Source organism: Benincasa hispida, chromosome 11 (genome assembly GCF_027475165.1).
Source record: "Benincasa hispida cultivar pf3 chromosome 11, pf3_genome.v1.1, whole genome shotgun sequence".
Taxonomy (NCBI): Eukaryota; Viridiplantae; Streptophyta; class Magnoliopsida; order Cucurbitales; family Cucurbitaceae; genus Benincasa; species Benincasa hispida.
The window spans coordinates 53,658,610-53,730,698 of record NC_143488.1 but is presented as its reverse complement, the minus strand read 5'-3'; the positions used below and the strand labels follow the sequence as shown (position 1 = coordinate 53,730,698).

Sequence of the window (72,089 nt, the reverse complement as noted above, 5' to 3'; positions counted from 1 at the left end):
AACCTCAGAAGTCATGGCATCAGATGGTTCGACATCAATGGCAACTGTTTGTGGAGGTACTATTTGCTCTTGCATCAATCAAATGTTTTGTATTAAAATTGTTGTGCAGAGTTTTAACACTTTCTTTTCTGGAAAAGGAAATGGTGCTTTTCATTTCTTTGGTTGAAATAAAAAAGTTGTTTGTATTGCTGTATGATTTGTTGTAGTCGCAACTTGTAATGGATTTGATCCTACCCTCAATTTCTGATTCAAAAATCAGATCCTTTCATTTAAAAGCCTACTGAATTTAATGAAATTCTTCATTTTGCCATAATAGATCTTCAACAGTTATGTTAATTTGAGTTAATGCATTGTTGTGATTTCATGTGGTTAATATAACCTTATTTCTGCAGGTAGTATGGCATTGATGGATGCTGGCATTCCGTTAAATGAACACGTGGCTGGTGTTTCAGTGGGCCTTGTTAGTGAAACCGATCCATCAACTGGTGCAATTAAAGATTACCGTATCTTGACTGATATACTGGTAAGATTTTCTCTTGCCTTCCCTGGTTTAGCTCTCTGGGTCAAGGGCAACTTTTAGTTTCACTCCTTTTCTTTTTGTCAGTTGATGTGTCCTCTTAATCTCTGATACGCAATACATACATCAGTAGGGGCAAGAGGTCGTCTGGCTCTAGAATTATCTAGTGCTAGCTGCTATAATATCAGTATTTAGACACAGCTAACTAGTGGTAGGTAAGTGGTTATTAGCCAGAGAGTTGCTAGATAATGGATTGAGAGGATATCGGAAGGAAGAATAAATTGTTAAAGCTATGGTAGTTGGTTGATTTCTTTGAATCCATGGTGGTAATGTCTTTGCATTTGGAGCCTGTTAGGGTTTCGATCATCTTTTTTTTCCCGTATGTCTGGGCTTTCAACATGCATTGGAAGATGTTATGCCTCGTGGTCATTGTTTCCAGAGGATAGCAGGGGACAGCATTGCTACTGGGAATTCAATTATTTGGTGTATTTGGTGGGAAAGGAGCAACCAAATTTTTAATGGGCAAGAAAGCTTGATTTGTAGGGAAGTATTTGAGTTAGCTAAATTTTATGCCCTCATGAGTATCTTTAGAAAGAAAGTTTAAGTAGTATGCAACTTTTTGTAAATAACTCTAATTGGTTTGTTGGATTTGATTCGTGGATATTAGGCTGTAATACTACTTTTTCTCTAATGAATGAAAGGGGTATGTTTCTTCTTGTTATGAATACCATTGAGGTTGGTATTGGTTGTTCTCGACCAATTCTTTCTTTCCTTGAACATAAAAAATCATTTGTACCCAAGTCCACAACCTTTTCTTCCTTCAAGCTTCTATTAGGAAAGCTAATCAGTTCATTAATGAAGGAAAGAATTTTTGAAACCTGGCAGAATTTCAGACGCAGTCCTACTTTTTGGCTTCTATTAATTTGATTTGTGAGTTTGTTGCATATGGATTTGTAGGGGCTTGAAGATCATCTGGGTGACATGGACTTCAAAGTAGCTGGCACACGAAAAGGAATTACAGCAATTCAGTTGGATATAAAACCTGCTGGAATTCCATTGGACATAATATGCGAGTCCCTAGAGCATGCACGTAAAGGTCGTTGGCAAATACTTGAGCACATGGAGCGTGAGATTAATGCACCACATATTAAGGATCCTAAAAACTCTCCTCAATTAGGTGGGAATTATTATTGAAGTTTTTTTTTTTCCCATTGACTGTCTATTATTACTACTTGAAACCTATTAAATGTCTTGGTCAATGTGACCCATTGCAGCTACCTTAAAGTATGATAATGATGCTATTCGTCGACTAATTGGACCTCTTGGTACTTTGAAGAAAAGAGTTGAAGAGGAGACAGGTATACTGTGCAGTTGGGACTTATGATTTTATTCATTTGTTTAGTTTATTGCTTCTAGTTTTGTAGTCTCACATGATATTATTTATTCATTTATGGTTTGGGCATTCGTTCCCATCTAATTGAACTAGATCATTATGGTATCTTTGTGTAATTCTAGAAATTGTATCTTTGAGCATTAACCTCATTTCATTATTTCAATAAAAAATGTTGTTTCCTTTTCAAAAAAAAAAAATTATTTTTTTTACCTGCTAGTGCAAACTAAGGCTTATGCCCAATAATTATATTTGATTAATGTAAGTTTTTGTATCAAGCATAGATGCACTGTCTTCTGTTGTAGCAATTCTTCCACTTGTGTTGCTAGTGAATATTGTGTCTAGATCCTATACAATTATCAGAAAGCAAATGCCGCTAGGACTATCAAGATAACTCTTTTGTTACTTCAACTTTGATTCTTCTTGAATATTGAATCATGGTCGTCACTTGTTCAGCTTGGTTTTCTTGATATTGTTTAGGTGCACGCATATCGGTAGGTGATGGTACTCTTACCATAATGGCTAAAAATCATGCTGTGATGGAGAAAGTTCTAGAAAAGGTATGGCTTTCCCTTGTTTGTCTCTACTTCTTACTTGTGTTCCATGTTATCTTCACATTTCAAGGCTACTGTGTGCTGTCTGTAAATTTTTGTTGAATGCTCTGCAGTCGTCGTAAATTTGTTAATATTATGTTTAGGGAAATTATGTTTGTACTTCGAGTGAAAGTATAGGAAATTTTCTCTGCCTGAATATAGCAAATTTCTCTCACGCAACTTTTTTACAGGCTGACTGAGGTAACTTCACTATTTTACAGGTTGATTTCATACTTGGCCGTGAGATTGAAATTGGAGGAACTTATAAATGTATTGTAACTTCAGTAAAAGAGTATGGTGCATTTGTTGAGTTTAATGGTGGGCAGCAAGGCCTTCTCCACATCTCAGAGTTGTCACACGATCCAGTAAGCACTCTTTTAAAGCACTCTTTTCTTGAAATGAGTTCAACCAAATACTTTCACTTCCGATACCATTTTTATAAGAAAATAATCTAAAATGCGTGCTGTCTTCAATTTTTTGTAAAATATATTCATCATTCTAACATTTAACCTAAGAGTAGTAATCCATATTGTGGCATGATATTAAAATTCTACAAGGTTATCGAATGTTACATAGTCAACAGTTATCTTGCGAAATTTATTGAAGTGTGCATAGACTGATATGGAAATATACCGACTATTTATTTAAAAATTTTAGGCCCGATTTATAACTATTTGGTTTTTTAAAATGAGGTTTGTTTCTTCTCAAATTCTTATCATGATTTTCATCTTTCCTAAGTAAAAAGAGTTGAATTCTTAACTAAATTCCAAAACTAAAAATAGAATTTTAGAAATTACTTTTTTTTTAAACTTGACTTTGTTTTTGAAAATATGGGTAGAAAGTAGATAGCAAATCAGAGTGATTTACCAGTGGAAGGGGTTTTTGTTGACATAGTTTTCAAAAACAAAAGATTAATATTTACAAGTATACTTGTTTTTTTTCCCTTCTAAAAATGGCTCACATTTCTTGTGATCAGATCTCCCGGGTTTCAGATGTTGTGTCTGTTGGTCAGAAGATTTCCTTGAGGTGCATAGGTCAAGATGTCCGTGGTAACATCAAATTGTCCCTTAAAGCAACGTTGCCGGGACCAAAAGCCGAAGGTCAGAATGGAAATTCTGTTTCTTCTTTGGAATCAGTTCCTCCAGTTGGAGAAGTATATAAGACCCAACATGAAACTCGGAATTCTACATCCAATACTTCTCTAGTGGACACAAGTGTAGGTAGTGAGGTGAATCATACTTTGTCAGTTCCCTCGATGCTTATTCGAAGTGCTGATGATTGTGATGAGGAAGAAAAAAAATCTGCTGGTATGAACTTGAAACCTAAGGATACTCAAAAACCAAAGACTAAATCTACACCAAAACGTATGCAGAAGGGTGTAAATAACAATAAAGGTAGTGAGGTGAGTCCTACTTTATCAGTTCCCTCGATTCTGATTCAAAGTGCTGAAGATTGTGATGAGGAAGAAAAAAAATCTAAACCGAAGACTACATCTACACCAAAACGTATTCAGAAGGGTGTAAATAACAATGAAGGTAGTGAGGTGAATCCTACTTTGTCAGTTCCTTCAATTCTTATTCGAAGTGCTGAAGATTGTGATGAGGAAGAAAAAAAATCTGCTGGTTTGAACCTGAAACTTAAGGATACTCGAAAACCGAAGGCTAGCCAGTCAAAACCCTTTACTCAGAAGGGTGTAAATAACAATAAAGTTGAAGTTGAAAGCCCCATAACTACAAGAAATCTGAAAATTGGAATGAAAGTCAGAGCAAAGATTTATCAGGTTCGAGCTCGTGGTTTAGTGCTTGATTTGGGTGAAGGGGTTCGTGCGATGTATCGATTCGAGGTACATTACCATTTTCTTCTTTTTGAGACCTTATATTGTGGCTGATTATTTCTGTTATAGTACAGCGTTGAAGGTCTAGAAGATGAGTTTTCTACTGTTTTCTTTGCAATATACAGGGAGACAACAGGAGCAATTTTAAGGTTGGGGATGAGTTGCATGTTCGGTGTTCAAGCTTTTCGTGCAACGGGATTCCTGTAATGTCGTTGGTCGATAATAAGTAGTTTGACATCGCATATCAGGTTTTAACTTATTCAATGTCACTCTGGGAAATAAAAAGTGAATCACCTTTGTTGAGGATTTTGAGAGACTCCTTAGCTTAGATGTTACAATCTTTGGCAATAGCTTTTTATGTTCTTTAATATTGGCAGAAACAACAGGGCTTTGTTCCAAGCATATAGAGATAGAACTGATGTTCAATCATGGCGTCAACCCGTACGGTTCTCATTCTTTGGTTTGTAAAAGTCGGTTTGTGGTTCTCATTCTTTGGTTCGTAAAAGTCGGTTTGTGGTTCTCATTCTTTGGTTCGTAAAAGTCGGTTTGAACTTAGTTATCTTTTTGCATCTTCCAGTAGTCAGTTGAAAATTTATCACCAATTTGATCGTAATTTTGAAACTAGATCTTTGGTACATTTCACATTTTTTGTTTACCTTTTCTTTAGACTGGTATTTGCCCGTAAGTTAATTTTGAGCGAAATGTTAGAAATGTGTTTTTATTAACATTTTAAGTAAAGATAGTTCTGCAAAATTAGTTTAGGAAGTTTATTTAGCCTTTGAATCTTCAAAATTTTCAAGAGTTAGCTTATGTTATAATATTTTTCAATGATACCTCTTATGTGGGTTGGAACTTGTCTGATGTTGACCTTGAAATCAGTGAACGGAATTCTAAATAAAAAAACCCCCTAGCTCTGATGAAGATATTGATGAAGATACTCCTCTTGTTGAGCTTCAATCGAAGAGAACTGAGGATATTAGTGCTGGTGTTGTTGATAATGGCGCTGTTGTTGAAACCGATGTTGATGCTTTGCATGAGACATGATTTGAAAAGTCTCTTTCTTAGGAGGATTTCAACTGGGGTCTATGGAGTAGTTTTGATAATGACACTGGAAATGTTCATGTCACTCGTGCTACGGCAAAAGGCAAAGGAAAGCAGTCTGCGAGTTCAAATGTTTCCTTTATGCCCTTGGATGGGGTGTCTTTCCATATCGAGGAGGGTGCTAGTTTGTAGAAATATGTGGTGAAGAAAAATATTGTTGATGAAAAGGTACTGTCAGAGTGTACTCGGGATGTTTTGATCTTATGGAGTTGTTACTTGATGTTGGGTTAGAAAGAACAATATTGAATTTGAGATCTCATTATCCCCAACTTGTTTGAGAGTTTATTGTCAATCTAACCTCTGATTTGGTTGATCTAGCCGGTCTTTATTTTCAGAAAGTTTATATTCGACGTCAATCGTTTGTTATATCTCTTGCTTTAATCAACCAGTTCTACATAGGAATGTGCATGAACACGTGACAAAAGTGCGTCCATCTCTAAGGGACTTAAATGGGAGGTGCTCGTTCTTCATGGCCTAGGAAGAGTCAGCTGCCTATAGTCATGCTTAATGTAAAGTATGTCCACAAAATTGGAATTGCAAATAGGTGCACTTCATCCCATAAGTTAGGGCTTTCTGTTTCTCTTACTACTTTGATCTGCTAAATTAGGACACGAGCTCAGCTTAACTATGGGGTATTTGTTTTGAATCAAATAAAGCACCACATCGGGTCAAAAGCCCTTCGATTGTCCATTTGCTACCCATGGTTGATTTGTGGCTTTTTATTATCCCATAAACCTGACTTCATTACATCCACTGAATCTATTGGCTCTCCTAGTCTTTTCATTATTCATCCCAAATTCTTGTAAGGTCACCATGTTCCTGATATTAATACTACTATGAATTCTCATTTTGATGGCCCCAACCAAGCTTTAATTGATTCTTTATTTGGCAGTCGTATTCTTCAACTGTTATCAAATGAGTCTCGTGACATTGATAACATGATATAAAAACTTAAGGAACGAAAAGCTGAGGTTGATGAAGTGTTGTAGGTGATGCAGACTATTTTGTCCAGGTTTGGTGGGCTTCCTTTTCTCAAAGGTGAGATTGATTTTTTATTTTTTATTTTTTAATTATTTTTTATTACCTTTTGTTTTATTTTAGCCAGAAAGGGGGAGACATGGTTGATAGCTCTCAAAAAGAGCTATTTTTCCTAGCTTAATTTGGGCTCGTTAGTGGATTTTATGTGTTTATTTCCCTACTTTGTAGGTATCGGGTAATTAAGAGGTAGAATTAATCATTTGGTGAAGAACGAGATTAATTTGAAGCAATTTGGAGTTGATTTGAGCATTTGGGCTTCAAAGGAATCAAAAGGACCAAAATGTCCCTACCGGAGTGTCACGACGCTCAAGATTGGCCTAAGTCTGACGCTTGTGCAATGCTTGGAGGCAGTAGCTTGGAGTGTAGGGGAGCGTTGCAATGTTGCCCCGAGCGTAACAACGCTTTGAATGTTCAACATCGCCATTGTTGCAATGAATCCTGACGCATCACTCTAACGTTTGGGGACAGAATGTCCAACATTGTAATGTTGCCCATCAGCGTTGCAGCGCTATGATCTTTGACGGATGTGGAGTGGGACACGCATGCAAGTGAGCGTTGGACTTCCAGCCTGACGCTCTCCTTCAGTCGCATCAGCGTTGCAACGTTATTCCATGTGTTATGATGCTGCCCTGAATTTTTCTATAAAAACTCCTCTTAGTTTTAGGTCGAAATTATGCTGAATTTAGGGGGTCAAATTGATGGAGGCCGAGGTTAAACTTCATCCTTCCTCCTTTCCCTTCAATTTTCAGTATCTTAAGGTTAGTTTTTCTTCTTCTTTTGGGTTATAATCCATGGAACAAATGTGTATCTCAGATTTATCTATGAATTGATGAGGTAAATTCTATCTAGTTTCTTTGAGCAAGAGCCCTATGATTAATTTCTTGAGATTTCTAATTATTGTTGTGAAGTATTTGGGATGATTTGATTGAATTTTAATGGGATTTTTATGAATTGATCTGACAAACCGGTTTATTGAATTCTTGTTTGCAAAATCGTCATAGCCTATGCAATATCGATTGATTTAGTTGCACGTATGCCTTAGTATAATCTTTCATAATTAATCATGTTATAAGATATGACTTTTCGGCTTGTAGTATGTCTCAACAATTGAACCCTTTTGTAATGCAATTCAATTTTAACTTGTATGTCGCTAAGAAGGAAGGGTTGTAAATTGAATTAGGGTTATTTAGTTTAATATCAAATTTGGCTAATTGGGCTATTAGATTCTCTAATAGGCTGAGGAGTTCAGAGGTTTAATTCAATTAATTGATTTTCATGATAGAAATTGAATAGGAAATTCTCTCTTGCTCTAGAAATTAGATAGACTCTTATCATATATTACATTTACCATTTTATTTCAATTTCACGCATATATCTCTTTCACACTAAGCCTCCTATTTATCGCTCTAGTTAGAAAATTAACTTAATGAAACCAATCGCGCTTCTTTACAGATCGACTTAGATTTACCATTGTTGTTATGTTTTAGTAGTAATAGGAATAACTCGGTGTTATAAATTTTCTTTTGATCAAGTCTGAAGCTCATTAATGATATAAGTTTTGGATATGTAAAAATTGATGCCGTTGTCGGGGAAGCCATTGACGTTTCGTTAGCTAAATTTCTAGTTAGGGTATTCTTTTGCTTTTGATTTGTTTTCCTTTTTGTGTCAGTATTCTAAGCATGGATAGATATCATCAACAAGGATGTGGACAATTGAGTGGAGCATCCCAGCTTAGTGACGAGGTTTGTGGCCTTCGAGATCAACTTGCTGAGTTAACTTCTTTGGTTAGTCAGTTGGCTGCAGGTAACCCGCAGCAGGTGCAAACATGTAGGACTGATCACTCTGAGCAAGCATGCCCAAGTTTACAGTGGAACCCTATGCCATGAGACTACTCCATGGAAGGGTATCCTAATTATATGAATGACGATTTCCATGGGCCCAGATGGGAGGAGTCCTATGGTTATGGAAACCTAGGATTGGACCAGTTCAACAATGATCCACATCCTGCCAAATCTGACATATGATGCATGCTCACACTGCCGACTCAGGTATGTCACAAGAAGATGTGATTAGACAAATTGCTATTAACAATATTGTTTTTGAGCAGGAGATCCATGACCTCTTGGAGAGCTTTGGTTTTCAGACTGAAGTTGGAACTGATCTTCAGAGTTTGAGAGACTCAGTCACTCAATCTTCTGATTCAGTTGAGAGAGGATGCGAACCCCTGCTACACATATCTTTTGACATCATCGAGGCATGCAATGATGAGGTAATCTATGTTGACATTAAGGATGAGTTGGAGGATAGCATGCCATGTTTAGAACCAATTTTTGAGGACTATGGAGAATTTGAGCCTAAACCCGTCGATTCCTAGGTGATGGAGTTAGAGGTTAAAAATCCTCGCCCTGTTCCAATGTCTGGTATATCATATATTTTTTAGTTTTGTTCTTCTTGTTCTAAAGAGTCAGTTGAGTTAGAGTCTTTATTTTCTGAAGAGTCAGTCACTGAGTCGTTTATTTTATTTTCTTTTACAAAAGTTAAAAATTTCAAATTCGACCTGTCTGGTTCTCTTCAAAAGAAGAGAACCCTTATGGCTTTACCTGACCATATCAACTCATCTAAAAAGGGACCAGATAAATACAGGAATTTCTTTGTGCCTTGATAGGGGGCATGTCACGCCGAGCAGACATTAAAAATTTGTCCTTCCTGGAGGGAGCTAGGTGAAAAAATTTATTATTTTCTTTATTTGTTTTCTAGATTAGGTTTCTTTTGTTTTTGTTTTGTAGGGACGACCTAGAAGAGAGAGGAGAGCAAGGTGAGCCTACTACCACCACCATCCCGTGCACGACATTATTATCAGGGGAGGTTTTCTGTGCCCTTGTTTTCATTCTTTTTTGAACTATACTTGAGATACATTGGGGACAATGTATCATTTTAAGTTGGGGGTGTCAGGTAGTTTTATCTAGATTGGGGTCCTTGAGCACTGTACTCGGACTATGTTGTATGCTTGATTGCTTTGCTTGCTATTTGCTCTGTTATTATCATGATAGTTTATGACACACCCTTCTTGTAATAAAATTTGCATGAAAAAACGTTAGGAAAGCATGATCATGATTTTAGTCCAATTTTTTAAAAAAATTCTTATCTCATGTATTTTTAAGTCATTGTTTTGCGAAATTAAAGACTTGCGTGCTTAGAATTGAGTTATCTAGTTTGTATTTTTGTTGTCACCCCGAAAGGTCCACCTTTACTTAGGATTAACTATGCTTGTTTTAGAGTAAAACTAGACAAAGTGGATAAAATAGGGTCTACTGAAAAAAAAAAGAGAGAGAGAAAAAAGAAACGCAAATTAATTGCAATTCTGAAAAAAAAAAAGAAAAAAAGGAGGCATTTGTCGACGTGTCTGAAAAAAATAATGTGTGTGTGCATGGATAGAGGTGAAAAGAGCTACCTTTGTCGTGTCTAATTAGGGTTCGTGAGAAAAGAGTGATAGGTTCCTGACGGTGGGGTGTGAAAGCTAGCTCTCTAGGTAAAATAAATACCCTTTATATTTTTTGTGTGTGAGTTTAGACACCCATATCTTAGTGTTGTCCTATTTTTTTGCAAGTTTGGTATGTCCAAGGTTGATAACTGAACCAGAGTAGGGAAAAATGGGATGAGGACCTTTTAAAACTTTTCTGGGCTGTGCAAGCTTAATTAGCAAGACTCTAGGCTCACTCATGCATGGATAGATCAAGAATTATTTTTAAACTTGTGCTTCATTGATTGATTGTAATTAATTTTCGTTCTTGATTACAAATATCATTCTAATTGACTGTTGAAACTCAAGTAACAACATTGCGAATTAAGCTAGTATATCTTTAATTATTTTATATTCTATTTTGTGTGTTCCTACCTTGCTCGGGATGAGCAAGAATTAAGTTGGGGGTGTTTGATAGCTCCCAAAAGGAGCTATTATTCCTAGCTTAATTTGGACTCGTTAGTGGATTTTATGTGTTTATTTTTCTATTTTGTAGGTACCGAGCAATCAAGAGGTAAAACTAATCATTTGGTGAAGAACGAAGTTAATTTGAAGAAATTTAGATTGATTTGAGCATCCGGGCTTCAAAGGAATCAAAATGACCAAAATGCCCATCCTGGAGCGTCACAACGCTCAAGATTGGCCTAAGTCTGATGCTCGTCCAACACTTGGAGGCAGTAGCTTGGAGTGCAGGGGAGCATTGCAACGCTGCCCCGAGCGTCACAATGCTCTAAATGTTCAACATTGCCATCGTTGCAACGCATCTTGACGCTTCACTCCAACGCTTGGGGACAGAATGCCCACCATTGCAACGCTACGATCTTTGATGGATGTGGAGCGGAGTGCGTGCGCAAGTGAGTGTTGGACATTGCGTTGAACTTCCAGCCTGATGCTCTCTTTTCAACCACATCAATGTTGCAATGCTATTTCAAGCGTTGCGACGCTGCCCTGAATTTTTCTATAAGATCTCCTCTTCATTTTAGTTTGTAATTATGCTGAATTTAGGGAGTCAAATTAATGGAGGCTGAGGTTAAACTTCATCCTTCTTCTTTTCCCTTCATTTTTCAGTATCTTTAGGTTAGTTTTTCTTCTTGTTTTGGGTTGTAATCGATGGAGTGAATGTATATCTTGGATTTGTCTATGAATTGATTGAAGAGAACTCATATAAGGAGAACCTTGAGTGGAAGCGGATCGACCAAATTCCATTAATTATCAAATACCAAGTTTACAGTAAACATACAAATAGATATGCATTCAAAATTAAATTATAGTATGCTTTATAAAGAAAACGAGTTTCAAGAAACCTCACCTTTGGAGAACCTTTCTTTGCGATTCTCCCTTGAACAGCCACGAACAACTTGAAACCTTCTTCAAAAATTTCTCGAACCAAAATCCGCACACAACCATAATGCTACCTTGGTATTCTCAGGGTGAAAATCTAGGAGTGGTGAGCTTTAACTATTTTGGTTTAGAAGGGAAGATTGATGTGGAGGAGAAAGATCGAGAGCTTTCTCACAATACAAACTCACAAATGTAACAATTTTCTCTCAATCGTTCAACCCAATAGCAAAATCGTCGAGGAAAAAGAAAAATCTATTTTTCTTTTTTTCAACTTGCCATAAAAGATAACCACCTCTACCAAAGTGGGTGGAGAGAAAAGATGGGGAAGGGAGTTGTAACTCTCTTCCTTATTATTCAAATAATAATAATATTAACTTATCATATATTTATATTAAATTATATATTATATCAAATATAACATATAACCTATAGTTTTAATATTGTATCACATACAATATAAACTATAGTTTATTTTCTCTATTATATGATATTTAATATAAATTATATTTATATTAAATTTAACAACTATGAATCACATTCATAGAAAACATATTTGAATCTCATTCAAATATTTATTTTCTCCCATTAAGCTATAATGGATCAAATACATTATGACAACTATATCACATATAATTGAAATAATTTAATTATATCATATATAATTAAATCCCTCTATTGATTTGAACAATTCAAATTAATCTAAAAACTGATTCTCAACTAAATTCTTTTGAGCTACCAAGGGATCTCATGGGCTCATAGCTTGAAGCTCCAATGGTACATGAATAATTAATTAAACTCTTTAATTACATTATTCACTATCCATTAACTGTCGGGCACTCTACTAAAGACTGACAACTGCATTCTTCACACTACAGATATATTTCTATGTCCATTGAATATAACCAATCAGGGATTGAGACTTGAGGACAATCCTCATTCATGACAACTTCGAGGTCGTTTACCACGAAAAACATTTTAATGGATTCTTTCCACGTCATGTAATTAAAATCGATCAAACTAAAAAAGGCAACTAACGAAAAATCACTATTTGACATATTTGCTGAAAAAACAAACATATTGATCTATATTAGATTTTAGCATAACTCTTTAAAAAAAAATCAAATAAGTTTTAGCAAAATCTAAATAAACCCCATTTAACATCTAATTTTGCAATGATGTTTCAATGATCTAGGACAAAAGCCACCAAAGGGTAGTTAGTCTCTCCCTTCACTGAATTGAGACACTCTCAACTAATCATTACACCAGAATAACTTATTCCTATAATGACCAGTTATCATTTATTTGGTCAAGAAATCATTAAGTTGCTTAATAATTTCCCGTAAGTGTAACCCTTCATTTTAGATTCTAGAGTTTCGCCCCAATGAGCCAACCGAAGGGAAAAATCGATTGAAGCAAGAACTAAAGCGATCTTATCCATTTTTGGAGTTCTCCTTGATATTGACCAACTGCACAAACCATTCGAAGGGAGACGCTCTCAGGATGTCTCGAGGCCGTGCAAGATGGTCTCACGGTGAAAATCAATGTAAAAGATCGTAGGACATGCTGACACACATCCCTCTTCCACTTACTATAAATACTCTCTCAATTCACCTTGATATTGACCTATGCAAATGAAGGATCTCTTTTGACAGAGAAACTTTGAGCGGAAGCGGATCGTCCAAATCCCATTTCGATTGAATGCATACATTTACAGTAATACATACAGATTATGCATAAAACTTAAATTATATCATGTTTTTTAATAAATGAATAAGAGTTTAGAGATTATATCTTTGAGGAACTCTTCTTCAAGTAAATCCCATGAGCGTTCACGAATGCGTTGAACAACACAAACTCCCTCGAATAGTAGCAAACAACAACGCAAACTCGAACAAAAAAGGGACACTACCACTTAGTGACCTTGGTATTCTCGGTGTGAGAATCTAGGAGCAGTGGGCTTTGGCTAATTTTGGTTAGAGGGGAGTTTGGAGTTGGAGGAGGAAGACGATCGAGGAATGAACAAAGCTATCGTGTAGGCGATCAAGTCTATCACATAGACTTTCTTACTTGATCATATAGTCTCTCAAGGAAATCGTGTAGAAGACTTTCAATCGTGAATCTTGTTGCACGGAATAATTAAAATCACATTTCATTTATCTCAAATTGCCATAAAAATCGAATAACTTCCCACTAAGGGTGGTTAGAGAGAAAAATGGTTTAATTATCAAATAATTAATAATATAAATAAATTTGATAACCAACTTATCATATTATATTTATAACCTATGAATCTTATTCATAAAAAATATATTTGAATCATATTCAAATATTTGTTCTTCCAATCAAACTATAATGTATCAAATACATTATGTCAATTATATCATATATAATTGAATTAAATTAAATTCCCTCTTATTAATTTGAACATTTCAAATTAACCCAAAAATTGATTCTCAACTTAAATCTTTTGAGCTACCAAGGGGACCTTATGGACCGTAGCTTGAAGCTCTAACGGTACGTGAATAACTGATTAAACTCTTTAATCACATTATCCACCACCCGTTAATTGTCGGGCATTCCACTAAGGATTGACAAATGCACTCTTTGCACTACAAATATATTTCTGTGTCCATTGGATATAACCAATCAACAGTACGATGACTTTTCACAAATTGTTCGTAAGTATAGCTAGGCCAAATTACCATTTTGCCCCTCTAGTTACATCTAACTCCTTAAGTACCACTAATCTCTCTAATGAACAATAGATCATAGTCCCACTATGACCAAACCTCTTTCAAGCCAATAGAGGGTGTGGCGTCACATTGTTCAAGACTCGAAATCAGCCCTTAAGGGAGCAATTTATCTACTTACCCCTACTTCGGGGAAGGAGTGAATTCCATCTTGTGTAGGAGTTCCCAACTTCCCAATCAGACAAATCTCCAAAATGGTAGACTTGTTGAGTCGGCGATCTGACCACTCTCACCCATGCAAATCAAAGGACCGCCTCATAGGCAAGAGTTCACAACTCACTCTGGATTAAGGTCATGTTACCTATGGTCATCCTAGTGAAATGAAAGTCTCAATTATGAACGATGTTATATAACGAGACTAAACATTTCGTGGTCTGGTCTTATACAAACTTCTTTGTATAGAATATCCTCGCTCGCATGTCTAATACACGAATGATAAGGATCAAATCATTTGTAGCATTTTACAACATTTGTAACACCTACAAAGCGGGCCATACTCGTAGTGTCACAAGGATAAGGTACCCAGCCTTATCCATATACTATAGACCATTTAGGTTATCACTTAAACATGATCCACCTGTATGTCCCCATATACATGTTTAAGTTACAACGATAACCATGGATATTGATTTATTGGTTTGTGGTTAATGCAACTAATATATCATATATTTCATAGACAGAAGTAAATAAAATATCGAATATTATTAATCACATAAATGTTTGCTCATACAAGGTTTACAAACTACAAGATTCTACGAGATTTAGGGTATCAACCCCACCAGTAAACACCATCCGAAGGGGACGCTCCCAGGGCGCCTCAAGGCCAAGCATGAGTCTCACAGTGTGAATATTAAAGGAGAAACGTGAGTGGAAAAATGACATATAAATCTTTTTTCTCCCACTGGGGATTTTAACAACTGAAGGTTTAAATTTACTTAGGAAAAAAACAGCTAATTATTTCTACTAAGTGTTTTTTTAAGTTTGCCCAAAAGTAACACTTACTTTGGTAGTTAAACAATTTTGATTAATAATCGTTAAACACTTTAACAAATGTTAATAAACAATTGCATGCTTGTAGCAAATATATCTAATTCACCTTTCCAGGTAGGTTCCCAGGTAGGAGTGTTCCGTTTCCGTCAGCTTAAATACCCTAGCGTAGCCAGAACCCGCCTTAGACAAAAGGTCCCTTAGAGATATATTTGCTATAAATTTAATCTTTTATTGAAATCAATTTAATCCTATTAAACCAATTTAAAAGATTAATCTAATTTCTAATCTCATTAGAAATTTGTGAACTTATGTCTATCTCAATCACATTTTAAAATTATTTTAAAAAATTGATTTTATCTAAGTTTGCATACAACTCTTGATTATTGATTTTAATTTATAATTTCATTTATTTATAACTCTTATAAAGTAAATGAAACAAATTAAAACTGACATTGTAAACATTGACATACTTTATAAAACTATAACATTTATAAGATTACCCAAAGTAATGTCATGCATCATGCAATGTTCATTCATTACTAATATATAACATTTATATAACTAAGTATGAACAACGCTATAGCATACATTCCATACAACCATTCGACCTTATATATAACACTTATAATATAAATAATGCATGGATATGCTATAATGCATGCATACATATACTATAACTCTATGATGCATGAACATGCTTTTTGTAATTTAAATCATGCACATTCATATATTATAGCACTTATAATATAAAAGAATGCATGAATATAAATGCATAACCTAAGGTGAGTTTTAAAACTATGTGGCATACATTATGATATATAATAAAACATACATTACATTTATATTTATACTAAAAGTTGATGGACCGGGATAGAAACTCTCTAAACAAAACATAGAAGCCTAACTATTACAAAATTTGAGTCCACAGGTTCGAAACAGGTAAACTGACCTTTAAACCGCTCGATCCGAACCGCTCCTCAAAGAACACTTTGCAATTGACCGTGTAGCAAACACATCAAGGTCGAGCAGCTATGAGTCAAGTATACAACACTATGCAATCGCGTATGCAACACTATGTGATCGTATAGCTAATGACTATGCGGTGAACATGATAGTCTATGCGATCGTAAAGCACGCAAGCATGTGTCGAGTATCAAATACAATACGATCGTGTAGCTAATGACTATGCGATGAGCTCTAGTCTACGTGATCGTGTAGCACACAAGCATGCATCGAGTATCCAATCAACAAGAGTGAATGGTTGTATGGAATGTATGCTACAACATTGTTCATCTACAAACGATAGTTCTATCCTGAAAACATCCATCAACAATTCATCTACAAACATTTATCACATAAACGGAATGCAGATAATAAAACCCATTTGGAAACAGAAACCATCAAACCTGGCTCTGATACCAATTGAAGGGAACTCGTATGAGGAGAACCTTGAACGAAAGCGGATCGACCAAATTCCATTACTTATCGAATATAAAGTTTTCAATAAACATACATATAGATATGCATTCAAAATTAAATTACAACATGCTTTATAAAGAAAATGAGTTTCAAGAAACCTCACATTCGAAGAACCTTTCTTCGCGATTCTCCCTCGAACAGTCACGAACAACTTGAAGACCTTCTTAAAAAATTTCTCGAACCAAAACCCAGATACAACCATAATGCTACCTCGATATTCTCAGGGTGAGAACTCAGGAGTGGTGGGCTCTGACTATTTTGGTTTAGAAGGGAAGATTAATGTGGAGGAGAAAGATTGAAAGCTTTCTCACAAGATAAACTCACATAATTTTTCTGTAACAATTTTATCTCAATCGTTCAACCTAGTAGCAGAATCGTTGAAGAAAAAGAAAAGTCGAATTTTCTTTTATTCCTCTTGCCATAAAAGATAACCATCTCGACCAAAGTGGATGAAGAGAAAAGTTGAACTCCCTATCTTCTTATTCAAATAATAATAATATAATATAAATAAATATGATAACTAATTTATCATATTATATTTATATTAAATTATATGTTATATCAAATATAACATATAACCTATATTTTTAATATTATATCACATACAATATAAACTATGGTTTCTTTTCTCTATTATATGACATTTAATATAAATCATATTTATATTAAATTTAACAACTATGAATCACATTCATAAAAAAACATATTTGAATCTCATTCAAATATTTATTTCCTCCCATTAAGCTATAATGTATCAAATACATTATGACAATTATATCACATATAATTGAAATAATTTAATCATATGATATATAACTAAATCCCTCTATTAATTTGAGCAGTTTAAATCAATCCAAAAACTGATTCTCAACTAAATCATTTTGAGCTACCAAGGGGACCTCATGGACTTATAGCTTGAAGCTCCAACGGTACATGAATAATTAATTAAACTCTTTAATTATATCATTCACCATCTGCTAACTGTCGGGTACTCCACTAAAGATTAACAATTGCATTCTTCGCACTACAGATATATTTTTGTGTCCATTGGATATAACCAATCAACAGGGCAATGACCCTTCACAAATTGCTCGTAAGTACTGCTGGGCCAAAATACCGTTTTGCCTCTGTACTTACATCTAACTTTTTAAGCACCACTGATTTCTCTAATGAATAACAAGTCATAGTCTCACTATGACCAAGTCCCTCTCGGGTCAGGAGAGGGTGTGGCCACTATGTTCAAGACCCAGAATCAGCTCTTAAGGGAGCAATTTATCTACTTGCCTCTGCAACGGGGAAGGAGTGAATTCCGTCTTGTGTAGCTGTGTTCCCAACTCCCCAGTTAGACGAGTCCCCAAAATGATAGGCTTGTTGAGTTGATAATCTAGTCACTCTCACCCATACAAATCAAAGGACAGCTTTCATGAGCAGGAGTTCACAATTCAATCAGGATTCAAATCATGTTACCTATGGTCATCCTAGTAAAATGTAAATATCCATTATTAACGACGTTATATAAAGAGAATAATCATTCCGTGGTCCGGTCTTATACAAACTCTTTGTATAGGATACCCCTGCTCGCATGTCTCCACATGAATGATCAGGATCAGATCATTTGTAGCAGTTTACAACACTTGTAACACCTACAAAGCGGGTCGTATTGTAGTGTCGCTAGGATAAGGTACCCAACGTTATCCATCTACTACAGACTGTTTATGTTATTATTTAAACAAGATCCACTTGTATGTCTCTACATACTTGTGTAAATTACATGAATTAACCTCGGACCTTAGTTTATTGGATTGAGTATATGCTTATAAAATAACACTTATTTTATTAACAACAATATCTTATAAAGAGTTTACAAACTACGAGATTACAAGGAAATTTAGGACACCATTCCCAACATTGATGAGATAAATTCTATCTAGTTTCTTTAAGCAAGAGCCCTATGTTTAATTTCTTGAGATTTCTAATTATTGTTGTGAAGTATTTGGGATAATTTGATTGAATTTTAATGGTATTTTTGTGAATTGATCTGACAAATCGGTTTATTAAAATTCTTGTTTGCAAAATTATCATAGCCTATATAATATTGATTGATTTAGTTGCACGTATTAGGATCGCATGTTTAGGGTCTAGACTTTTTTTTAGCCAAACTCATGTATGCCCTATTATAATCTTTCCCAATTAATGATGCTATAAGATAACTTTCCGGCTTGTAGTATGTCTCAACAATTGAGCCCTCTCGTAATGTAGTTCAATTTTAACTTGTATATCGCTAAGAAGGAAGAGTTGTAAATTGAATTAGGGCTAATTTGGTTTAATATCGAATTTGGCTAATTGGGCTATTAGATTTTCTAATAGGTTGAGGAGTTCACAGGTTTAATTCAATTAATTGATTTCCATGATTTAAATTCCATAGGAAGCTCTCTCTTACTCTAGAAATTAGATAAACTCCTATCCTAGATTATATTTATCCTTTTATTTCAATTTCACGAATATATCTCTTCCACATCAAGACCCCCTATTTATCGCTCTAGTTAGAAAATTAACTTAACGAAACCAATTGTGCTTCTCTGTGGATCAATTCAGACTTACCACTATTGCTACGTTGTAGTAGTAATAGGAGTATTTCAGTTATTTTCTTTTAATCAAGTCTGAAGCTTATTAACGACATAAGTTTCGGGTTGGAGTTGGGGATCTGGAAGGGAGCTTGATCTATGAATGGTTTAGTTTGTTTGTCTTCTGTTGTAGAGACTTCTACTCATATGGTTGTTACTATTGTTGTCTAGACTTTATTTTTGACAACTCTTTTTGATGTTTGATTATTAAATATTCTGCTTTAAAAAAAATATCACGCAAAGAAGGAGTTTGTTAGAGATTTGATGATTGTCTCTATATTTTTCTAAGACAGCTTCTGGTGGTTTTGCAATTGTCACAAATGAAGTCTTAACATCTGTCTTAGACATGACTAATTCATGCAGCATAATTTATTTTCCTAATCTGGAATTTATTTGCAGAATACTTTTATTTATGAATTTGGAAATACTTAGCAGATGTATATTGTTTGTCATTTTCTTTGTTTATGGCATAATCGTATTTTAAAAAAAGGGAAATATTTTTTCAAAAATTCTTTCCTTAATTAGCCACGCTTTTAAAAGGCGAATAATGGCTCCCATTTAGGGTTGTCACGTTTGTTAATTGTGAAGGGGAGTGTTTTTCTTCTTGCTGGCCAATTTGTGCAATATGTTGCTTTTATCTTTGCTCACTTTATTCTGTTGTGCAACTTCATTGGTAGAATTGTTCGAAAACTTCTATCTTAGGGAGCCTAAGGTATCATTGAAGAAAAGAGGTTCTCGGTCTTAGGGGAGATTAAGACTTCAATACACGATAAGGATTTCTCCATCTTATGAAGTACCTAAAATTCGTTACTGAAGGGAGTTCACTAAGATACAAGTAAGATAATCAAGTGGAGGGGAGTCTCACACACTGTTGGAATTTGAAGTGTTCAACACTAATATTATCCCACTTAATAGGAGCCTAAGTACAATTAAGGCGCAGTCTCACATCTAGGGGGAGCGTAGGTGACTTGTGAGTTGAGCTCTATGTGAGTCATTGTAGTTAGTTGGTGTACTATAGATAAGTACTACGTTGTAATTGCTTAACTATTTAATATTAGTAGATTATCTTTCCAAGGCATATTGGCTTCCAGACGTAAGTGGCTTATCGTCGAACTGGGTTACTAACTCTTGTATGCCTTTATTTGTTTTCTTGTTAGTATTTTGTTGTTACAATACCTGTCGTGCTTTTTGTTTAACATCCAGGGTGATGAGTCATCCTATCGCATTTTCAATTGGTATTAGAGCGGGTCACCTTTATCTCAAGTGCTTCGATCATGGACGAAATCAAAGAAAGTGGCTCCACCACTCGTCCCTTTGTTCTAGATGGAACAAACTATTCATACTGGAAAGCTCGAATGACTGTCTTTCTGAAGTTGATTGGTCTTAGAACATAGAAGGCCGTAGTCACTGGCTGGTCTCATCCAACCACCAAAACTGATGATGGAAAGGAATTTTAACCAGAATTATCGTGGTCTGAAGCTGAAGATGAAGCATCATTAGGGAATTCTCAAGCTTTGAATGCCATATTTAATGGTGTCGATGCAATATGTTTAGACTGATTAATACGTGTGTCTCTGCTAAGGAGGCATGAAATATCTTGTCCATTGCTCATGAAGGAAGCTCAAAAGTTAAAATGTCAAGGTTGCAGTTGTTAACTTCAAAGTTCGAAAATCTCAAAATGCATGATGATGAATCTATTGCTGAATTCAATGTTCGGTTGCTAGATATTGCAAATGAGTCATTTGCTTTAGGAGAGAAAATTTTAGAAGAAAGACTTGTCCGAAAGGTGCTTAAGTCTATACCTAAGAAATTTGATATAAAAGTTACTGGCATCGTGTAGGCTTAAGACATGACATTCTTAAAAGTAGATGAATCATTTGACTCCTTGCTCACTTTTGAAATGTTTCTGGATGGAAAGCCCGAGAAGAAGAATACTGGAATTGCTTTACAGTCCTCAGTTGATTATGAACATGATGATTTTGATAGGTAGTCTGAGGTTTCCCTTGCTGAATCTATTTCATTGCTTTTGAAATAATTCAATCGTGTTCTCAAATAATTTGGAAAGAAGCTTGGCAGTTAGGGATTTTAAATTTTAAAAAAGAAAAGTCCTTCAAATGCAGAAAGTGGGAAAGCTTTCAAGCCGAATGTCCTAATTTCTTGAAGAAGCAGGGTAAAAGTTATGTTTTAACTCTATCTGATGATGAGTTTGAAGATAGTAGTGACTGAGATGAGGATGTCAAAGTACTTATTAGTAACATCTCATCTGACGCCTCATCATGATGTATATGTAGAAAATGTTCATGAAACTGTCAAACATGGGTCTACTGATCTCTTATATCAAGCTCTTTTTATCAAATGATAAGATGATCTGAATGTCTTTGATGTGCAAAAAGAAAGAATTGAGACTTTGATGACTAACAATCACATGCTTATGTCTATTATTGCATATCTAAAGCGAGAACTTAATCAAGTTAGAGTTGAGAAAGACTCTGTATGTAAAAATGTCAGAATGTTGAATACTGGTGCTAAGTCTTTGAAGAAAGCATTGACAAAGAGAAAGACAGGTGATGATAATTCTTGGCTAAGTTTTTCTAAAGGTGAAAATCAACGTAATAAACAGTCTCAATTCAAAGAGAGGCAAAAGATTGAGTTTGTTAGAGCTGACAATCCAGAGTCTTATGGTTTTACAGGTACATTCTTCAGCTATGCAATAAGGGAAGCCAACTGAATTTACAGACCAAGATTTATTTGTCACTATTGTGGAGTAGTGGGCTATAAATGACCATTTTGCTATCAATTACTAAATACTCTTTCATAGATCCACAAACTTTAGAAAGGCTATTCACTTCTCTCGAAACAACTTTCCAAGAGAATCGAAAGTAAAACAGGTCTAGAGAGTAAAGAATTTTAAGAATAGATGCAATGTTGTACTGATGTTCCTTATATCTTTTGCCAAAGGAGATTGGTACTTTTGATAGTGAAAGCTCCAGACATATAACTAGTGAAAAGAACTATTTGTTAGATTTCAAGCACGTTAGCTCGGGAAAGGTCACATTTGGAGATGGTGCCTTTGGAAATATCATTGGGAAGGGCAAACTTAATTGCTCAGGTCTTCCATCCTTAAATAATGCTATGCTGGTTGAAGGGCTCATTGCCAATGTATTAGTTGGTCAGCTATGTGATCATGGTCTGAACGAGAGTTTTACCAAAGAAAAGAGTGTTGTCACAGACGATGTTAAAACTCTTGCTATGACAGGTACATGTTCATTTGATAATTATAACTTGTAGAATCCTGACAATGCTTCGTAGGTTTATTATCTCTTTCGTCAAAATGAAGCCAGCCGATGGCATAAATGCCTAGGTCATGTGAGCATGAAGATTATTAAAAAAGCATTAGCCAATAATGGTATATCAGAACTTTCATCTTTACCTTATTTGACTGGAGTTATTTGTGGTGATTGTCAATCAAGTAAACAAACTAACCAGATATCTCACTCTGGTTCTACATGTATCTTGGAACTTCTTCATTTGGATCTTACGAGTCCTCCTATGTAATCAGAAAGTCTTGGAGGTAAATAGTATGTTCTAGTTGTTGTTGATGACTTCTCCAAATACACCTGGGTACCTTTTCTTTGTGAAAAATAAAATGCATTTGCTACTTTTCAAGCTCTTTGTCTCGAATTACAATGTGAGAAATATCTGAATGTGATACGAATTAGGAGCAATCATGGTAGGAAGTTTGAAAACTCTCAATTTGCTGTTTTTTGTAATACAACTGGGATCCATCCTGAATTTTCAGCTCCTATCACTCCCCAGAAAAACGAAGTTGTGGAAAAGAAAAATCAGACACTTCAGAAGATGGCCCGAGCAATGTTATATGCCAAGCATCAACCATTTCATTTTTGGACAGAGGCTCTAAACACAATATGTCATATACACAATAGAGTTGTTTTGCGACTAGGTTTCTCAAGCATTATTTCTCTAAAAAAACAAATATATCAAGAACATTGTGAAGAAGTTTCGCATTGAGAAGGCTAGTGTTAAAAGAACCTCTACTCCTGCTCATGCTAAAATGTCAAAAGACTTGAGTGGAACTCAAGTTGATGAGAGTATGTACACAAGTATCATTGGAAGTTTGCTATATTTAACAGCCAACATACTTGATCTCGTATTTGCTATTGGTATTTGTGTTAGATATCAATCCTACCCCAAAACCAGTCACTTGCTTAGTGCTAAAAGAATAATCAAATATATTTATGGCATGAGTGATTATGGTTTATTATGCACTTTTAATAAAGTAGCTCTTTGGTTGACTATTGTGATACTGACTGGGTTGGAAGCTCTAGGGATAGGAAGAGTACTTCTGGAGGTTGTTTCTTTCTAGGTAATAACTTGATTTCGTATATTAGCAAGAAACAAAACTATGTTTCTGTTGGGGTTGATGCCCTAAATCTCGTGGTCTTGTAGTTTGTAAATTGTATTTATACAAACATATTATTTATCTAATAAAATAAGTTGTATTTTATTTGAAATTTAATTGCATTAACCTAAAAGCCAATAAACTACGATCCAAGATTATTAAATGTAACTTAAAAACATATATAGAGGCATATAGGTGGATCATGAATAATAACCTGAACGGTTAGTAGTAGATGGATAAAGCTGGGTACCTTATCCTGGTGATACTATAGATACAACCTGCTTTGTAGTTGTTACAATTGTTGTAAAGTGCTAGAAATGATCTGATTCTGATCATTCATGTGGAGGCTTGTGAGCAGGGTATTCTATACAAAGAGTTTGTATACGATCATATCACAAAATGAATAGTCTCACTTTATAACACTGTTGCTAGAAGAGACTTAAATTTCATCATGATGACCATAGGTGACTTGACCTTAATCCTGAGTGGGTTGTGAACTCCTGCCTATGAAATGGTCCTTTGATCTGCATGGGTGAGAGTGACCAGTATCGTCGATTCAATATGCCTATCATTTTGGGGATTTGTCTAATTGGGGAGCTGGGAACATAGCTACACAATAAGAAATTCACTCATTCCCAATTGTTAGGGTAAATAGATAAATTGCTCCCTTAATTGCTGATTTCGGGTCTTAAACAATATGGTGTCACACCTGAGAGGGGTTCAGTTATAGTTGGACTATAACTAGTTGTTCATTAAAGGGTTCAGTGGTACTTAAGGAGTTGGATGTAACTACAGTGGTAAAATGGTAATTTGACTCAGTTGTACTTACGAGCAATTTGTGAAGAGTCGACGCACTATTGATTGGTTATATCCAATGGACACAGAAATATATCTATAGTGCGAAGAGTGTAGTTGTCAGTCCAGTGACCGATAATTAATGAAGGTTGATTAATGTAATTAAAGAGTTAATTAATCAATCAAGTATCATTGGAGCTTTAATCTATAGGTTTATAAGGGCCCCTTGTTAGCTCAATAAGGATTAATGAGAATCAAATTAATTTTGGATTAATTTAAATTGTTCAAATTAATTAAAGGGGAAGAAATTATATGAGATATAATTAACATAATATATATATATGATATATTATGATATAAAGGTTTAATGAGAGAAATAAATATTTGAATATGATTCAAATATATGAATGTGATTCATATAAAAACTATAGGTTAATACTAATATGAATATGATTCATATTACTACTATAGGTTAAATGAGAGAACAATAAACTATGGGTTATATGTTATATGTGATATAACATATAGTTTAATATAATATATATATTATTTTAGCTATATATATATATATAATATAAAACTATTTTTTTTTTAATTTTAGAAAATTAAAATGGCTTTTGGAATTCGAAAATAACTCCCTTCAACCCATATTTTTTTTTTTTGTCAATTTTACGTGCAACACATTAGGGTGGGGAAGTTGTTTTTACTATTTTCATCTTCTTCCTTCCATCCTAGTGCTCTTCTGTGTGTGAAGAAACAAAATTCTCTTAGAAAAATTTCCTCTTTGGTTACCAAAATTAATCAATAGAAGTCTACACCTCTTTATTTATTCTCATCCTAGAGAATAACTTAGACTTCTTGTGATGGTGTCTCCTTGCTGCATTGTTCGAGGTTTTGGTGTCGAGTTCCGAAGATCGAGAAGGTTGAGTATGTGCTATGAACGAGAGGATACGTGAAGATAGGATTCCCAAGTGTATGTTATAATTCTCCCCATTTCCTTTGAAATTCACAATAGAAAAGCATGCTTAGTGTAAAATGTTTATCATGTTTCTGTTACTAGGTAATTTCTATGTTATGTAAAATGAAATCAAGACACTACACATTCATTTGCTTCCGCTTCGGGGTATTCCAAACTCTTCAGTTTCTTTGTCAATAATAGAAGTCGAATATATTGCTGCAGGAAGTAGCTGCACTCAGCTGATATGGATGAACAAATGTTACAAGAGTATGATGTCCCACAAGATGTCATGACTCTTTATTGTGACAACATGAGTGCGATCAATATATCTAAAAATCCTATTTAGCACAACCGCACTAAACATATTGACATAAGACATCACTTTATTCGTGACCTAGTAGAGAACAAATAGATTATATTGGAACATATCAACACAAAAATCAAGATGTAGACATTTTTACAAAGGCATTTGATGTTGCTCGTTTTTAGGCCTGTGTGTTTTGAAAACATAACAGCTAATTTTGGGGTTAGTCTCAAATTGATCATAGCCCATCTTGTTTGGCAACCTGAAGGAATAATCATGTTTAAAACCACCTTAATTGTGATTGTTGAGGGTGCAAGGAAGTTTAATTGTAGTTTTATTTTCAAAATTCCTTTTGAAGTAAAATTGTTTGCAGTTGGTGTGTGATAGGTTCTTTTGCGAAATCAGGGGTGCCCTTCGTTTTCAACTGTTCCGAAGTATTTCCTTACTTGTGAATCTTGTGATCTCTCTGCAAATGGTAAGCACTAGATAAGGAACACACACTTCAGGCAGTAAGATGGTGAGGAACAAAGAGAAGACTAAAAGAAAGCCGAACGTTACAGAGGATGTTCCTCCAACCACAACCAACAAATATGGAGTTCATGTACGAGGACTTCCCATTGCGAAGAAAGAAATTGGGGTTCCTCTTCCTACGACAAAAAGAAGACGATCCAGTGCTGTCTATTGAGACGAAAGGGAAAGAAAAGGTGAGCACTTTGTCTCTCACAATGACTGATCTTATAGGATCTGGAGTTGAAATCCATCTGGATAAAGTGAGATCCACTTTTAATGATTCACCTAGCCACATGCATGAGTTTATTGTTTTGCTTAGAAACTCTAACGACACTGTTGAATCATCTGTTGGTGTTCAAGAAGAAGTTAGGATTCTTTAGGGTAGAATAGTGGTTGATGATAATCCTACTTCTGTTTCGATAATGTTGAGTCTAATTTACTTGAATCCATTTTGTCTGTGGAAGAAAATGTTATTGTTCCAGGTTCTATTGAGATGGAAAAAGAAAATTTGTTGTGCCTGAAGAGAATATTTTACATGAAATTGTTGATAAAGTAGTTTCTGAAACAATTACTTCCCTATCCACGCTCTCTGTAATTAGTACTTCTGAAAATCTCGTTGAGAATGTTGAAAGAAATGTTTCTCCTAAAACCATGCAACCTAGTGAGGAGGGTGTTTAATGTTGAGACAAATGCCATGACTGATCAAGGAAATGTGAATGATGATGTTTTTAATGGCCTAATGACTATTAAAAAATGATGAGATTTTGAAGGATGCGGTCATGTCTGATGTTGACCTTGAAATTAGTGAACGGGATTCTGAACAAAGGATCCCTAACTTTGCTCATGTTTTGATGAAGACATTGATGATAATAAGGAATGATTCTGAAAAGTTTCTTTCTTAAGAGGATTTTAACTGGGGCATACGAAGTAGTTCTGATAATAAGGACATTGGAAATGTCCGTGTTGCTTGTGCTACACCAAAAGGCAAAGGGAGGCAGTCTACTAGGAATTGAGTGAATAAAGGGTAGGCTTATTGGGCCGGCGATCTAGTCACCCTCACCCATATAAATCAAAGGACAATCCCTCGTGAATAGAAGTTCATAATATACTCAAGATTAAGACTAAGTTGCCTAGACCATCCCAATGAAATAGAAACATAGCTAGTCAATGGTGTTACATCTAGTGGTTACTTTTTCGTGGTCCAGTCTTATGTAAACTCATTGCATAAGATACCTTCACTTGCGTGTTACCTACATGAATGCATTAGATCATTATGTTTGTATCAAAATACAAAATTTGTTGTATCAATAGTGTTACCAGGATAAGGTACCTAGCTTTATCCCTATACTATAAACCCTTTAGGCTGTATCTTGAACATTGATCCCTATATGTGGACATACAGTTTAAGACTCATAAGACAACCTTGGATGTTAGTTTATTGGATTTAGGGTTATTAAAACAAAATAGACAACAATAAAAATAATAACATTTATTGAATTAACATCCATAACTCTTTATTGATGATAGTCAATTAATAACATTTACTATCTACGAGTTTTAGAGCATAAAACCCAACAAACTCTGAAGCTAAAACTTTAGTCAGTGGGTTGTACATAATCCAAAAGGCAAGATAATGCTAGATACAATAAACTAGGACATCTATATACCCATTACACATCTGCCACTTGCTCGAGATTATACAATGTACATGTCTCGTATACCTAGATTCTCTAGATGACCCTTGAACACTTTAACTGAGAGAGCCTTTGTAACTAGATCAATAATGTTGTGCTCTGAGACAATCTTTGTGACGATCACATCTTCTCTTTGCACAATCTCCCGTATTAGGTGATAGTTCCTCTCAATATGCTTTCCTTGTTTGTGACTGTGAGATTATTTAGAGTTGGCTATTACCCTACTATTGTCACAATATAGAGTGATGGGCAAGTCCATATTTGGAACCACTTCCAAATCACTTAGGAATTTCCTTAGCCAAACTGCTTTTTTTGCTGCTTCACAAGCAACTACAAACTCAGCTTCCATAGTGGAATCTGCAATGCATCATTGCTTGATACTATGCCATACTACAACTCCACCGTTAAGGATAAACACCGATCTTGACGTGGATTTCCTAGAATCCTTGTCAGTTTGGAAATCTGAGTCTATGTATCCCGTAAGGATCAAATCCTTAGCTTCATACACTAGCTTGTAGTCCCTCGTTCTCCTAAGATACTTGATAATGTTCTTAACCGTTGTCCAGTTGTCTAACCCTGGATTGGACTGGTACCTACTGACAATTCCCACTGCATAACAAATGTCTGGCCTAATGTAGAGCATAGCATACATTAAGCTGCCCACAATTGAGGCATAGGGAATGTCTCTCATATCCTCAACTTCTTGAGGTGTCTTAAAACACTGTTCCTTAGACAAGTGAACCCCATGCCTAAAAGGTAATAAACAATTCTTAGAGTTTTGCATAGAATATCGAGTCAATATTTTATCGATATAAGTTGCTTGAGACAATGTTAGCGATCTCTGATGACTTGGATCTCAAGTACATACTGCGCCTCTCCCAAATATTTCATTTGGAATTGGGCTACCAAGCATTCCTTAATGTCAATATGGTATCCTACATCATTCTCAATGTGTAGGATATCATCCACATAAAATATTAGAAAAACTACTTTATCCTTGATGATTTTCTTGGAGATACAATGATGTATCACTTGTACTTAAGGATTTTAAGATTCAATTAAACCGGTTACTTGTTTATAACTGGTCAAGATTAGTTAATAACTAATCAAGATTAGTTGACAACTAATTAAGATTAATCAATAACCAATCAAAATTAATTAGTTAGAATAAGTTGTAACCCTTACCTATAAATAATGGTTGGACCTTTCATTTGAATAAGATTTTCATAAAATTGATTCATAAAACTCCTTTGGTTTATACACCAAATTGGTATCAGAGTGAGAACGATTTGATTCTAATGACAAGGAAAAGACCCACAAATAGTAACAACCCTGAGACCTTAGACAAAGAAGCAACCTCATTTGCTGCCCTATCACCAAGGACTTTAATGAGACGCGTGACGTTTGTTGAAGATTCCATTGATGGTATTCATTGGCTTTTGGAAAGAATGTCAATTCGGATGGAGAAAATAGCTGACAATATGGCTTTAGGCCAGCAACCAAGAGAGCAAGGAAATCCAAGAAACAATAATCAACCACAAGAACGGCTGAATGTGAATATCCAGTTACAACATCATCCAAGAAACGTTCGAGAATTACCAATAGCCATTTAAGAAAGACCAAGAATGCAAGCTTTTCATCAAAGACAGCAGCAACATAGTGATTCATCAAGTGAAAAAGAAGAGGAAAATAATTTTCAGATGGGACGTTGGAGAGCATACTCATCATCAACATCAACACCTATGGGCAGGGGAAATGAGTGAATACAGGGTTAAACTAGACTTTCCAACCTTCAACGACAAAAGAGACATCGAAGTGTTCTTTGAATGGTTAAAGAATGTTGAAAGTTTTTTTTTTTTTTTTAAATATTCCAATACTCCCAACCATAAGAAAGTTCAATTAGAAGCTCTCAAGTTCCATGGGGGAGCTTTTGCATGGTGGGAACAATTGGAAATAAACTGATTTTGAAGTGGAAAAAACCCTATTACTAGTTAGGAAAGATTGAGAAGAATGATGAAAGAAAGGTTTCTGCTTAATAATTATGAACAGATCCTCTACAATCAGTACCAAAAACTCAGACAAGGAACGAGGACTGTAGTCGAATACACTAAAGATTTTCATCGCTTAGAGGCAAGAACAAATCTGTCTGAGAGTGAACAATACATCATTGCAAGATTTGTGGGTGGCCTTCATATGGACATCCGTGACAAGGTGAATCTCCAACCATTAGGCTTCCTCACTGACGTAATTTCCTTGGCAGAGACAATTGAAGAGATGAACAATTCCCAATCCAAAAGATACAATTGAAGAACCCAATGGGAGTCCTCACCAAACTCTTCAAAGAAAGAGACTACATGCAATCAAAAAATACAGCCGATAAGCAATCAAGAAGACATGACCAAAAATCAAGAAACTCAATCTGAAAAGTATAAGAAACCAGCTGCAACAATGTTAACAAATAAAAACACCAATCTTTATGGTCGTCCAACTCTTTGGAAGTGTTTTATATGTGGGAAAATAGAGCACTTGTCCAACAATTGCCCTGAGAGGAGAACAGTCGCAATCATTGAAGAAGAAAATGACCAAGAACAAGACTTCGAAGAAGCAATAGAAGATGGAACGGATATGTTAGAACCAGATAGCGGAGATTTAGTGATGTGTGTTGTTCAAAGGATATTACTCACCCCAAAAATTGACCAGAACACACAAAGACACTCCTTGTTCAAAACCAGATGTACAATCAAGAGAAAAATCTGCAACATGATCATTGATAATGGCAGTTCAAAAAATATAGTTTCCAAAAACTCGTTCAAGCCCTCAATCTCAAAGTAGAACCTCTTCCAACTCCATACAAAGTCAGCTGGATCAAGAAAGGTGGTGAAGTCCAGGTGGTTGAAACTTGCACTGTTCCTTTCTCCATTAGAAATAATTATAAGGATCAGATCATGTGCTATCTAATTGATATGGATGCTTGTCACATCTTATTAGAATGGCTATGGTAGTACGATATGCAGACTACTCACAAAGGGCATGACAACACCTACGAATTCTTTTGGCATGGACGAAAAATTGTCCTTACACCAATCATTAAAACAAATACCTCATTATCATCTCATGCCACCAGGGGACAATTATTCAGTATACTAAATGGTAAACAATTTCTCGGACAATGTTAGGATTTGATGTGGGGGTTAATTGTTAAGGGGAAACTCAACAAGAAGAGATACCTACCTATCAGAGCTTGTTCAAGAACTCGTTCAACAGTTCCCAAACATTTTCCAAACACCAACAAGCCTTCCACCACTTCGTGACATACAACATCAAATGGATTTTATCCCGAGAGCTCAACTTCCAAACCTTCCACATTACAAAATGAGCCCCCACGGATACAAAATCCAACATGATCACATTCAGGAACTTTAAAAAAAGGATGCATTCAACCAAGCATAAGTCCATGTGGCGTATGTGTGTGGATAGTCAAGCCATCAATCACATCACTATCAAGTATCGTGTCACATCCCCTTTCAGATTACCCTCTTAACCTGGAAGAAGATGTGATGGCAGCAGTTACTAACCCTAGTCAGCACTTACTGCCTACTCTTAACCTGACTTATGGATTATGCACCTGATAAATAGTTCAAAAATATCTACACAATTTCTCAAGCCAGATTAAAAGCAGGAGTCCACATAACTTCATTCATACATTCATTAGCTCCACATACAACAGTCAACATATTTATAGAAAACATGACTACAACTGGGTCCAAAACTATATAAACAAGTCCCTGACACTCCTCACAACATGTGTACATATATACAACTGTTAACCTAAGTTTCTTCGGCTAACCGGGTCTTTATGTGGCAAGAAGCAATAGAATCAATCTTGAGGAATCTGACCACTACCTAGGGGAAGAAAGCATTTGAAAATCGTGAGCTAATTGCCCAGTGTGTGACTATTAGAAAACATAACATGCCATGCCGCTCATTTATATAAGACATGTAAACATACTGAAATCATTTCAAGCAACTTTCTTTTACAACGTAAACATAGTCATAACATCAAGCTTTTGAGAAGAAAATTCATTAAACATCATTAAACATCGTTAAATATCATTAAACCTTAGTTGAAAACGAGCATACATTGCTCTAGCTCCCAACGTCTGTATCAGGCCAAGAGACCCATACTTCGCCTCAGGTTACTAGAATATGGCCTAAGAGACCCATACTTTAGCCTCTCATTTAGAACTTCCTATGTGCACGTGGAGTTACTAAGTACCATCAACACCTTATGTACTTCTTGGATACCTTCCATACCTTTAGTATCCGACTTACTAAAAAAATAGCATGCTTTAAACCATACACATTAAGAATCTTTCAAAACATAGCCTTTAGCATAACATTTTGTAGAAATTAGCTATAGTCTTTAAAACACATGCTTCAACATAAAATACTTAATTTGAAATAAAATTGACATACCATCTTGGCATGCGATAAAACGAGTACATTCTTGAGGAAAATGCTATGCAATCTAATAAAACTTTGTTGCTTGAAAACATATAAGCTTATGATAAAACTGTTGGGGTTAATACCCTAAAGTCTCGTGTCCTGTAGTTTGTAAACAGTTTGTACGAACGCTTGTGTTGTATAATTTATGATATTTAGTTCACTTCTTGATTTTGCTTGGTTATTTGTTTTATTTGCTTTACCACAAACCAATAAACATAAAATCCCTGGTTATCTGTATGTAACTTAAGCATGTATGTGGTGACATACAAGTGGATCATGTCTTAAGTGATAACCAAAATGGTCTGTAGTATATGTGGTGACATATAAGTAGATCATGTCTTAAGTGATAACCAAAATGGTCTGTAGTATATGGATATAGGAGGGAAACCTTGTCCTGGTAATGCTACAGATGCGGCCCGCTTTGTGGAATGGTCACAAGTATTGTGACTTGTCACAGATGGTCTGATCCTGATCATTCGTGTAGGAGACATGCGAGCGGGGGTGTCCTATACAAATCGTTTGTATAAGACCTGACCACGAAGTGTTAACGTCTCGTTATACAACACCATTCATGACAGAGATTTCACTTCACTAGAATGACCATAGGTAACATGACCTCAATCCTGAGTAAGTTGAGAACTCCTGCCATTGAGGGTAGTCCTTTGATGTATGGGTGCGAGTGGCCAGGTCGTTGATTCAAACCTACCATTTTGGGGATTTGTCTGATTTTGGAGCTGGGAACTCAGCTACACAAGATGAAATTCACTCATTCCCTGAAGTAGGGGCAAGTAGATAGATAGCTCCCTTAAGGGCAGATTCCGGGGCTTGAACGATGTGGTGCCACACACTTTCTCTTGGTCCAAGAGGTGTTCACACATAGTTGGACTATGTTATATTGTTCATTAGAGAAATCAGTGGTACTTAAAGAGTGAGATGTAACTACATGGGCAAAACGGTAAATTGGCCCAACTGTATTTACGAGCATCTGTTTAGGGTCATCGTACTCATGATTGGTTATATCCTATGGACACAAAAATATATCTGTGGTAAGAAGAGTTCAGCTGTTGGTCTTTAGTAGAATGCCTGGCAGTTAACGAATGGTGGATCTTGTAGCTAAAGAGATTAGTTAGCTATTTACGTACCGTTGAAGCTTCGAGCCACGGGTCCATAAAGTTCCCTAGGTAGCTTAGATAAAGTCGAGAATAAGTTTTTGGGTCAGTTTGAAATGTTCAAATTGACAAGAGGGAGTTCGATTATATATGATACAATTGAACTGGTTAATTATATATGATATAATCGACTAAATGTATGAGATACATTATTTTGGAGGAAATTAGATATAAATATGATTTATATCAAGTGGAGGAGAAATTACTATAGTAGATATATCATATCAAACTATAGAGTAATAATTCACTTATTAATTAAATTGGTTAATTATGTGATAATTGACCGAAATCTTCTACTCAATCGTGCGTTAGTGGGAAAAACTTATTCGGTTCTTGTAATTGAAGAATAAAATGAAAATTAGTTTCATTCTGTAAAGGGTTCGAAAAAATCGCAGAAGGTGTGAAAACGTTTTGATCGCTTAACTAAGAGCCTATACGATAGCGCCTTATCTTCTAAACGATCACACACCTCACGTCTAAACAATCGCACGCAGTCTCTAAACGATCGCTTAGCTTTTCTAAACGATCGTCTAGCGTGTCGTGTTTTCTAAACGATCGCTTAGTAAAACCTACACAATCATGTAGTTTTCTCTAAACGATAAGCATCCATTGTACGATAGCCTTCTCCCACTTGCTTATCGTTCTACACGATCAGCCCGTTCCTCCTTCCTCTATTAAATTCAACAAAGACCACTCTTTGGATTCTCACTCTGAGAATAACAAGGGCTCTAAGTGGTGGTGTCGTCCCCATTTCTGCTTGCTCGTGCTTGTTCGTTTGCTGCCATTCGTGTAAACGATTATGCTGCCGTAGTCGACTGTTTTGCTGGGCAAAAAAGAACGTAAAGGTTGCTTCCGCTGCGTTGAGTTTGAAGTGAAGAGAGTCTTCAACTGGTATGTGAACCTCAATCTCTTGTATTTTATTTATCAAAGCATGTCGTTAATTAGTGTTAAATTGCATAACTATTTGTTAGAATATGTGTGTGGTATTTCGGTCATAATGAAATCAGAAAGATCCGAACGCTTTCATAGAAACTCTTCGTTAAGAGTTCCTTCAATTGGTATCAGAGCCAAGTTAGCAATCCTGCATTCTTTGCTGGAGTGCTTCCTGCACTTTGTTAGTAATGTGATTTTTAACAAAGTGAAATATAGCCTTACAACTCTCCACAATGAGTTGCAGACCTATCAATCTTTACTTAAAAGTAAGGAGAGGAAGAAAGGTGAGGCAAATGTTGCTTCATCTTCCAAGACGTTTCATCTTCCAGGACGTTCCATAGAGGTTTGACCTCAGGAACGAAGTCTGTACCTTCTACTTTTAACTCTACAATGGCGAAGAAGAAGAAGGGTGGTAAAGTAAAAGGAAAGGCACCTGCTAACCCACTGTCTGTCACCCCAAGAAGGCACCCACCGCCGATTGAAAAGGGAAAGTGTTTCCACTGCAACAAGGATGAACACTGGAAGAGGAACTGTCCTCGCTGGCTGAAGGAAAGGAAGGCCGCCAAGGCAGATAAAGGTAAATATGATTTACTTGTACTTAAAACTTGTTTAGTGGAGAACGATAATTCTGCCTGGATAATTTATTTGGGCGTCACTAATCACGTTTGTTCTTCTTTTCAGGGGATTAGATCCTGGCGACAGCTGGAGGTTGGTGAGATGACGATGCGAGTAGGCACCGGACACCTCGTCTCAGCTGTGGCAGTGGGAGGGCTTCAGTTAGCCTTACAGAATAGATTTCTAGTTTTGAATGATGTATATATTGTTCCCGAACTTAAGATGAATCTCATTTCTGTAAAGTGCTTGTTACAATGTAAATACACTGTTAGTTTTAATGTGGATAAAGCGTTTATTTATAAAGATGGTGTTACTATTTGTACAACATATCTGGAAAGTAATTTATATGTGCTAAGGCCGTTAGCCATTAATTCCCTCCATAACACAGAATTGTTTAAAACTGTCATAACTCAATCAAAACGTCAACGTATTTCTCCAAAAGAAAATGCCCATATTTGGCATCTTTGTTTAGAGCACATCAATCTCAATAAGATTGAAAGATTGGTGAAGAATGGACTTCTAAGTGAGTTAGAAGAAAATTCTTTACCGGTGTGCGAATCTTGCCTTGAGGGTAAGATGACTAAACGACCTTTTACTAGAAAAGGTTATCGAGCCAAAGAGCCTCTTGAGTTAGTACATTCTGACCTTTGTGGTCCTATGAATGTGCGAGCCCAAGGTGGCTATGAGTATTTTATCAGTTTTACTGATGATTACTTTAGGTATGGGTATGTTTATCTTATGCAATAGAAGTCTAAATCCTTTGAAAAGTTCAAAGAGTTCAAGGCTAAAGTTGAAAACACATTAGATAGACAGATTAAAACATTTCGATCGGATCGAGGTGGAGAGTTTTTGACTCGAGATTCCAAGGCTATTTGATAGAACATGAAATTGTTTTCCAACTCTCAGCATCGGGTACACCTCAACAGAATGGTGTAGCGGAGAGGAGAAATTGAACCTTGTTGGACATGGTTTATTTGATGATGAGTTACGCTTCCTTACCAGACTCGTTTTGAGGTTTCGCAGTGGAGACTACCGTATACATACTCAACTGTGTTCCCTTCAAGAGTGTTGTGAGAACACCTGTGGAGTTGTGGAACGAGCGTAAAGCTAGTTTACATCACTTCCGCATTTGGGATTTCCCTGCACACGTGCTTAAGGAAAATCCCAAGAAGTTGGAACCATAGTCGAGGTTATTGATGACATGCAAAAATGCATGTCATCTTAGGCCTTTTACTTAGAATTATGAAGGTTGTTAAGTAGAATATGCGGTAATTATGTTAGGAATCCATGAGAAAAGTGAACTTGCATCGTTCAACATTAAGAATCTCAGTTAACCTAATATTAAGCGTTATTATGCGTTTAATATTCTATTTTTGTAGCTAACACAGGAAGTGGACACGAACGCGGAAATCAGACCACCGCATAGAAGACCGCATGCAGAGGAACTCTCCATCGCAAAGGTGAATGCATCGATCAACACATGGATGTTACGGTAATCAGCCGTATGCGTCCATCGCATGGGAGTTGCGCTCATCAAGCGATTGCGATCATCGTGTAGAGTTGCGGTATTAAGCGAATGTGGTCACTGAATGATTGCGGCTACGCGACAATGAATACTAATGGGATCAACGCAAGGTTGGTGGAATGAACGCATCAACGCATCTACTTCGAGAAAATCAAAAGATAATGTTAATATTTCACTTACCACGCCATTGGCAGCAGAGATTCAGAAAAGGACTAACGCGCCGAATGTCAGACTCAGAGCAGTCCATTAATGCTGTCGGCGATCCAAATTCTATATATAGAAACTGATGAGCAGAAATTCAATTTATCCAAGGTTTTTGCCTGAGGTTCGCCTAGGGCGGATCCTTGTGATCCAGACAAAATGCGTGAGAAGGCGCTTGAGAGTTCTTCACCTCCTTCATTCATTCCATGTGACGATCAGAGCTAGATCTCGGGAGAGAGTCAGCTATACTGCCCATCCATGGCACCACCGGCAGCCTTGACGCACATCCGCTGGAAGGAAGTCTTTGCTTCCAATCGGTCATTTCATTTTCCTTTCTTTTCTTATATTGTATTGTATGACATTTTATGATTAAGGAATTAATACAATTTGTTTTCAATGCATTTCTTTGTATCCTTTGACTCCATCTCCATCTTCTTTGCTTGGCATCTTTACTTTCATTGCAATACTTAGTGGGATTGCTTGGGTATTGCATACTTAGTCATGTGGATTAAGGATATGAAGTATGTAGCAACCCACCGAGAGGTGTGCATTGCATGAGTGTGTGAGTAACCTTATTTGCTTAGTGTGAAGCTGTGGCAACGCCTGTCTATAGGCTACACAATGCTTGTCTATGAGTAAAGTCAGCAACAACCAACTGCCCGAGAGGGTAAGTGGTTGGTCGCATTAAGCAATGTATGCATTATTCACTAAAGATAGGAATAATCTTAGGTTAGCTAAGTTCATGCGGTTACCTTGTCCTACGAGCGCATCATTCATCATTTAGGCATACTTGGGAGAGTATTCTAAAACCCAAATCTAAGACTCAAGAGAGCGGATTGGATTGCATTGGTAAGAACGGGGAATTTAGAGATAAGCTTCATTTGCTAACCTGCATCGCATGCACCCTAGGAATAGGTATGATATTATATGGTCGCCTTATTTGTGTGTGTGTCACTTTGTCATTGCATAAATAAGAATAAAGGCTTATGTGTAGGTCCTATAGACTTATCACATATATTGCATGCATTCTAGCATTAAAAGCCGTAGCATTCGCACCGAGAGGTGGTTTACTATTGTATGTGTGTTGCATGATCGCATGGCTTGCGTTGACTAAGGTTGCCCTGACGGTCACTCTTAAGGGTTGCAATGAAATCATCTCCACATTTTATCTATTTTCCTATTCATTTATTTCATGTCAAGAGTTGTCGTGTCTCTACCTCTCATGCATATTCTCATTGCATTGTCTGTTAGTTAGGAGTAGGAGTAGGATTAACTTAGCAACCTCCCTTCCATTCTTTTATTCAAACCACCACATGCACATTACCGCATTTATTTTGCTACAAGTCCCTGTGTTCGACCTCGGATCACCCGAGAAACTTGCATTCGCGTTATACTTGGTGTAAGCACAAGAAAACTTATGACAGGACGCATAGTCATCGCATACATTCATTAACGCATAGTCATTCCAACGCATGACCATCGACGCATGACTATCAATGCATACCTTAAGAACATGCATCGCATATTGCATCCAAAGGATTTTAGTTGTCGAGTATTTGATATCTAATTTCCCGTCATCAGTTATGCCTCTTTTAGGCTACCCCAAAGGTACACGAGGGGGTTAATTTTATGATCCGTCAAAAAATAGGGTGTTTTCTTCCACGAATGCTACTTTCCTGGAGAAGGATCATATAAGGGAGCACAGTCCCTGAAGTAAAGTCATGTTGCATGAGCTTTCTAATGAAACTACTGAAACTTCAACAAGAGTTGTCGAAGAGCCTGCTACATCAACAAGAGTATTGATGGGAGTTCATCTAGTAGGCTGATTCCACCTCAAGAGTTGAGGGAACCTCGGCGTAGTGAGAGGGTTGCGAACCCACCCGTTCGCTATCTGGGTTTCACGAAAATCCTTGCTATGGTAGCAGATGGCAACGTTGAGGATCCGTTGTCTTATCAGAAGGCAATGGAGGATGTTGATCGAGATGAATGGGTCAAGGCCATGGATCTCGAAATGGAGACTATGTACTTCAACTCAGTATGGGATCTTGTAGATCAGCCCGATGGGGTAAGAGATATAGGTTGCAAATAGATCTACAAGCACAAACGGGGTGCTAATGGGAAGGTACAGACCTTCAAGGTTCGACTTATGGCAAAGGGTTATACACAAGTAAAGGGAGTCAACTATGAGGAGACTTTCTCACCTGTTGCCATGCTAAAGTCGATCTGCATCCTCCTGTCCATTGCAGCTTATTATAATTATGAGATATGGAAAATGGACATCAAGACAACCTTTCTGAATGGCAATCTTGAGGAGAACATTTACATGGTGTAACCTGAGGGATTCATAGCCCAAGGTCAAGAGCGAAAGGTTTGCAAGTTGCATCGATCTATTTACGGTCTTGGAACATACGGTTTGATATTGCGATCAAGTCGTATGGCTCAGAACGTTGACGAACCGTATGTCTACAAGAAGTTCATCAACACTTCAGTAGTCTTCTTAGTGTTGTACATAGACGATATAATACTCATTGGGAATGATGTAGGTCTACTGACTACAGTTAAGAACTGGCTAGCAACCCAATTCCAAATGAATGATTTGGGAGAGGCTTAGTTTGTTCTAGGTATACAAATCTTTCGGGATTGTAAGAACAAAGTGCTAGCACTGTCTCAGGCATTGTACATTGACAAGATGTTGTTCAAGTACTCAATGCAGGATTCCAAGAGAGGCCTACTGCCATTCAGGCATTGAGTTACTTTGTCTAAGGACATGTGTCCTAAGATGCCTCAAGAGGTTAAGAGATTAGATGGGTCCCATATGCGTCTGTCGTTGGCAGTTTGATGTACGCAATGCTTTGTACTCGTCTAGACATCTGCTATGCTGTGGGCATAATCAGTAGGTATCAGTCTAACCCAAGCCAAGTGAAGTACATCCTCAAGTATCTTTGGAGACCGAGGGACTACATGCTCGTGTATGGATCTAGGGATTTGATCCTTATTTGATACACCAATTCTGACTTTCAGACTGACAAGGACTCTCATAAGTCCATGTCAGGGTCAATCTTTACTCTTAACGGAGGAGGTGTAATGTGGCGAAGCACTAAGTAGGGGTGCATCGCCGACTATGGAGGCGGAGTATGTAGCGGCTTGTGAAGCTTCTAAGTAGGTCATCTGTCTCAGAAAGTTCTTGATAAAACTGGAAGTTTTTCTAGATATGTCTAGGCCCATTACACTCTATTGTGATAATAGTGGGGCAGTGGTGAACTCCAAGGAGCCTTGGAGTCACAGGCGCGGCAAACACATAGAGTGGAAGTATCATCTGATCTGCGAGATAGTGCATTCAGGGGACGTGATCGTCACCAAGATCGCTTTAGAGCATAACGTTACTGACCCGTTTATTAAGGCTCTCACGGCTATAGTGTTTGATGGTCACCTTCAGAGAATGGGTCTACAGGATTGCCCACGGCTAGACTAGGGCAAGTGGGAGATTTTCTTGTTCTGGGCTTTTATGCCTTAGTTTATTGTTTTGTACTAGTTTTATGTACACCCCACTTCACTTTAGGATAAGTGGGAGATTTTTTAGGTTGATGCCCTAAAGTCTCGTGCCATGTAGTTTGTAAACAGTTTGTACGAACGCTTGTGTTGTATAATATATGATATTTACTTCACATCTTGATTTTGCTCAGTTATTTGTTTTATTTACTTTACCACAAACCAAAAAGCATAAAATCCCTGGTTATCTATATGCAGCTTAATCATGTATGGGGTGACATACAAGTGGATCATGTCTTAAGTGATAACCAAAATGGTTTGTAGTATATGGATATAGGAGGGAAACCTTGACTTGGTAACGCTACGGATGCGGCCAGCTTTATGGAATGGTCATAAGTATTGTGACTTGTCACAGATGGTCTGATCCTGATCATTCATGTAGGGGACATGCGAGCAGGGGCATCCTATACAAAGAGTTTGTATAATACCTGACTACGAAGTGTTAACGTCTCGTTATATAACACCGTTTATGACAGAGACTTCACTTCATTAGGATGACCATAGGTAATATGACCTCAATCCAGAGTGAGTTGGGAACTCCTGCCATTGAGGGCGGTTCTTTGATTTGTATGGGTGCGAGTGGCCAAGTTGCCGATTCAATCCTACCATTTTGGGGATTCGTCTGATTTGGGATTTGGGAACTCAGCTACACAAGATGAAATTCACTCCTTCCCCGAAGCAGGGGCAAGTATATAGATAACTCCCTTAAGGTCTGATTCCAGGGCTTGAATGATATGGCGCCACACACCTTCTCTTGGCCCGAGAGGTGTTCACACATGTTGTATTATTAATTAGAGGAATTAGTTGTACTTAAGAAGTGAGATGTAACTACAGGGGCAAAAGGGTAAATTGGCCCAGCTATATTTATGAACATCTGTGAAGGGTCATCGTACTCATGATTGGTTATATACGATGGATCCAGAAATATATCTATGGTAAGAAGAGTTCAGCTGTTGGTCTTTAGTGGAATTCTTTGCAGTTAGCAGATGGTGGATCTCGTGGCTAAAAAGTTTAGTTAGCTATTCACGTATCGTTGGAGCTTCAAGCCATAGGTTCATAAGGTTCCCTAGGTAGCTTGGATAAAGTCGAGAATAAGTTTTTGGGTCAGTTTGAAATGTTCAAATTGACAAGAGGGAGTTCGATTATATATGATACAATTGAACTGGTTAATTATATATGATATAATTGACTAAATGTATGAGAAATGACTATAGTAGATATATGATATCAAACTATAGGGTAAGAATATAATATGATTATATTCATTTATTAATTAAATTGGTCAATTATGTGATAATTGACCAAAACTTCACAATCATGCGTTAGTGGGAAAAACTTATTCGGTTATTCTAACTGAAGAATAAAATGAAAATTAGTTTTATTTTGCAAAGGGTCCGAAAAAATCACAAAAGGTGTTAAAACGCTTTGATCGCTTAGTTGAGAGACTATACGACTCGACCAACATTTGATCGTCTTCTTCCATGAAGAACAGCAATCCTTGCTTCGAACTTCATCACGAACGACTTAAGACCCAAACTAACTTTGAACTTATAGACTCGAAAGCAACTAATGGTGCCCAAAAAACGCAAGGGCTTTAACAATTAACTAGAGAATTCAACAAATTGAGGTTATATCCCAGAAATTTCCATTAATCCACACATCCACAAACAAATTAACAATTAAAACAGAGAGTAGACATGCTGCACCCACCGTGAATATAAATGAAATTCTTTTGCAGTAATGAATTGGAATATCAGAAACCGAGTGCTCTGATACAAATTGAAGAAACTCTTATTCAAGAGTACCTACAAGCGGATGCGGATCTTTCCAATTCATTGTGACAAAATTATCACATATACATTCAAAACATACTAATATGCATTCATAATGCTAAAGAGATCAAGAGATCATACCAGATGAAGATTTCTTCTTCACAGCGAGTCTAAAACCCAACCGTCTACCACGAAAAATCACCACTCGGGCAAAAGGAAATGAAGATGACACCACCACTCAGAGCCCTCAGTATTCTTGGAGTGAGAATCCAAAGTGTGGGCTTTGTTTGGATTTGGTAGAAGGAAGAAGGAAGAGAGACCGTACACAATGATCAAGCAAGTGGGAGATGAGGCCATATATCGCATAGACAAGATGCTTGATTGTTTAGGTGAAATATACAATCGTGTAGTAAAAAGTAAGCGATCGCCTAAACGATCGTGTAGGAAAGGGTAAACGATCATCTAAACGATCATGTAGGAAAATTGTGAGCGATCGTCTGAATGGTCATGCAGGAAAAACTAAGCGATCATCTATACGATCGTTTAGTAAATATCGAGGGCTAAACGATCGCTTAGGAAAAGGTAAATGATCGTTTAGTTAATAGCGCGCGAAGGTGTAGTCGGTAAGCAATCGCTAAGCAATATCGTATATGTAAGCGATCGTGCAGGCACTTATTTTCTAAGCGATGACACACTCTTTAACACAATGTCCGCGCATCTCATGCTTAACACACCGTTAGCTATTTATGCATCTCAAAGTGATCGTTTAATACACTCATCCGTTATTAGAATAGAAGAGATGCCGTCCCATTTCCTTTATGGGTCCAATGGATGTGATTTCATCATATTCATAACATATAAATTAATATCGTATATTAATTATAATATTTTTCTCTACTAGATATAAATCATATTTATATCCAATTTCCTCCAAATTAATGTATCTCATATATAAAGTTAATTATATCATATTTAATTAACTCGTTCAATTATATCATATATAATTTAACTCCTTCTTGTCAATTTGAACATTTCAAACTGACCCAAAAATTGACTCTCAACTTGTATCCAAGCTAACCGAGGGGACCTTATGGACCTATGGCTCGAAGCTCCAACGGTAAGTGAATAGCTGACTAAACTCTTTAGTCACGATATCCACCATCTGTTAACTACTAGGCATTCCACTAAGACTGACAGTTGAACTCTTCTTGCCATAGATATAGTCCTATGTCCATTGATATAACCAATCATCAATACGATGACCCTTCACAGATGCTCATAATTACAGCAGACCAATTTACCATTTTGTCCCTATAATTACATCTTCTTCCTTAAGTACCACTGATTCCTCTAATGAACAATACAACATAGTCCTACTATGTGTGAACACCTCTCGGGCCATAAGAAGGTGCGTGGCACCACATCGTTCAAGCCTCGGGATCAACCCTTAAGAGAGCAATCTATCTACTTACTCCTACTTTGGGGAAGGAGTGAAATTCATCTTGTGAAGCTGATTTCCTAGCTCCCAAATCAGACGAATCTCCAAAATGGTAGGTTTGAGTCGGCGCTCTGGCTACTCGCACCCATGTAAATCAAAGGACCACCCTCAATGGCAGGAGTACCCAACTCATTTAGGATTGAGGTCATGTTACCTATGGTCATCCTAGTGAAGTGAAGTCTTAGTCATGAATAGAGTTATATGACAAGACATTAACACTTCGAGGTCAGGTCTTATACAAATTCTTTGTATAGGACGCCCTTGCTCGCATGTCCACTACACGAATGATCAGGATCAGACCATCTGTGACAAGTCACAACATTTGTAACAATTCTACAAAGCGGGCCGCGTCCGTAGTGTTACCAGGATAAGGTTTCCCTCCTATATCCATATACTACAGACTTTTTTGGTTGTCACTTAAGACATGATCCACTTGTATGTCACTACATACATGCTTAAGCACATAAAGACAACTAGGGATATTAAGTTTATAGGTTTGTGGTAAATAAAAAGCATCTAAATGTGCAAAGTCAAGAGGTGAAGTAAATATCATATATATTATACATCACAAGTGTTTGTACAAAGTTGTTTACAAACTATAGGACATGAGACTTTAAGGCACAAACCCCAACATGATAGGGTTCTCTAGTGGGCGTCGAACCTACACATATAGGCATACTACTTAGTGTTCACATTAGCCTTCCTTTTAGGCCTACTAAATAAACCAATCCAAAAAATCTCCACCTCGATCTGATCGAAGTGTTTTTATTCGTCCATCCAAAGCATTCTCAACTTCGGCCTTAAATAATTTGAACTTTTCAAAATATTCAGACTTTCGTTGCATTAGATAGACATACCCATATCTCGAGTAATCATCAGTAAAACTGATAAAGTACTCACAGCCTCCTCGAACTCACATATTCATAGGACCACAAAGGTTAGACTATAATAATTTAAGAGGTTCTTTGGCTCGATAACCTTTTCCAGTAAAAGGTCTTTTAGTCATTTTACCTTCAAGGCAAGATTCGCACACTGATAAAGAATTTTCCTCTAACTCGCTTAGAAGGTCATTCTTCACCAATCTCTCAATCCTATTGAGATTGATGTGTCCTAATCGAAGATGCCAAAGTTGGGAATTTTCTTTTGGAGGAACTCGTTGGCATTTAGATTGAGTTACGACAGATTTAAACATCTCTATGTTATGGAGGGAACTTAAGGCTAAAGGTCTTATCACATACAAGTTATTTTCCAGTTTAGCTGTACAAATTTCAATACCATCCTTATTAATAAACATTTTATTCAATTTAAAAGAAATAGTGTAATTGTATTGTAACAAACATTTTACAGAAATAAGGTTCCTTTTTAGTTCAGGAACTACAAAGACATATTTTAATATAATAAACCTATTATGTAAAGTTAAGCTGGATGTCTCCTACTGCCACAGCTGAGACGTCATGCCCGGTGCCTACTCGTGATGTCATCTCACTAGCCTCCAACTGTCGCCAAGATCTAATCTTCTAAAAAGAAGAACATACATGATTAGTGGCGTCGAAATCTACTATCTAAGCAGAATCATCATTCTCTACTAAACAAGTTCCTAATACAAGTAAATCATATTTACCTTTGTCTGCCTTGGCCTTAGCCTTGGCAGCCTTCTTTTCCTTCAGACCATGAGGACAATTCCTCTTCCAGTTTCCGTCTTGGTTATAGTGGAAACATTTTCCTTTTTCAACCGGCAGTGGACGCTTCTTCTGGGCGACAGGTGGTGGGTTAGCAGGCGCATTCCCTTTTCCTTTACCACCTTTCTTCTTCTTCCCCTTTCCAGCGTTAGAAGTTGAAGGTGCAAACTTTGTTCCTTAGATCGAACCTCGATAGAACCTTTTAGAGAATGAGACAACATTTGCCTTACCTCCCTTTTTCTCCTTACTTTTCAGCAAGGATGGGTAAGTTTGCAACTCGTTGAGAAGAGTGGTAATGGAGTAGTCCACTTTGTTAAGAATTGTATTGCTAACAAAGTGAAAGAAGCTTTCAACAATGAATTCAGGATAATGCTAACCTGACTGTCCTCATTGATTTTAGACCCATTCATCTCTGCCACGTTAAAGTGGACCATCATATTCAGCACGTGTTCACGAACAGAGGTGCCTTCCTCCATTTTGGAGCTGAAGATGTGTTTCAGAGCCTCATGTTTGAGCTGCCCAGACGGCTGTCCGAACATTCCCCATATGGACTCCATGATCTCACGAGCTGAGACCATGGACTCGTGTTTCTTGGCCAACACGCCACTAAGACTGGCTAGAATATAGGCTCGCGCCTTCTTGTTTACCCGTGACCAACGCTCGTATGTCGTTCGAACATTTCGAGTAGCGTTCTGAGGTGGAATAGAAGGACATTCCTCCGTAAGGACAAACTTCAGATCCTCGATGATGAGTATCGTTGTGAGCATATGTTTCCAACTTGAATAGTTTTGGCCATTCAGTTTTTTAGCACTAAATAAATTGATAGTGGCTGAAGCCATTAAAAACGTTGTTGAAAAAAAGAACGGATAACCTTTTATAAGACTTTGCAAAAAACCACATTTTTCAACCAATTAATTTTAGCAAAACAGATTCCAAGTAAACTAAGTGAACTTATACTTTGCAATGATACCCCAGCGAGGTAGGACAAACGTCACTGGTAGGGTGATCAGATGTCCCTTCACTGGGATGAGACATTCTCGACCATTAGGCAGAACAAACTCTTGGAACTAAACCTAATAGCCACCATTTGTTCGGTCCAGAATAGTTAACCTTTAACAACCCTGCGTAAGTGTAACCCCTCATTTTCAGCCCCAGAGTCCCGCCCTAATGTGCCCACTATAGGAAAAAAAGCAGATTAGGACAAGAGACTAAGTAACCTTATCCTCTTACAGGAGATCAAATAAAGAAATGCACATAACAACCATCCTATAGGGGGACACACCCAGGGTGCCACGAGGCGATGCGCAGAAACTTTATTCAATCCAATGGAGGAGACCGAGAGATATGTTGTCGCACTTCCCGCTCCTACTTACTATGAATACTCTCTCCATTCACCTTGATATTGACCTACGTAAACACCATTCGTTAGGGGGACACACCAAAGGTGCCTCGAGGCCGAGGGTAGATCTCATGGTGTGGACTATGAGGGAGAAATGCGAGAGTTGAAAATGAAGCATCAAATGCCCTAAGAACCTCCCACTGAATGTTCTACCTAGGGGTTTATTAACCTAGACTATCCGACTACTGATAATGATCTAAGTCATTTATTAAGTTTGCTCAAAAACAACTTTTGTCTTTGAAATTAAAAAAATAAATCCAAGTAGTCACATTAAACTCTTTAATGGACTGACCTTAATTTGCATGCATGCATCAAATCTATCTAAATTACCTTTTCAGGTAGGTTCCCAGGTAGGGTTGTTCCGTTGTCATTATCTTAAATACCCCAGCCTAGACGGAACCTGCCTTAGACAAAAGGTCTATTATAGATAGACTTGTTACATATTAATCTTTTACTAATTATTTTAGTTCTAATTTCATTTTATAACCATTTATAAAATAAACAACTAAAACACTCATGCCACATAACGAAGTATTTATAATGCTTATAAATATAACGTTAAATAAATAAAGCATATATAAATATAACCCTTATATTATATGATGCATGAACATGCACTTATGTAAATTAAATCATGCTTCATTAAATTATAACACTTATAATAAAGAGAAGATGCATGACCTAAGGTGGGATTTATCTATATGTGCATACCATATGACAAATACATACATATATATATATATATACATCACATGTATAAAACCATGGATTAATGAATCGGGATGAACGAAACAAAACCGGAATGAGAAAACAATCTATTTATATAATTCAACTGAGCAAACTAGTTCACAAGTGAACCAGGTCTTGAACCAGGTCTTGAACCACCGGGCAAAGCTCCCATTGTATAATAAACGCATCCAGGTAACGATCATGTAGCACATACTAAACAATAGCGTAAAAGCTAAACGATCGCATAGACAATAATGAGGCCATGAAGCCTGATCATTTAGACGATCGCTTAGCACGCGAAAGGTAAACGATTTACCATGCAATTACTACTCTGCGATCGTATAGTCAGTAACTAAGTGATGAGGCTTGCTGAGCTATACGATTGTCTAGTGCGCGCGCGTGTTAGACGATAGTCGAGCGTCCGATACTCAACGATCGTCTACCTTATCGTCTACACGACTCGACCAACATTTGATCGTTTTCTTCCACGAAGAACAACAACCCTTGCTTCAAACTTCATCATGAACGACTCAAGACCCAAACTAACTTTGAATTTATAGACTCGAAAGTAATTAATTGTGCCCAAAAAACGTAGGAGCCCTAACAATTAACTAGAGAATTCAACAAATCGATGTTACATCTCAGAAATTTCCATTAATCAAAACATCCACAAACGAATTAATAATTAAAACAGAGAGTAGACATGCTGCACCCACCATGAATGTAAATGCCATTCTTTTGCAGCAATGAATTGGAATATCAGAAACCGAGTGCTCTAATACCAATTGAAGGAACTCTTCTTCAAGAGTACCTACGAGCGGAAGCAGATCTTTCCAATTCATTGTGACAGAATTACCACATATACATTTAAAACATACTAATATGCATTCATAATGCTAAAGAGATCAAGAGATCATACCAGATGAAGATTTCTTCTTCATAACGAGTCTAAAACCCAACCATCTATCTCGAACAATCACCATTCGGACAGAAGGAAACGGAGATGACACCACCACTCAGAGCCCTCAGTATTCTTGGAGTGAGAATCCAAAGTGTGGGCTTTGTTCAAATTTGGTAGAGGGAAAGAGAAAAAGAGACCGTATACAACGATCAAGCAAGTGGGAGATGAGGTCAACTATCGCATAGACAAAATGCTTGATCGTTTAGGTGAAGTCTACGATCGTATAGGAAAAAGTAAGCAATCGTTTAAACAATCGTGTAGGAAAAAGGTGAGCGATCGTCTATACGATTATATAGGAAAAACTAAGCGATCATCTATAGTAAATATCGAGAGCTAAAAAATCGCTTAGGAAAAGAACAGAAGAGACGTCGTCCCATTTCCTTTATAACCGTCCAATGAATGTGATCTCATCATATTCATAACATATAAATTAATATCATATATTAATTATAATATTTTTCTCTACTAGATATAAATCATATTTATATCCATTTTCCTCCAAATTAATGTATCTTATACATAAAATTAATTATATCATATTTAATTAATTCGTTCAATTATATCATATATAATTGAACTCCCTCTTGTCAATTTGAACATTTCAAACTGACCTAAAAACTTACTCTTAACTTGTATCCAAGCTACCAAAAGATCCTTATGGACCTATGGCTCAAAGCTCCAATGGTACATGAATAGCTGACTAAACTCTTTAGTCAAAATATCCACCATCCGTTAACTGCCAAGCATTCCACTAAAGACTAACAGTTGAACTCTTCTTGCCATAGATATATTTCTATGTCCATTGGATATAACCAATCATCAGTACGATGACCCTTCACAGATACTCGTAATTACAGCAGACCAATTTATTATTTTGCCCTAATAATTACATCTTCCTCCTTAAGTATCACCGATCCCTCTAATGAATAATACAACATAGTCCTACTATGTGTGAACACCTCTCGGGCCATGAGAAAGTGCATGACGCCACATCGTTCAAGCCCCGAGATCAGCCCTTAAGAGAGAAATCTATCTACTTACCCCTACTTTGGGGAATGAGTGAACTTCATCTTGTGTAGCTGAGTTCCCAGCTCCCAAATCAGACGAACTCCCAAAATGGTAGGTTTGAGTCGGCACTCTGGCCACTTGCACCCATGCAAATCAAAAGACCACCATCAATGGCAGGAGTTCCCATCTCACTCAAGATTGAGGTCATGTTACCTATGGTCATCCTAGTGAAGTGAAGTCTTAGTCATGAACGGAGTTATATGACAAGACATTAACACTTCGAGGTCTGGTCTTATACAAACTCTTTGTATAGGACGCCCCCGCTCGCATGTCTACTACACGAATGATCAGGATCAGACCATCTGTGACAAGTCATAACATTTGTAACAATCCTACAAAGCAGGCCATGTCCGTAGTGTTACCAGGATAAGGTTTCCCTCCTATATCCATTTACTACATACTATTTTGGTTGTTACTTAAGACATGATCCCCTTATATGTCACTATATACATGCTTAAGTTACATAAAGACAACTAGGGATATTAAGTTTATTGGTTTATGGTAAAATAAAAAAATCTAAATGTGTAAAGTCAAGAGGTGAAGTAAATATCATATATATTATACTTCACAAGTGTTCATACAAAGTTGTTTACAAACTACAGGACACGAGACTTTAAGACACAAACCCTAACATGATAGGCTTCTTCAATGGGCATCGAACCTACACGTATAGGCATACTACTTAGTGTTCACATTAACCTTCCTTTTAGGCCTACTAAATGAACCAAGCTCATATGCCAAACCATCACATTGTGCCTCTTATCACTCACCTTGAGGGTCGGACACTTTGATCGCCCACACTCCCCACACAAAGAAAACTTTTGGAGTATCAACCCAAGGCCTACGACACCCCTTCATTATGCGGCACCTCTCGCACACCACCGGTCGTGCAACCTCTACACATTGGCGCTCCCTCGCACCCGCAGCCGACCTTCATGCCTGTCCTTGGCTGCTGCCTCTTCTCACAACCTTCTCTCGTGTGATCCTCGCTCAGCCCGCACCTCCACAACCTCCTTCCGATCGAGCTGCTAGCTTAGTCATACTAAGCAGTTGCCTGCTTGACTATCAAATTCCATATTTAAATTAAAAAATTCATAACTAAATTTCTAGAACTCATCTCAAGAAAATTCCAACATTACCTTAAAATCTCAATTCTAAACTTCTCGTGATTCGTCCTGGAGCTTCAATGCGTTACTGATGGCTCAGATTCACCAGAGAAATAGACCCTTCGCCCTAATTTTGCTCCTCCGGCCTTATTCCGGTGAGTTTTTCCTCCACCAGCCTGACCACAGAAAGTAGACACATAGAGCTTTCGAATACTACTGAAATAACAATAATAGCCCGAGTAGTTTGTTCAAACCAATTAAATGAAGTCGGCCTTCGTGCTTACCACCACCCAAAATTCTGCATGAAAACTTCTTTTGCCACCTTACCCACTAATGTGAAGAAGGGCTGAGATTTAACCGATTTTCCTTTCCTAAATCCACCCATAGGGTTAGTTTAACACTATACGTCAAAGAATTGCATGGCCTCATCCATATGTTCACTATGCACTCCAACGTCAAACATGGCATTCCAACATTCGGCCAGCCACCTCATGTTTGGCTTACTAGCCGATTGTAAACTACCACCCACATCTTTCCTCATCTCCAAGCCCATTGCATAAGCTCCATCCTTAGCCAACACTTAGTGAAATTCAACCAATAAATTCACCATTCATTCACTTTGCCGCCTAGGCCATCTACCACATCATGGCTTCCTTCTTTCTTCCATACTTAGCCAAAATTGGCCACACTTTTACATATAACCACCCGAGAGCTTTATTCTTCTCACCTTGCTTTCATCTTCCATAATTCCTAAGACATGATTCCATCATAGCTCATTAGAAGACATCACATTACTTGCTCTTACTTAAAGTAATTAGAGTTCGGGTTTTACATATCAATTCCCAATCACTCGGATTAATGATCTATTGGACCAATTGGGAGGAGCACACATCTTCTCCGAATTGGATCTTCATAATGGGTATCATCAAATACAAATCAAGCTAGGAAACAAATGGAATATTGTCTTCAAAACATATGAAGGTCTTTTCGAATGGCTTGTCATTGGCCTCTCAAATGCTCCTAGCACATTTATAAGGCTCATGAATAAGGTTTTTCTTCCCCTCTTCAATAAATTTGTGATACTTTACTTTAATGACATCCTTGTTTTTAGCACTACCATAAATGAACACATGAAACATTTACATACTGTCTTCACTATCCTATAAAAAAATCAGCTACACATAAATACAAAAAAATTTGTGTTCCTAGTCACTAAAATTTCCTCTTTAGGATTCCTAATTGATCACAATAAAATAAAAGTAGATCCAAAGAAGGTAGAAGAAATTTCAAATTGGCCAACTCCCATAAATGTAAAATAAATACAATCATTCTTAGGTCTAGCTTCATTTTATAGAAAATTGATTCGAAATTTTAGTACTTTAACTTCCCCTCTTACTGATTGCCTTAGAAAAAATAATTTTAAATAGGGAAATGAACAAGAAACCAGCTTTAACACCATAAAAAACAAGCTAACTCACAGCCTTGTTAAAAAATTACTTGATTTTTCTTTACCTTTTCAAGTGGCAGTGGATGCCTATGGAGTAGGCATAGGTGTAGTACTATCTCAAAATAATCACCCAATTGAATTTAACTAACATCAGCTAAATAAAATTGGAGTACCTATGAACAAGAATTCTACGCTTTAGTTAGAACTCTCAAACAATGGGAATATTACTTTCTTTATAAATAATTTATCCTCCTTACTGATCATTTTTCTTTGAAGTATCTACACTCCTAAAGACAAATAAACAAAATGCATGCTCGTTGGTTATCATTTCTACAAAGATTTGATTTTGTAGTTCGACACCAAGTTAGAAAAGAAGTCGCTGATGCCCTCAACAGAAAAGGTGAACTATTAACAGTCTTAGCTGGTGAGGTCACTATTTACCATATTCCAAAACTTTATCCATTCGACAATGATTTTGGTCTAATATGGTACAATTGTTCAAATAACATCAATAGTGGTGATTATCATATCTTTGATAATTTCTTATTTAAAAGGGATTGCTTATGCATTCCTCACACACCTCTTCGAGAGGAACTCATTAAAGATCTACATTCGGGAGGCCTAGCAGGACATTTTGGAATTACCAAAACTTTTGAACTACTTTCTTCTCGATTCCACTTACTCAAAAAAGACGTTCAAATTTTTGTTAAAAGATTCTTTATTTGTCAAACGGCCAAAGGCTCTTCCACCAACGCAAGCCTATATACCCCTTTACCAACTCCAACCTTTATTTGGGAGGACCTTTCCATGGACTTTGTCCTTGGTCTACCAAAAACCCAAAGAGGACACAACTCCGTAATGGTTATTGTCGACAGGTTTAGTTAAATGGTACATTTTCTTGCTTGTTAAAAATCACAAGATGTTGTTTATATTACTAATCTTTTAGAAGTTGTACGCCTCCATGGAATTCCATAAACAATAGTATCCGATAGAGATGTCAAATTTCTCAGCCACTTTTGGAAGACTTTGTGGAAAAAATTTCATACTTCTCTCAAATATAGCACCACAAGTCACCCACAAACTGATGGACAAACAGAAGTCACAACTCGATCATTGGGAAACTTAATATGGTGCCTTAGTGGAGAACATCCAGAGTAATGGGACCTAGTACTTGCACAAGCTGAATTCGCTTTTAATCTCATGAAGAATAGATCAATATGGAAGTGTCCCTTCGAAATTGTTTATACTAAACTTCCTTCCTTAGTTGTAGATCTTGCTCAACTCCTTTCTTCTTTTGATGCCAATAGTGATGCTGAAGAAATGGCAGAAAAAATCATTAAATTACATCAAGACATCCAAGCCAACATCGTGCGTGCCAACACATCATATAAAAAAACGACAGATCAACATAGATGGTTCCAACAATTCCATTCAAACAATTCCATGAAGGCGATCTAGTCATGGTTCACCTTTGAAATAACAGATTCCCAGTTGGTACCTACAACAAACTAAAGAATAGAAAACTTGGCCCTTTCAAAATCCTTCGAGCATATGGTTCAAATGCCTATCATCTAGATTTACCATCGAACTTACACATCAACCCAGTGTTCAACGTAGTAGACTTACGTCCTTATCATGCTCCTGATAACTTTCAATTAGCTACTTGAAACTAAATCTTGGATATGATGAAGGTGCTAAGGGGGTGTCAACCTGGTTGAGATGCCAGGGTGCACCTACTAATCCTTTAGAATTTTATTTACAACATAGTTGAGATACCATTTGAACTTGAGGGCGAGTTTTCTTGTAAAAGAAGAGGAATATAATGTATCACTTGTACTTATGGATTTTAAGATTCAATTAAATTGGTTACCTGTTTATAATCAATCAAGATTAGTTAATAACTAATTAATAACCAATCAAAATTAATTAATTAGAATAAGTTGTAACCCTTACCTATAAATAAGGGCTGAACCTTTCATTTGAATAAGATTTTCAGAATTGATTCATAAATCTCCTTTGGTTTATACACCATACAAGGTTCAACAATGTTTTGATCAAAATCAAAAGATTTGGTCACTGTGTCAAATCTAATGTTCCAAGATCTGGATGTTTGTTTCAACCTATAAATGGATTGATTCAGCTTGCAAACTTTTTGCTCCTGACCTTGGGCTATAAACCCCTCAGACTGAGACATAAAGATATTCTTCTCAAGATTGTCATCCAAAAAAGCAGTCTTGAAATTCATTTGTCATATCTCATAGTCATAATATGTGGCTATGGACAAGAAAATTCTTATAGACTTAAGCATAGCATCAGGGGAAAAAGTTTCCTGATAATCAACTCTTTCCCTTTGGGTATAACCCTTTGCTACAAGTTTAGTTTTGAAGATCTGTATCTTTCCATCTACATTTCTCTTTCTTTTTTAGATCCATTTACACCCTATGGGTTTAACCCCTTTAGGTAAATCTACAAGCTCCCATACTGAATTGGAGTACGTGGACTCCATTTCAAGATCCATAGCTTTGACCTATTGGTTCTTGTCTATGTCATTCATTGCCTGTTTATAGAACAATGGATCCTCAACATCATCATCTAGTATCACAACCTGAGTTCAGTTAAACCCAAGTAAAGGTCATGTTGTATCACAATCCTCCCACTACACTGAGGTACTCTTGAAAAGGACGAGACTGACCTGAAATGTTGGCTCCTTCATTAACTCTTGATGAAGGACTGGCTTCATCAACAACCCTTATTGATTCTCTAGTAGCTTCACTTAATACTACTTTGCTACGTGGTTTATGATCTCTCATGTGTTCTTTCTCGAAATTGTATCGTTTGTTGATATAAACACTTTATTTTCTTGAGAGTCATAGAACAGACCACTTCTCGTCTCCTTAGGGTAACCAAAAAATTGACATAATCTAATAAGGTTTTATTTCTCCTTTATGATACAACGTTCTGCTGAGGTGTATCATGTGTTGAAAGTTGGGATTGTATTCCATGTTCTATCAACTAGTCTTGGAATTCTAAATCCATGTACTCTCCACCCCGATCAGATCGAAGTGTTTTAATTATTTGACCTAATAGACTTTCAACTTTAGCCTTATACTCTTTGAACTTTTCATCTATAAACGAGATGAAGTATTCGTACCCTCAACTCGATTATGAAGATGGAAGGAATTGACTCTGATACTAATTGAAAGGGGATCGTTCCCACAGTGAAAGTGTTTTGTTAGAACGTATTGCATCCCACAATTCAATTTTTACATAAATATAATCAATGAATTAAAATAGAATATAAACATATAAATTAGCATGCATTGGGAAAAGATTAGAACGATTCTTACCTTTATAGATTCCTAAGTGCCATGAAAAATCCTCTCTTAGTTCCAACGAATGGATCTCCAACGATCTTGATCACAAACAATTTCTTGAACATCTCGAATATTACCACGAGAGTAACCTCATTATTCTTTGGGATTCTTCAGTAGATGGATAGGTGGTATCCAATTATTAGGAGAAGGAGAGGAGAAAATTTTTTTATCGAGTAGAGAGGATTTTCTTTATGATTTAGAGAAAATTCTGCACAATAACACTATGGTGTTGTGTATTGTGTCCCGTGTGTATATCAAAAGGGTCATAGGGAGGTCTTCATATAGAGAAGGACCAAACTCTTTTCCTAATATTTTTCTTTTCTATAATTAATTAAGTAACACTTATTTAAATAATTAGTCCATTTCATTAAATAGTACAAATAAAATTAATTAGCTCAATTAAATAACACTTATTTAATAATTTACACAATAACTAAATAACTATTTATACATTAAATCTAATTTAATATATATATATTTAATATCATATACATCTCATATATATGGGCAAAACCCTTTTATTAATTAATTCTTTGTGAATCTAATTCACTTGAATTAATTAATTTGAATCTTATTCAAATATTACTTTCCAATTTAATTATAAATCATATCTGTAATTAATTATATATTAATCATATTAATATATAGTTTCCTTAAATTAATTTGAATAATTCTAAAATATACTATACACTCTCCACAAGGATAATATCTACGATTACTCTAAAACTTCCTCTCTAATATTTCTCCCAATTTTCTTATAAAAGTTCTAAGAAAATTCTTCTTCCCATTCCCTTTATTCTTTCAAGAAGCGGTTCTTCTTCTCATTCTCTTTATTCTTTCAAGAAGCAGTTCCCACAAACCAAATCCTTGCTAGTGTCATAGCAAGGAAGATCTGTGGTATTGGAAGAATTTAAGAAGAAGGCAACCAATTTCAAGAGGAGGTTTTGCTGCAATTATGGATCGATAGAAATATGTGAAGGGACCTGTGAAGGCCTTGAGCGGAAACATGGACTGTCCCAATTTTTAGTTTTTCATAGAACGCAAAATTACAGCAACAAAATTATACAAAGAACAAAATTTACAGCATGCCAAAAAATGAGAAAAGGAAAATCAAGGTTTAGAAAAACCTTACCCTTGAAGAACCTTTCTTCACGTGAATTCTTCTCTCCGGATCTGTCACAAACAAAACACGAACGATCCAAATGACCACCACCAATTAGAACCTTCTGCATTCTCTAGGATGAGAATCCAAGGAGTTATGGGCTCTTAGGAAGATTGGATGTGAGGGAGAGTTTGAGAGGAGAAAATATTTTTCTTAGATAACTTTTTCTCTGTTTTCTATAGACGGCAAGAAGAAGCAGAAAACCGTATCTCCCCTTCTCCACCATTTGATAGTGAGATGAAGAGAGAATTAAGGGGGGAAGTTATTTTCCTCCCTTTAAAATTAAAAAATAAAATTAAAATTAATAAATAATTAATTTTAATACTATATATATAGCATATGACCTATGGTTTAATATTGTATCATATACAATATAATCTATAGTTTTAATTCTCTCATCAATGGTATTTAACATAATTATATGAATCCAATTCACTAATTAATATTTGAATTACATTCAAATATTTATTTCCTCTCAAATAAACTTTATATTATAATGTATCAAATAAATTATATTAATTATATCATATATAATGAACTCCTGCCTATGAAGACGGTCATTAATTCTATGTTGAGTTACAGAGGAGATCTTATGGACTCGTGGATTGAAACTCTAATGGTACTGGAATAATTAATTAGACTCCTTTAATTAAATTATTCAATATCCATTAACTGTCGAACACTCCACTAAAGACCAGCAGTTGCACTCTTCGCACTATAGATATATTTGTGTGTTCATTAGATATAACCAAGTCAACAGTATGATGACCCTTCATAAATTGTTTGTGGGTACAGCTGGGCCAAAATTATCGTTTTGCCCCTGTAGTTACATCTAACTCCTTAAGTACCACTGATCCCTCTAATGAACAATAAGTCATAGTTTAACTATGACCAAACCCCTCTCTGGCCAAAAGAAAGTATGGTGCTACATTGTTCAAGCCCCGGAATCAGCCCTTAAGAGAGCAATTTATCTACTTACCCCGACGTTGGGGAAGAAGTGAATTCTGTTTTGTGTAACTGTGTTCCCAGCTCCCCAATCATATGAATCCCCAAAATGGTAGGCTTTCAGTAATCTAGCCATTCTCACCCATACAAATCAAAAGACCATCTTCATAGGCAGGAGTTCACAACTCACTAAGAATTCAAGTCATGTAACCTATGGTCATCCTGGTGAAATGTAAGTCTCTACTATGAATGGTTTTATATAATGAGACTAATTATTTCGTGGTCGGTCTTATACAAAATATTTGTATAGGATACTCCACTCATATGTCTCCACATAAATGATCAAGATTAGATCATTTGTACACTTTACAACACTTGTAACATCTACAAAGCAGGTCGTATCCATAGTGTCACCAGGATAAAGTACTCAACCTTATTTATTTACTACTGACTATTTAGGTTATCATTTAAATATGATCCATCTGTATGTCTCTACATACATGTTTAAATTACATAAAATAACCTAGGATCTTAGTTTATTGGATTGAGTATATGCACATAAAATAGCAATTACTTTATTAATAACAATTTATTTATACAATGTTTACAAACTACGAGAATACAAGAGAGATTTAGAACATCAATCCTAACAATATGTTGCCCAACCCTTTCTTGATTATTTTTATTTTTAATTCGTTCAAGGAATCAAAGAATGCGATCTCACGCTTCCGCAGGGATTCAAATCCCTTCAATTAGTATCAGAGCCGATCTTTGATCTTGATTTGAATTTAAAAAATAAAGAATGGTGGATTGCTTTTAAAATAAATACATGAGATGAATGTGTTTTTAATTGCGGTTTGCATAATTGATTGTTTAGGCATAATTGAGAATTAGATTTTAAAGTTTTGATTAGATCAATCGTAAAACCTTAAGGGTTAGGCTCTTCTTGTATATTTTTCATTTTTTTTTTTTTTTTAATGAAAAAAGTAGTGTAAAGTTTGAAAAAAAAACGTGGGTTTTCCAAATTAAAGAAATCTGGAAAATCTGAAAATTCTGTTGTGCATCATCTATTGTATGTCATTAAAGCATCTGGCAGCATCGATTCAAGTATGTGCTACTGAAGCTTGAAGAGATTAAATTTAGTTGTTTCAAACCCTAAATTTTGGTGGCCAAGGAAGAAATTGAAAATCAGGATATGTCATGGAAACTCAAGTTATTATAATTTTGAATTTTATCTTTAATTTCTAGGATATGTCCAATATACTGGTCAACTTTGTTATTTGAATTTAACTATACATGAGATGTATGATTTAAATTATTATTTTTAAATGTTGCATAAATTATATCATTTAGACTAAAATTCCACCATAGGTTAAGCATATCATGCACTTTTTTTTAAAATATAAATGTTATATTTTGTAGGATAATCCCTAATTAAATACAGGTAGAGATTCTTTTTCTATATAAATATAAATATTATATTTAAATTATTAGGATAGTACATGAAATCTAACATTGTGATTCACAAAAGCTTCAAATTGGAAATTGTGATTCACGACAATCTCTGTTACATGTGGATGACAACCAATTTTAGGTGAATGAGAGTGACCCAATTGAATTTATGAAGCAAACAACAAAAAGGTTTTAGACTTTCATTACCCAAACAATGACACTAAAATTGATAATTGCATCCAAGAAAAAGCACAATATTAGAACTATTTGTGTCATTGAAACACTTGTTCCCAACTAAGACATTTTTTCAAACTACTCAAGAAAAATCATCTTTGTTTTCATTGAAGGCATCAACCCAATATCCCATGGTAACCATCTTTATTCTAATCTAACCTTTTTTTTTTTTAGCATATCATCTGTCAGATTATGTTCTACAACTCATTTTAGATCATAATCGATTATGTTTCATAGACGAACTTTGTGGAGGAACGCTAAAGATATTGGACTTAAATTAACTATGTTTGCTGTTATATTCAAGTTAATTAATGTTATGGTTTTCACTTTGACGAATATTTATTTCTACGAGTGTCTCAAAGTGCTTTCAGTAATAATATAGTTTGAACATAAGCACCCAAGTAAAAAATGCTTGATGAAAAGATGATTATAAAACTTAGCTCTTTACTTTTAACCATTCATAATTGTCATTTTGGCCAAAATCAAGAATACTCATGTATTTTCTCATACACCTCCATAAATTTCTTCCAAACATGACGTATTTGAATTTAAAGTGATTTTGGTCATCGACAAAGTCTTTTCACTGTTTAACATCCCTTTCAGATGCATTAAAGATCCATGTAATTACTGGTGGCGGATTGAGAAGAAGAGAAAGTAAGAGGTGAGGTTCAAAAGATTATTATCCACCATTGAAGAACACGAAAAAGAGGGGCAAAAATTCGTTTGATACAATACTCGACTAGTGAAAGTAAATAAAACATGCTTGAATATTATCGATCAACACAAAATGACATAAATAGGTCCATAGATTATAAAGAAAGATACAACCCATAAGTAACAAAGTAAAGTACAAATATACCATTAAAAACCCTTAATATATACACTATCCTTCATTTCCATTATGTGATAATATCCTCCTTTAGGCCCAAAATCTTTTGCCAACTACCCATCTACTCTTATCATTAAAATATGTTTGATAATTGATAAAAACAAAAGAATTATAATGTATTTTGTGGAAAAAGAAAGATACAATGTGAATGTGTTTAATTTATTTCTAGTAGTTATAAGTTAATTGAAATAAAATAAAAATTGAAAGGACATGAAATATAATTAGAATTATGAGGGCACAAGGAACCAAAATTAATGTTGAGAAAGACATGTGGACAATGTGAGTTGTTGAAGACATTAAATTAGAAGGGCCTACTTTTCATGAAACGGTGCGTCGTGGCCAAATCATAATTGTTAATCAAGCTTCTTGCTACCTACCAATTACCAAAGTTTTGGACCCATTTCACTTTAATTTTATTCCAAATAAATATGAAAAGGCAAAATTGTGACCTGTTTTTTTTGTTGTCATTTCAATAAAGATCCTAAATGGGCAGTTGAGCAAAAAGTGGATATATGATGGCTTTAGAGGATTATGTATTTCTTTGATTTTGTAAATGAAGATTTGTAGTGTGAAATTACAATTATATAGTAGATTTTTCTTGAAGTAATGAATATCGTAATATTACGAAGTGTTTAATTAGATAAATAAAGTAATTTTGGATGTCACCGTTCGCCCGAGATTTTTTGGAGAAATTCATTTCATAGAGTTGAACAGATTTAATGCGGATATGGTTCGATCTCTAATACTCGGTCATCTGAATCTCTCTTGGTTGGATGTAGGAAGCGGGACGCATGATATTCTTGAAGTCGAAGTTTTGGAAGAATGTTTGTTTCTCCAAAGAATTAAAGTCTTCAAGTGTGGTCAACTAGAGTCTTCTGATTGTTGGAAAAATTTTCTGTAGAATGTAAAATTTATGACACTCACAAATAAAGAGGGCTCATCTATTTATAGAGTTATATGGTGGATTGTGTGGATTTGGGTTTAGTTAGTCCATGGACTTGGCCCCTGAATTCAATTAATTGGATTTGGAACATTTGGACTAAATTAAGCCTATTTTTTGACTCAATTGAACTTTAGTCCAAATAATAATATTGAGTTTGACTGATTTAATTCTATTCAATCCAACGGTCATGTTGAAAACATATGGCATCATCAACATTTGCCAAGTTATGTCTTCAATTTCAATTTGGGACACATGTCAACTTTTATATAATCTTAAATTCAATTACTTGCAATTTCATCCTTAATTTGGTAAATGACGTGACAATTTGTAATTGATCCAAAATTTCTCATTCAACCGTCACGATTAGAACTTTCCACATAAATGAACGTAGGAGTCCTCTTCAAAAGAAGTCGATTAGTACCCTACTCAGCTTAACAATGCTCCATGACAAACCATGTGCATGTTGTCTCTCGACCTTGTAGAAAAAGAGCGGCAGATAGAGTCTAAATGAAGCTTAACCGTTCGTCGATGTGAATCTTAAATCTCTCATAGATATATCGTGAGTTTAAATCTTATTTGAATATAAATAATTTCAAAACTTCTATTATAATTTAATATTAGTATTTGCTCATCTCATTAGGTTGTTCATTAAAATTTTCATCGAAAATAATGAGATGAGAAAATCAATACATAAATAACCATGCAAAAACTTGTTAATTAAAATTGAAAAATTCAAGCGTCGTTTAGCAACCTTGATCTCGAGATTGATAATACAAACATTATGTCACAATTATATTCATTTTGGCAAAATTAAGTCTATAAATACTCGTTAAACTTCTAAATTTTATTTTTTATTTTGTTATCTAATTTCAACAAATTTTTCAAAAACCCAAATAAAGTTTTGAAAACTTAAAGAAATAGTTTTTAAAAACTTGTTTATGAAATTTGGTTAAGAATTCAATTTTTTTATTTGAGAAAGATAAAAACTATCGTAGAAAATTGAGAAAAATAAGCTTAATCTTTGAAAATTAACTAGTAATCTAAAGACAAATAAATACAAAATAATATATATATATATATATATATATAAATTTTCATATATAGAAAAAAATGTGAAACTATTTACAGAAATTTTAAAAAAAAAAAAAATAGTGATAGACACTGATAAACTTCTATCAGCGTCTGTCAGTGATCGACCTCTATCAATTTCTACACTGATAGAGTTTTATCCGTCTCTATTTAAGAATATTAGAATTTTGCTATTTAATACAAATAGTTTTCCTTATTTTTCTATTTTTGAAAATTTTCCTATATATATAATCGCTTTTTAATATAATAAGTGTAAAAGTGGAGCGAGATTGAACCTCCAACCTCCGAAGACGGATTACGTAACAATACCACCGAGAAACCATTACTATTCTTAAACATAAAAAAAAAAAAAAAAAAAAAAAAAAAAAAAAAAACTCTTCGGGTTAATATATGAATAAAAACTGTGAAATTCAATTTATATAATTAATTAAATTATTATTATTTATAAAGTACAAATACTAGTTTCTTAGAATGAGAGCTCCATGCTCCAACAAAATAGGAAAGAAGAGAGATTCAGACATTAGAACAGAAGAAGCATTCACATTATTAATTTATTATTATTATTATTTTATTCAAATTATTAAATATAAAAGTTTGAAGAAGCTCCAGCCATGGCGGCAAACACTGCACAGTAAAATTATGGCTTCCATTTTCATCCATTCCTCACACCAGTTTCCAATCCATGGAGTTCCCTTCTTCTTCTTCTTCTTCTTCTTCTTCTTCTTCCTCATCTCTGTATCTCTCTCAGATCCCCGAATCTCCGAATCCGGCAGTATCTGCGGAACCTTCAAGCCTCCACCCAATTCCAGGTTCATCCCAACCTTCATCGAAGAAATGGAAGCCATATCCGAGCTTCTCACAACTCGCAGTTGGACTACTCACTTCGTCAATTCCACTCCCCCAATGTTCGCTCTATCTCAATGTTTCAACGATCTCTCTCACACTGATTGTCTTCTCTGCTACGCCGCCAGCCGCACCTCCCTTCCCCGCTGCCTCCCCGCCGTCTCCGCTCGGATCTTCCTCGACGGATGCTTCCTCCGGTATGATAATTACAGCTTCTATAAAGAATCGACTGATTCACTTAGGGATTCTGTGAATTGCACATCGGAATTAGGGAAAATCGATGAATCTGAGAGGTTGGGGTTTGGGAAGAATGTTAGGGTTGTTTCTGAGACTGTGACGAGGACGGCCATGGAGAAGGGTGGATTTGGGATTGGGGAAGTTAATGGGATATTTGGTTTGGCGCAGTGTTGGGGGAGTGTTGAACCTGAGGGATGCAGGGCTTGCTTGGAGAAGGCGAAGAGGAGTATTAGGAGTTGTTTTCCGAGTAGGGAAGGGAGAGCTATGAATGCTGGGTGTTATTTGAGATATTCGACTGTGAAATTCTATAATGATGAGGATGAAGAACGGGATCATGATGGTAAAAAGGCTAAAACCCCTGTTTCTTCAACTGTTGAAACTGTTGCATTTGAACATTTCTTTTGTTGAATGACTGGTTTTTGTTTGGTGTTTGATGTTTTTCCAACTTGAACTGAAACTTTTGGTGCATGTTACTCTATGAACTGTGTCTATGGATCCTGGAGAAACAGAGAGATCGTGTGTTTTTCTTCTATTTCTAGCATAATTTTCTACTTTTTTTTTCATTGGGAGAAGTGACTATGAAAGCCGCCAATTAGTTTTGAATTGCCGAAGATTCTTTGTTTGTTCTCTCTTTCTCTTTTCAAGTTTGTGTATTGCAAAAGGAACAGGGGATCTCTTGGCCTGAGATCAAATAACATCAATGAAAAAGACACAGAAAAAGGACTGAAAAAGCACACAGCTGTTTCTTCACTCTCAAACCCCTTCGATGGAAGTGGAGAATCTTACTTGTGATTTTCTAGTGTTCTGCTGTTAGTCAACCTAAAGCTTTTTAAGTTGATCCATTTCCTATAATTCTTATTCTGTATCTCTTTTTTATATTTTGCTTCAGGGTTTTCTCGAAGAACTGTAGTTACCATTGCCCTAGCTTCAGCTGCCTCCTTGATCATCTTCTTTTCAGCTGTGTTTGCATGTTATACAAGAATATCAAAGTTCAAGAAAGGTAAGGTTAATTAAATTATCGAGATTTAAAAAAAGGATAGAGAAACTGTTATTCCAGTCTGTTATGCATTTACCATTAGCAGGTATAGCTGCGAGTGTTGTGATTGATCTGTGGATTCCTCTTTTTTTTTTTTTCCAGAAAAGAAAAAGCAATCCCTTATTCCAACTTCCTTCAAGGATTCCGATTTGACTTTCAAGTATGAAACACTTGAAAAGGCAACTGATTACTTCAATCCATCAAGTAAGATAGGCCAAGGTGGAGCTGGTTCTGTATATAAAGGGACCCTTTCAAATGGACAGATTGTTGCTGTGAAGAGATTGGTTTTCCATACCAGGCAATGGGTTGATGAGTTCTTCAATGAGGTGAATTTGATCCGCGGAATTCAACACAAAAACCTTGTTGCTCTTTTGGGTTGCAGCATCGAAGGGCCTGAAAGTCTGCTCGTCTACGAGTATGTTCCAAACCGGAGTCTTGATCAGTTCATTTTCGGTAATTTTTTGCACTTCTTAACCATCTTTTGATGCTTCTTCCTTTTGACTTCTCGTGATCTTTCTTCTCTTCTATGCAGATAAGAACAAGGTTCAGATTCTAAATTGGAAGCAGCGTTTCAATATTATCGTGGGAACAGCTGAAGGGCTTGCACATCTTCATGAAGGCTGTAAAATAAGAATAGTCCACAGAGACATAAAAAGTAGCAATGTTCTACTAGATGAAAATTTCAATCCAAAGATTGCGGATTTTGGGCTCGCTCGGCATTTTGCAGCTGATCAATCTCATCTTAGCACAGGAATTGCCGGGACATTGTAAGAGAGATCTAATATTGAACTTTGTTAGAATATGTATCTCAACTTTATTCAAAACACTAAATCGAACAATGTTCCGTGGGACAGAGGTTACATGGCTCCTGAATATCTCGTTCGAGGACAACTTACAGAAAAAGCAGATGTTTATAGTTTTGGAGTGTTGATACTCGAGATCATTTGCGGTAGAAGAAACAGTTCCTTCACTGAGAACTCTACTCCACTCCTCCAAACAGTAAGATCCATGACTGTAATGAGACTTCACCAACTCTAGAATCTTTCATGAATTTATTTGATCAACTACTAATCATAAAAGGAGAAAGAGGAGACGAGATTAGCCATTAGAACTTACTGCACGGATGAGCACGGTTGATAATATTCTTATTTTCTGTTCCTTTTAAGTTCTATTTCAAAATAGTTACCAAACAACTCAAGAATCAACAAGTAATCTGTGTGGACAGATTTTTCTTAACAAAGAGAAAACAAGAATTGAGAGACGAGAAACAAAAACGTAATGGAACTAACCGACTTATTTTCCATTTTTGCCACAGGTTTGGGATCTGTACAAATCAGAGAGATTAACTGAAGCCATTGACACAAGCCTGAACAGGGATTACCCTGCAAAAGAAGCCACGGATGTTCTGCAAATAGGGCTTTTATGCACACAAGCTCTAGCTTCTTTGAGACCGTCAATGGCAACGATCGTGAAACTCCTAACCAGTGACGTAGAAAGGAAGGTTGCCATCCCAGAACAACCTCCATTTCTGAATCCATGTGGACTTTCAAGAAGGTCTTGCAGAAGTAGCAGCTTGGTATCTCATGCAGCTTCCAAACTTGAAGTTTCTTCTTGCACATCAACAGATTCAGGTTCTTTCTCTAACTTGCCTTCAAGAAGTGGAGATCTTGCTGAACTGAATTCAAACTGAACTTTGAATTCTCTTGATAAACTATAGCAACTCATTTTTCCTCAACCTTGATACTCCAACCAACTCCTTCAAAACTCCAATACTCATAGAGATCAATTCGTTTTGTATCACGAAGAAGCAATCTTTTACTTGGTTGTTACCAAATCAACCACAATCTTTTTCTATCCGTGAAGATCTCAACAAAGCGTCTTCTACTTCTATTGGAGTAGAACGAACCCCCCAAGTTAGAGGTATAGTTTGGTCTATACACTCGTAATTTAGCAGTTAAAGTATTTACTCCTCCCGACACGTTCATAGTATAGCAGTTAAGGTATCTACTCCTTCCTCGAGGTAAAATATATTCCTTTCTACTCCTTTCTTGAGGTAAAAATTCATGCCTCTACACTTGTTTGTGCTTACAAAAGAAAGGGAGGGGAGGAAAAAAAAAGTTACCCAATGAGCTGCCATGAGTGGCTCTTAAAATTTTCTATTTAGTGAAATTCTTTTAAGATCAAATCAAAATTGTACCATGAATCCATGAAAGAAAGAGATTGGTTTTTTATTTTCAACAATTTGGGATCAACTTGACAATAAAATTGAATCCTTGTATGAATATATTGTAAATTTTAATGTAAACAAACCCAAAATTTCAACATTGGAAAACCGATACCTTCGGATCTTGACATATCTGTTGTTCCTTTAAAGCTTATTATGACCTTGAAAAAGAAAAAAAAGAAAAGCTTATTATGAGCACAAAAAGATGTTTATTTATTTATTATTTTATTTAGTGAATATATAGATAAGTAATATGATTAAAAATTAATGGTAAAATGAAAAGGTGGACTTAATTTGAAATTGTTGTAACTTTTAAAATAATTGTTAATAATTATATTTTTAAAAAAATTAACAAAAGAAAGTGAATTCGTGTATGATAAGTTTAAGTTTTAAACTTGAATAAATAGATTATTATTTTTTGATAAATGATGCTAAATTAGTAATTAATAATAATAACTAAATAGATCGACCATCAAAATTTGCATAATTTAATTTTGATCATTTATAATTTTGAATAATAATGTATATGTCGTATATGCTAAATTATTAATTAATAATAATGAAAAATATATTATTTTTTTTTAAGTAAGATATGATATCGTATATAGAGATGTTCATTTTCTCAACGGGGTCGGAGTCCTACCGAGATCCATCCTAGTCGAACGAAGACAAAGATGGAAAATATATTCCTTGTCCACGTCTATAATAAGGAAGGTGGGGGATGTTAGCAGCCGAAGAAGAATGGGAAAGTGAAGAATTGAATAAAAGGATAATGCGATTCATTTGGCTTCTTGTATCCTAAAACTGGGACTTGCATTTGCATGCTCATATGTGGGAAAAAGAAATGTCATCCTTTTATAAATACTTATATTTGTAGGATTTCAAAATGAAGATATGAGAGAGAAATTAAGGATTACACATGTTAAAATGAAGTCGTTATTAAAACAAGAAGGACCAAAAAAAAAGGAAGATAAAGATTCTCCCTTATTACTCCATTTAACCTAGTAAATATAGGTTTATATATATAAACATATATCTACTTTATATATATATAAAGTACACAATATTTTATGTATACATATACTGTGAACTACACATATATATAAAATTCACAGTATTTTATATATACATATACCGTGGGTTGTATACGTATAGATAAATTATAATTGTGATTTATAATTCACAACATATATTTTTATATTTTTATATTTTGTAAATTATATATATACAATTTTTAAGAAACTATAGTTTTTACCTATTAGTCTTAAGTTTTTTTCATACTTCAATGTATTTTTAGGATACAGATGTCAAAACTTTTTTATTTTTAAGACATGTATATTGTAATGTTTAAATTAAATATTGATTAATATTTAAATTTAAATTTTAAAAAACTATGAGATGAGCTATTTTAATTATATGTTTGCTCATAAAATATTGTTGTTTTATATAAAAAAAAATAATATTTAAAGAAATATATTGAATAGGACGATTTAATATAGAAAATTCTAAAAATTTTATATCGTTGAGAATAAAATGAAAAAAAATGTTAAGTAATAAATAAATTAGAAAAACTAATGAAAACTTTTTCTCCCAAGCTATCACACCCCGCCCCTAGCTCGCCTCTTGAGCTCGAGGGGGGCGCAACGGACGGCAGATACCACCCTTTTGTAATACCTACTGCCCATGTGAAACTTTTGTACTCAATAAACTTTAAGTTAAGGATATAAACAACAACTGTTTGACTAAACTCATTTTATTGCCAACAGTACAATGTTTATACAACTCCTAGACTTAACTACAAAGTTTACATCAACAACTCTAAAATCGAAAGTGTGGTTGTGGCATGGCAAACCTTGACCTTAGCAGCACCCTAAAACCCCTCACCTTTCGCTACTTAAGAACAAAAACATGAAAGAAAAGAATGAGCTTCAAAAAGCTCAGTGAGTAAGTGGTAAGCAACTTCTAGAGTCCATTTCAACTCATAACAAGCATATCACAACTACGAAGTTAACATCCAAATCTCAGCCCTGAATGAGTCTGTTCTACCTACACATACGGTAGATAGTTAAACTGATACTACTTATATAAGTCTATTCTCAACTCTACCTACACACATGGTAGATAGTTAAACAAATACTAATCATAAACACTTAATTTTCTGCGTTCCTTATGTGCACATTGTGTTGGGTTTTATGTCCTAAAACTCATGGTTTGTAAACAATAGAACTTATTCTGAAAATTCAATAAGTTGTTATTGAATATTTTGTTTTTTAGAAATCCAATATAAACTTGAAGTCCCTTGACAATTACATAAGTACTTGAACTTTATGTGGAGACATACAAGTGGATAAGGTTCAGTAAATAGTCAAAATGATCTATAGTATATGAATAAGGTTGGGTGCCTTATTCTGGTAATAATATTAGATGCGGCCTACTTTGTAGTTGTTACAAAGAGTTGTAAAGTGCTACATACGAAGTGATCTTAATTTGTGCATATAATGACATGAGGAGTGGGGGTGTCCTGTGCAAATGAGTTTTGTCCAAGATCGAACCATGAAACTAGTCACTCTTACTTTATAACGTTGTTTAATGTTTAAGACTAACTATTTTAAAGCGATGACCTAGGTAGCTTGACCTTAATCCTAAGCTAACTATGAACTCCTGTTTGTTCGGGATTGTCCTTGATCTGCAAACGGTGAGAGTAAACCAACTGTCTCTGTTCAATAAGCCTCCCATTTTGGGATTAAGATCGGATAAATAACTGAGAACATAGGGTGCAAAACGGAATTCACTTCTACCCGATTAGGGTTAGTAGAGAGGTTGTTCCCTTCAAGTGCTGATTTTGGGTCTTGAACAAGAGGCCCCACCTTCTCATTGGCCCGAGAGGGATTCAGTTTGTTGATTGAATCGGAAATCCATTTTTCATTAGGGGATCAGTGGGACTTAAGGAACAAGAGATAATTTCAGGGGTAAAACAGAGATTCGACCCAGCCGTTATTACGAACAACCTGTGAGATACAACTCATACTTAGAGTTAATGAAGCTTAAAGAAGTAGGTTGTTAGTGAGCTACTTGAAGAAGTGAATGGAAAAAAGTAATTTTCCATTTTGTGTTTTTCCTTTCTTTTTTAATATATCAAAATTGATTTCATAAATCAATTTTATTTAATAAAATTAAAAATATTATTAATTTTATAAAATTAAGTTCATAAATTAATTTTCTTAATAAAATTTAATAAATAATTATTTAAATAATTTTAATAATTTTAATTAATTTAATATCAAATATTAAATAAATTTTTACACAATTCCATCTTGATTTAAATATTATTTCTCTAATTTCCTTTAATTCTAATTTGAACACTTCAAATTAACTTATCACGCTACTCTAGAGCTAATCCATTTACGAGCTAGTAGGGAGACCTCGCGGACCTACAGATCATGGGCTCCAACGATCGGAGATTAATCGGCTAAACTCATTAGACCGATCTAACCCCTATTCGTTAACTAATGAGTGATTCCACTAAAGCCCATAATTGAACTCCCCTTACTATAGATAGATTATGTCCACTCGATATAACTATGATTAGTAAGTTAACCCTTCACTTGTTGTTCGTAATAACGGTTGGGTCGAATCCCTGTTTTACCCTCGAAATTACCTCGTGTTCCTTAAGTCCCACCGGTCCCCTAATGAACAATTGATTTATGATCCAATCAATAAATCAAATCTCTCTCGAGTCAATGAGAGGGTGAGGTCTCTTGTTCAAGACCCAAAATCAACACTTGAAGGGAACAACCTCTCTACTAACCTTAATCGGGTAGGAGCGAATTTCGTCTTGCACCCTATGTCCCCGGCTATTCATCCGTCTTATCCCCAAAATGGGAGACTTATTGAGCAGAGACAGTTGGTCTACTCTCACCATTTGCAGATCAAAGGATAATTCGAACAAACAGGAGTTCTTAGTTAGCTCAGGATTAAGGTCAAGTTACCTAGGTCATTGCTTTAAAATAGTCAATCTTAAACAATAAACAGCGTTATAAAGTAAGAGTGACTGGTTTCGTGGTCCGATCTTGCACAAGACACCCCCACTCCTCATGTCATAACATGCACGAATTAGGATCACTTCCAATATAGCACTTTACAACTCTTTGTAACAACTACAGAGTAGGTCGCATCCAATAGTGTTACCAGAATAAGGCACCCAACTTTATTCATATACTATAGATCATTTTGACTATTTACTCGAACCTGATCCACTTGTATGTCTCCACATAAAGTTCAAGTACTCATGTAATAGTCAAGGGACTTTAAGTTTGTTGGATTTCTAAAAAAAAAAATATTCAATAACAACTTATTGAATTTTCAGAATAAGTTCTATTGTTTACAAACCACGAGTTTTAGGACATAAAACCCAACAAACTCCCACTTGGACTAAAACTCCAGTGGTAACTTATATATCCGATATATAAGACTGAGTTTCTAAGTTTTATAGAGAAAAACAATAAACTAGGGCATCTCATACCCATGGTTTATCATTCGGTATCCTATACCTGATATTTCTCCCACTTGCCCTAGGTTATTTAACTGGTATTCCTAGTCTTACTAGTTGATTCTCAAACACTTTAGCCGAGAGAATCATTTTACACATATTAGTATACAATAGGCTTTTATTAAACTATATGGGGAATGCATCTAATTCTCAATAATGACCAAGAAGCACACTTTCCTCCTACTACTTTAAGGTGCTCTCAACTCTTTGAGTAAGATGCATCTAACCTGTCTTAACAACTCTTGTTAACAGTCATATCTAGAAATCTTTAAACTTACTATACTTTGATCTTAGACATTTTAAGTATCTTAATATTTGCAAATGGATTTTAACAATTTGATTCTTAATAGAAGTTGCTATGAGATAGAAAAAATATATTTTCTGAAAATGAACATTTCATTAAAAACAAAAATATGTACAATATGTTCATTACAAGATTTACAAAAACAGGTAATATCATCTTCAGCAACAACTTCTCCCACTAATCAAGCTGATTAAACGGTCTTCAGGAGCTAAGTTTCCTGTTTAGCTTTCTCTGCTTTCTTCTCTGCAAGATATTTAGGGCAATTTCTCTTCCAATGCCCTTCTTCATTGCAGTGGAAACATTTCCCTTTCTCTGTAGCGGTTTTCTTGCTTTTCTTGACAGCAGGCTTCTTCCTCTCTTTCCCTTTGTCTTTCTTCGCTGGAATACTCTTACTCTGCGAAGAAGAGGCAACATCAGGCTTAGACGACATTCCTTTCTTCTCAGCAAAAGCAACATTTACTTCTGGTTCCAGACCCTTAGTTCTCAACATAGTCTGGAAAGCCTGTAGCTCATTCAACAGAGTGGTCAAGTTGTATTCAATTTTATTCATCAATGCATTGGTACAGAATTGCATAAAACTCTTTGGAAGAGATTCTAGAATAAAACCAACCTGACTTCTCTCGTCCATCACAGCACCGTTTACTTCAGCCACATTAAAGTAGACCATCATGTCTAGGACATGTTCACGAGCTGAGGTCCCCTCTTTCATGCGGATGTTATAAACGATTTGATAGCATCATGCCTGAGGGTCAAGGACGATTGTCCAAACATCCCTTTCAGAGATTCCATAATC

At 35.8% G+C, this 72,089-nt stretch overlaps 2 protein-coding genes across 2 annotated transcripts in view; both read left to right on the top strand.

The window, feature by feature from the left end:
- The window catches only part of LOC120091297 (polyribonucleotide nucleotidyltransferase), a 9,995-nt gene extending 5,037 nt beyond the window's left edge, over positions 1-4,958 (top strand). Inside the window, exons 9-16 of the mRNA XM_039049268.2 lie at positions 1-56; positions 393-523; positions 1,475-1,694; positions 1,792-1,875; positions 2,388-2,467; positions 2,722-2,865; positions 3,477-4,343; positions 4,460-4,958. The exon at positions 1-56 is cut by the window's left edge and continues 70 nt beyond it. Of these exons, the coding sequence (XP_038905196.2) occupies positions 1-56; positions 393-523; positions 1,475-1,694; positions 1,792-1,875; positions 2,388-2,467; positions 2,722-2,865; positions 3,477-4,343; positions 4,460-4,564 (1,687 nt within the window). The 3' untranslated portion in view covers positions 4,565-4,958. The remainder of the gene's footprint in view (positions 57-392; positions 524-1,474; positions 1,695-1,791; positions 1,876-2,387; positions 2,468-2,721; positions 2,866-3,476; positions 4,344-4,459) is intronic.
- A 57,625-nt stretch (positions 4,959-62,583) lies between these two features.
- On the top strand, positions 62,584-66,573 carry CRK42 (cysteine-rich RLK (RECEPTOR-like protein kinase) 42). Its single transcript, XM_039049773.2, has 6 exons — positions 62,584-63,523; positions 64,073-64,183; positions 64,322-64,672; positions 64,752-64,986; positions 65,074-65,218; positions 65,535-66,573. Exons 1-6 carry the CDS (start codon positions 62,743-62,745, stop codon positions 65,907-65,909), a joined length of 1,998 nt encoding a protein of 665 aa, XP_038905701.2. The 5' UTR covers positions 62,584-62,742; the 3' UTR covers positions 65,910-66,573.
- The last annotated feature ends 5,516 nt before the right edge of the window (positions 66,574-72,089 follow it).

What these genes read in the sequence shown, in the direction of transcription:
- CRK42 (XM_039049773.2), top strand. Translation starts at nt 62,743, where the DNA reads ATGGCTTCCATTTTCATCCATTCCTCACACCAGTTTCCAATCCATGGA. An exon ending in AATATCAAAGTTCAAGAAAG is followed by an intron (nt 64,184 to 64,321) that starts GTAAGGTTAATT and finishes TTTTTTTTCCAG; the next exon opens with AAAAGAAAAAGCAATCCCTT. An exon ending in CTACTCCACTCCTCCAAACA is followed by an intron (nt 65,219 to 65,534) that starts GTAAGATCCATG and finishes TTTTTGCCACAG; the next exon opens with GTTTGGGATCTGTACAAATC.